The following is a 50,651-nucleotide window of genomic DNA, read 5'->3' on the forward strand; positions in this document are numbered from 1 at the left end:
CCATTATCATGCCATTGTGTCATTTTGGAGAGATCGTATTTTGATGCTTCATTTGTTCTGGGAGAGCATTATTTTGGTGAAATATTTTTTGGGATATATGATTTCCGCTCCTAAGGCACATTGATTTTTGAGGAGATATTAGGATTATAATTGGATCACTTTGAGTTAATCCTTATGGATATTTTAACATCGTTCATGTCAGCCTAGTGGTTTCTATTACTCGTATGGAGTTGGTTAATTGAAAGTGAAGGTTTTGCTCTGAATTGAGTTTGAGGTGGAGAATTCCAAGTGCAAAAGAGGAGGTTTATTTGACTAGATACTACAATGTTCTGTATTGCGGGAGTAGTACGTTTATTGCTGTCTTTGATCGTCCAGAGGGGTCTAGTAGAAAGTTACTGCATAGATACTACAATGTTTTGTACTGGATTTCAGTACGCTTGTTGTTCAAGGCGGAGACGTCCACTCATGGCTTCACTATTGCAGGGGTATATTGTAGAGGTTTATACTCCGTTAATTGCGCATTTATACCTACATCTCAACCGTGTTTGAATGGAGCAGTTATTGACCATGCCATGGAATTTAGTTTCTTCTTCAATTGGCAGTTTATTGTGCGTGATGACACACGTGCAAGTTGCTCTCGCAAGAGTGTTGTTTTGCCGAGTTTGGTGTTCCCGATTAAGCATATATTATTCCATGAGATAAGTTCTTCACCGGATATTTATTCAATACCACAACTAATATTGCGACTTTATGTCGTTTGAGGATTGAGCGTTATTGCCATTTGCTTTTGAGGTCGGTTGCATACACTTAGACTTTTGCTGGGATTATGAATTAGTTGAAAACCTGGATTGCGTGTCTGCTTTGTTGATAGCTGTGTGTTTGGAACTATTGGTTATCTGCTCAATTTTGCTTCGTATGAAATGTTGACAGAATACTCAAGTGATCTTACTCACTGGTTAGTATGATGAACATCCGTTTCCTTTCCGCATGGTGTGGTGGCATCCAGCTAGTGCTGACCAATTTTCGCTGCATCTACATCTACTAGCACTCATTTTGGGGCCAATCAATTTGTGTCACAATTCACGCTAAGGCTCTCAATTGTCTTTCCTAAACTATGGAGAGGCTTCAACAAGGTTAGAGGCTGGGGTCATGTTAAAACTTATAAGTACAGTAGAGCGTTAGATGGTGATGGAATGCCCAGGTGCAAGCTGAAATTGCGTCATTGCCAGATCTGAAATTAGCATCTCAGATCATTGCCCTCTAGTGCTTGCATTGCATGTGAACCTTTGAGGCAGCAATGCACCATGTTCAGATTTGAGGCAGTCTGACTGAAATTGCAGAGATGCAAGGTTCAGATGTGAGGTAGATTGGCCTAAATCGAAGAAATGCACCAGGTTCTGATTTGAGGCAGACTGACTGAAATTGCATTGTGCAAAAGGTTCAGATTAGAGGCAGATTGTCTATTACTTCTTCCGTCCCAAATTACTATTCATTTTGGCTTTTCTAGATATATAACTTTTGCTGTGCACCCAAATTAATATTATCATATCTAGGTGCACAGCAAACGTTATATATCTAGAAAAGCCAAAATGAATAGTAATTTGGGACGGAGGGAGTATATTGCAGAAATCCACAGGTTCAGATGATAGTTTGTTTCGGTTTCTTTGTTTTGCTCTTTGGATCAGCAGTTGAACCGAACCAAAATTGTATGTTTTTCTTCCTCCTCCTTAAATAAAAAGGAACAGTACCTGCCATTTCGCACTCAAAGAGTAAATTGCCTGACGTCTGACGAAACCAGTAGACCAACACCAGCTTATATTATCTTATTATCAGAACAGCAAGAAGAACTTTGGGCAAACACACAGTAAATTCCTTGGGGAAAGCTAAAGTTATATACAAGCCAGACACACCTTTGGAGTATATACAGCTAATGACTGATGATTGATGAACTGATACGCGTACGCCCAATCGCGGTCAGAGCCCCGGCTTGTACTCCACCCCAGTACTCGGCAGCCAATCGTTGCCGTTGATGAGCTTCTCCACGGTGAAGGACCTTGCCGTTGACGCGTCAAGGTTGGCGTGGACGCCGCGCCAGTTCACCCGGCCACTCACCGCGGCACCGGGTCCCCCGTTCTTGTACTCGGCGTAGTAGAGGGTGTCAGGGGGGACCTGGGGCGCTCCCACGGCAGCCAGCCCTTGGGGTCCAGCACGTCGGAGATGGTGCTCTGCATGAAGACCACGCGCGAGAACGGCTTCCACGGGCGGCCGAGGTACGTCTGCACGGTACCCTTGGCGGCGTGAGCGGCGAGATCCTCGTCGGCCGCCACGGTGCAGAACTGGAAGCAGAAGCCGCCGGCGTCGTCGGCGCTAGCTGCCACGCCCCTGCGCCGTGATGGTGTTCTCCTGCCCCAGGATCGGCAGGCGCGCGAGGAGGGTGCAGCCCTGGAAGACGGCTGCGGCCTCGCCGAAGATGAAGTCGACGGTGCCCGTGATCGTGCACTCGCGGGACAGCTGCTTCGAGGAACGTGCGCACCACAGCGTGTCCTGGTAGCCGCGCAGTGCGCAGCGGTACAGCACGGATTGATCCGACCGTGACAGGAGAGCCACCGCTTGCCCCTTCTCTTTCCTTGGGCCGGCTGTGTTCTCGATGCAGAGGTCGCGGGCGATGAATCCCTTGCCTTGAACGCCTGCGCGTGCAGGGGAAATTGGAAGGAATTCTGTTGGCTAGTTGCATATACTTGGCCGATCTTAGTTCAGAATTTCTGGTAGAAATACCAGCCCCTGGGCCAGGGCAGGTGGGTCGCCCTTCTAGAGCCCACGAAAAGGAGGGTCACGGCCCATGTAAACTTTTTTTAGGACAACGGCCCATGTAAACTTGAACATGCAGCAAAGAGCAAAGCAAAATGAAAAGGAATCTGGGCCGAACTGAAACTGCAGTAAACTAGAACATGCAGCATTTTCTCTGGTCTCCCCCACCCCTCTCTCTCTCAAAAAAAAAAAAAAAAACAGAGAGAGAGAACATGCAGCAAGGTTGAAAAGATGGCCGAGTGCGGATTATTCACAGTAAGATTAATAATTTATCTAATTCAATTGAAATTTAGCTAAACTTCCATCATTTGAGTTCTACGGTTAATCTTTCGTTGATAATTTTCTTTCCAGATTTCTAGAATCTAGCTAGTTGATGTTAACTCAACTTCTTTCTATTATCAAAATCAAGGTGCTTCAATCCTTTTTTTTTTGCCTAAAATAACAGGGGATTTGCGTGCGTCTGCTACGAAGACTACATCCGGAAATGGACAGGGAAAAAAAAGAGGAAAACCAGAAAAGATTAGACGAATTCCATGACTTATCATGCAAATTTGTCATTAACATTTTAGTGTTTGGTTAGGGATGATAACCTTTTCTTGCACAGAACAAAGATGCATGGATAATGAACTCGGAAGGCACTATACTCACTCAGAACCGTAGTGTCTGGTGTGCTGAAGCCACCCTGCGCAGCACCGGCTGCCCGAGATCACCGTGGCGTCCATGCCGTCGCCGACGAGGACGACGTTGCGCTTCTCCTGCCCCAAGACGACGAACTCCTTGTACACACCCCGCTTGATGTGGATCACGTGCCTCTTTGTCGCTGTTGGCCGGTGCGGCGGCGGTCACGGTGGTGTAGTTGCCGCTGCCATCCGCGGCCACCACCACGTCGTCGTGCTGGTTCGCCATCGCAGCTTCTGAAGCGGAGGACTTGTGGATTTGAGACGCTACAGGGTGCAGAGCTATAGTGATTGCTTCAGGTTTCTCTGAAGTGGATTTGCTTCGGTCGGGTCACGTATATATAGGCGCTCACGGTCACGGCAACGCATAGAACTGGCCGGAGCATGTGCATATGCAGCTAGCGTTAACTTCTCCAGTCTACCGCAACTACTAGCAAAATCTTTCCTTCAGTATCAGCCGACCATAACTGTTAGCAAAATCTTTCCCCACACGCAGATAATTTCAAGTTACGGAATCTCTAAATCTTGATTGCCTACCCGACTCAACCGACCAAAGCTATATTTGTCGAGTTACAACGTTTTTCGTAAACGCGGCAAGAGCGTAGGATAATTCACACTGCATTTTAGGACAGCATGTATATAGTTCCATCGACCACCACTCTTCAAGACATAAAATTGAACTAGAGTTCTTTCTTCCTTGTAGCCCCTAGTTTTTGCACACCCTTTGTAGGTGCTGCTTGCATCAATTTCTTTCTTCTCATATGAAAAGGGCACAACTCCTTGCTTATAGTTCAAATAAAATAACTATTCGAACATGTATCATGAACTGTCTGGTCCAAAATAGTTTGCCGTTTTGAAGTTGACCACAAAGAACTTGGTAGGTAGGGGGAAATGACCATTTTACCCTCATCAAATCGTTTCTGAAGTTTGCATATTGATTGATACTACATGTGAAAGTAGTAAGTTAGTTAACGACGAAATTAAGGAGGGGTAAGATTAGAGGGGAAAAATATTAAAGGTAGCTAGAAAGTCGTCTGAGAACATGTGTATTTTAAAGATAGTAGAAGAGGCTAAAGCAGGTCCGTTTTGAACAGAAGGGAGTGGTCTAAAACTATAGATAAAAGGAAGCTAAACCTCCTGCATGATTGACATAACGAACAGCATAATCCAAGGTTAACCCAAAAATAAAGTGGACAAGAACAATATCATATCTTTAATATACAAATCTTGGCCAGGTCCTGGATTGTTCTCAAGTTCTTATTGCGCCACGTCGCCCATCTTTTTTTTAGCCGTCAGATCTTAGGGTGCATTTGGTAGGATCTAGATTCTCATAGAAATATTTCAGATCTAGATTCTCTCAGAAAATGTTTCTTGTGTAAATTAGAATTCCTTTTGTAGAACCCTTTGGCTAAGTGTCTTGAAAGGTTGTTAAAAACATTGTATTTACATTTAAAAAAATGTGTTTCCAAAAAAATATTGATTTTTTTATTGAAGAACGTTTAACATGCGACCCAGTTTAACTTGTTGCGCTTGAAACATTTCTATTGGTCCTTTTCAATAGAAAAAAATTATATACTACTTCCAATCAAGAATACTTGACGTTCAAACAAACAACGGTAATACTCCATCTGTCCTAAATTAATATTCGTTTTAGCTTTTCTAGATACATAGCTTTTGCTATGCATATAAATATACGGTATATCTAGATATGTTACAAATGCTATACACCTATAAAACCAAAACGAATAGTAATTTGGGATGGAGGGAGTACAAAATAAACTCATTTTGCTAGTAATGGCCAATGGGAAGGGTCAGCGTAGTCTGGTTAACAGGTTGGTTCCGTTCCCGTTGGCCGTTCAACTCACCATGACGAGGCAAAGACCACATGCGTGGAGGGGGCGACAGCGGAGTAGCGCACCCTCGGCGGGTGGACTTGGGACTTGTCTCTGCCTCCTGCCGCAAGGCGGCGGCGGCAGCAGCTAGCCGTGGCCCGTGAGGCCTTCCGTGGCCACAAGCCCAGCGGACCGAGCCCCGCGCGCGTTTCCACTACCACCACCAACCAGGGTGCCGGGAGCCGGCAGCGTACCGCCCGTGCGGCGCGGAGTCGGGCCACGTCCCCCCGCCGCGCCGGTCAGACAGGGTGGCTGCAGGCTGCTGGCCGCGGCAACTTATATAAACAGCAGGCGCGCGCACGGTGACTCCCCACTTCGTGTCAGCGCCGCCGCTCAACGCATCACACCAGAGCTCAGACCGGCTCTCTCAAGGCAGACAGACTCACCGTTCTGCAGCCCGGTGCCATCCACCTTCCCCTCCTCACCTCCCCCTCGCGGCGGCGCCCTGCAAGCTAACGCCACCGGCCATGGCTGCGCGGTCTGGCACGATGCGCGCCGTGCAGTACGACAGATACGGCGGCGGAGCACAGGGCCTCAAGGTACGTGCTACTACCGCTTTCTGAACTCAACCTGACGTGGACGCATGGTTCAGCTGGTGTTCCGATAGCCCGATCCATTGATCGATGATGCACGTGTTCTGCTGAGTTTTCAGCACGCGGAGGTGCCGATCCCGTCGCCGAACAAGGGCGAGGTGCTCATCAGGATGGAGGCCACCAGCATCAACCCAGTCGACTGGAAGTTCCAGAAGGGCGTCGCCCGGCCCGTCATGCCCAGGAAGTTCCCCTTCATCTCAGGTAATTAACACGATGCGTAATCAGCAGATGGCCGTTTCGCCGGTAGTTTGACGGGGCGTGTTCGAGTACACGGGAGGGTTGCAGAGTTGCTGTAAACCTGATCGCTGACGCGTGCTGGAACGGAACAGGTTTCGATCTAGCCGGAGAAGTCGTGGAGGTGGGCGCTGGGGTCAGCGACTTCAAACCGGGGGACAAGGTCATAGCCATCAACTTCCCGGTAGGACTGCGAGATCCTTGCAGCAATTTGCTTACAAGACTAGATCATTTTTGTATTCCGATTGATTGAGCTGCTGGTTAAGTTGTAATTACTAATGCACGATCAACGGCAATGTCAGAACGGCGGCGGGCTCGCCGAGTACGCCGTGGCGTCAGCCTCCCTGACGGTGCCAAGACCGCCGAAGGTATCCGCGGCCCAAGGCGCCTGCCTCCCGATCGCCGCGGTCACCGCGCTCCGCTCCCTGCAGACAGCCGGGGTCAGCCTGGACCCTGACGGCACCGCGGCCGGCCGCAAGAACGTGCTGGTCACCGCGGCGTCCGGCGGCGTCGGCCACTTCGCCGTGCAGCTGGCCAGGCTGGGCGGGCACCGCGTCACGGCCACGTGCGGCGCGCGCAACCTCGGCCTCGTCGTGGACCAGCTGGGCGCCGACGAGGCGCTGGACTACGGGACCCCCGAGGGCGCCGGGCTGCGGAGCCCCTCCGGGAGGAAGTACGACGCGGTGGTGCACTGCGCGGCGGCGGCGGGGGTGCCGTGGTCCGCGTTCCGGCGGGTGCTCGCCGACGCGGGCACGGTCGTGGACATCACGCCCGGGTTCGCGGCCGGCGCCACCGCGATCCTCCAGATGGTGACCTTCTCGAAGAAGAGGCTGGTGCCGCTGTTGGTGACGCCCAGAAAGGATGAGATGGAGCTGCTGGTGGGCATGGTGAAGGAGGGGAGGCTCACGGCGGTGATCGACTCCAGGTATCCGTTGAGCAGGGCGCAGGAGGGCTGGGCCAGGAGCATGAGCGGGCACGCCACCGGCAAGGTCGTCGTGGAAATGGGAGGTGAGGAGTGAGAACGGTGCAGTATGTAACAAATAGTAGAGCTTGTGTGGTTCAGAAATGGCCTAGAGGCACCAAATAAATTATCAGTTATCACAGCCTTACACTACTTAAACAGCTCAGCATGGGTAAAGGGTCTGATTAGCATTCAGCCATTCATAAAAATCAGGCAAAGTAAATTTCACAAGCGTTAATTCCAAACATAAGAGAATTTTGTTTGCACAGTCACACGTTCAAAGTAAATTCACAGAACCAGGCAGAGACCTCAGACTTTGCTTTGGACAAATAATACATGAGCAGCCCAGTCATAAAAATTCTACTAGAAAGAGAGTTATAGCTCAATTGACTAAATTGTGTAACAATTCGCACAATTTAGAAGCAGAAGCATGATACGCTTAGACAGTTTAATTTGTTAAGCATCGCGGAAGCTTTTTAAAAGTGCTATTTTACGGACATAATTCAAACATTTTGCTTGAATCGACAAATATTCTCAGTGGATGACTTCAGCTTCTAACGCACTAGCATAAACAGCAATGTCAATCATGCTTATACTCTCTATAATTTTCCAATCCTATCCTCAAAATTCTTAAGCTGAAACTAAATTGAAATATAAAAGTGGATATGGCACTTGTTGGCCAATCAAAATCTCAATTGTTGAAAGCGGCTTCCCGAAGTTCTCTTGTCAGAGCTTGACGTACGTGAATGTCTGTTCATTGGTTTGAATAAATGATCAACATGCCAACATATTACTGTGGCTGATCGTTACTTTCTTATGGTTCATAATAATAGACACATTAATTTGCCACAATATAAGTGTGTAGCACAATTAGAGGTTCTAAAATGAGCTGATGCAACCAAACAAGATAACAGCTGGGTCGGTTGCTTACATGGTTAAAGCAGCAACCACCGGCAAAGGAAAAGCCAAATGACAGGATGGATCACGTAGTTTGCAAATCTGCCTCTGCTCCTTCACTACAACAACCGAATTGGTAGAAGCATCATCCCCCTCTACCAGAGTGTAGCTGCGGTGAACAATGCGTGCTTTGTCCAGCTTGGCCTCCGGACCGGGATCAACGGACCGAATGTCGAAAGAAGAGAACCTACCCACCCCCATGGCGCGCAAGAGCTGCCCCGGAACAATGCCCTCCGACTTCACCGGCAAGTCGATGATGGACAGCTCCGTCCTCCCCGTCGACTTGGTTCCTGGCGGGAAAACCTCTATGTGGTATACTGCAGCAGCGCCGTCCCTTGCTTTGGAGCAGCCAAGTAGCCAACGAAGCGGTGGCCGCCGAGGGGCACGGCCTGGCCGATGAACGGCAGGTTCTTGTCGCCCACCATCTCCCACTTCTTGGAGTCCACATCGAAAGCACAGGTACCCTTGTCTTGCTGCACGGAGAGCAGGATGTGGGAGCCGACCACGGCGTAGGACGCGACGCGGATCTCCGGTGGGTCGCGGTACTCTAGCGGATTGAGGCGGCACGGGAAGACGGGCGGCGGCGGCAGGGCCCGCCACCTGGGCCCACCAGGGTAGTATCGGTGATCCAGATCAAAGACGAAGAACCATGGCATGAAGTCCACCCCGGGCAAAGACGGAGGGGCTACGGGAGAGCGCGTACAGCTTGCTGCCGTGCGGGATCAGGATGGGGCGCACCATGGAGTCGACGAGGCGGGGCCCTGCGAGCTCCGTCGAGGTTTTGGGGTCGCAGATGGGGGTCCTATCCAGGGCGAGGCCCACGATCCGGGGCCCGCGCCGCGTCCCCACCGCGGCGAAGGACATGCCGCGCCTGGCGTAGAGCAGGGGGCGGGGGACGGCGCCGGCGGCGACCTCGAGGATGGAGTGGGTGGGCTCCTCGACTCCATGCTCCACCACCAGGCTGCCTCGCTAGGTGGCCCGGCGAACGCGAGTAAGCCGAGCTCGAGCTCCCGCCGCCGCCGCGCCGTCCTTGCCTTTCCTTCCCCTCTTGCTGCCTGTCGTCGGCGTCGGCATCTCGGTGGAAATCGGACGTCCGATTCGCTCCTCGACGACTACTAACTAGTCCTTGTTGGCGCCGGCTTAGTGCTTTCCACAAGATAACAGCCCAGGAATAACATGGGCCTAACCACTACACTGGACTAGGCCCATATAGTGAAATGGGCCGAAAAGGGCAGAACTAAGGCTAAAGCGGAATTTTTTTATTTTTTTTTATTTTTTTCGATTTTGCAGAAATATATTGTCGAATCAAAAAATTGCAGAAATGAGCTTACCGCCAGTTGAAACGGCGGTAAGGGCCTGGCACCTCAACGGTCACCCAGCGGATAAGCTTCGCGCGCCACCCGAGGAAGCTCCGCCGTTTGAACTGGCGATAAGGTCCTTACCGCCAGTTCAAACGGCGGTTAGGCCTACCGCCGGTTCAAACGGCGGGGCTCGCCCACCATATAAGGCGCGCCCGCGCCCCTCCCCTCCCCCGCACCAGGGAGAGCGCCAGCGTCAGAGAAAGAGAGGGAGCGCCAGAGAAAGAGAGGAAAGGAAAGAAGGGAAGAAAAAAAAAGAAGGAGAGGAGAGGAGGAGGAGGAGGAGGAGGAGGAGGAGGGGGGGGGGGGGGGGAGAAAGGAGAAGAGGAGGGAAGAAGAGGGGAAGGAAATTCTTCTGTCGTTCCCGGGTAAATTTTATTAATCTCGTAGTTTAGATAGTGTAGTGTAGTGTAGTGACTAGATCTAGATTTAGAAAATATTAGTGGATCTGAGATTTAGAAATAGCTAGTGAATCTGAGACTTAGAAACATTTAGCTAAATTTAGATGTAGCAAAATGTAGCTTAGTTAGCACAATAGATTTAGCTTAGACAGTAAAATAGATTCAGCTTCGGTGGTATAGTAGAATTAGCTTAGGTGGTATAGTAGATTTACCTTAGGTAGTATAATAGCTTTGTTTTAGATCACAGTAAATTTAAGAAATCTTAGTGAATCTGAGATTTAGAAATATGTAGTGGATCTGAGATTTATTTGTCGTCTATACTAGTTCTGGTACAAGCCTATGATAAATGTAGTTAGTAAGTTTGGTTTAGTGTTACATAGTTATTTGTTTATTGAATTGAAGTCGTTATGTAGTTAACTGATATATATATATATATATATATATATATATATATATATATATATATATATAGGATTATACTATACAATACCCTGGGTACGGAATAATCTATTCCGTACCCGAGCCTATCGGTTCGCTCACGCGCGGCCGGTTCAGACGAACTGGTGTTTTCCGATTTTTATACCAGCTCATCCGAACGTGGGTCATTATTAGCAGGAACCGCTCTCCATCCCCCGCCGCGCGCCGTCCCTCTCCATCCCCCGCCGCCGCCGCTCGCCACCCCTCCCCGCCGCCGCCCGCCATCCCCCGCCGCCGCCGCTCGCCACCCCTCCCTGCCGCCGCCGCTCGCTACCCTTCCCGCCGCCGCTCGCCATCCCCCGCCGCCGCCGCTCGCCACCCCTCCCCGCCGCCGCCGCTCGCTATCCCCCGCCGCCGCCGCTCGCCACCCCTCCCCGCCGCCGCTCGCCACCCCTTCCCGCCGCCGCTCGCCATCCCTCCCCTCCGCCGCTCTCCATCCCTCCCCGCCTCCGCTTGCCATCCCCCGCCTCCCTGCCGCCGCTCGCCTTCCTCCGCCGCCGCCGCTCCCAGACCCTAAGCTCGCCGCCCTCCGCCGTCGTCGCGCCCTCTGATCTTCGCGTCACCGCCAGTCGCCATCCCTCGCCGCCGCCGCCGCTCGGCATCCCCCGCATCCGCCGCTCCCCAACTGCTGGCGGGTAGGGCCTCCACCGCATTCATGGAGTCTTCAGGTATCTGCTAAATCTTTAGAAATCTGGACTCAAATGTTGCAGCTTCTATGGACACAGCAATTCATGAGGTATCTCAATTAGCTTCTGTATACATTCTGTCTTGCAATATTTCTTGACTTGTTTTTCTGAATTTCCCAGACTGCTCCTTTATTGTTAGAAGACCCTGCAAACCATGTGATTATCTAGGTTTCGGTGAAACATGAAAATTATCTAGGTTTAACTTTGTAAGATGTATTGTTGTGAACCCACAAATTATAACTAGATGACACTGGATGCCTAGATATTCAGCTTTTATCATGTTCTTGGTTTCGGATGCTAAGGAGAACACAAATTACTTTTGGAGTATTGTTATTCATTAATGTTTGTCACCTATATTAAAATAGGGATTAATGTTTACTTTTCTGTTTTGAATGCTGTGTACAGCAATACTTCTTTGTGATTTCGGGGAGTATTTCATGTTTGCTGAATGTGATTTTTATGTTTTCTTCTAAATACTACAAACTCAATTCATCCTTGATTCGACCATTGTGGATAAGAATTTAATGCTTTGAGGGATGATGTTAATTTTTTCCTCCTATTTCTGTCTTAATTCAAAAAACATTTACCTGTGTATCGATCCATGCAGCTATTTTGAAATATTTCGGGGCATACTTCATGAAGGAGAAATAGACAAGAGAGTACAATATTGATTGAAGACTATTTTGCAATTAGAAAGTTTCAGGTGAAATTATACTTGCTGTAACCTGGTGTTTTTTTCATTGCATGATCATTCAATGTTCTGATAAATAATTTTTTCCTTATAGGGATTCCTTGCCATCCGACACCATAGCTCCGTGGCCGAGGCAGTCAGGTGACTGCGCTGACCACCAACATTTCTTGCATGTTGCGTGTATCTATTTTTGACTGAGGAACTACTAACAATGTTGATGCACACTTCGTATTCGAGTTAATGCCCCTGCTGGTTGGATTAAAAACCTATGAGTGCGGTTCAATGGAGAATTTGTTTGGTGATACAAGTGATACAACCTATATGTGCACTTATGTTTTGAAATGTGTTGAAATGCCTTTTGATCAAACCTTCTTTGACATTTTCTTTCATTTTTTTGCTTGAATCTCCTTTATGTGGCAGAATAGCCCATTGTCAGCGGTTTTTGTTATACTTTGTCTGAATGGTAACTTCAAGGCGGTCATATGGCCAGTTGAGCTGCTGTCAATGAAACATTGAAACTTGACCTGCACATGTCTATTTTCCTGTACAAATATAATATCTTTTGTTGATACGGGGTTCTGTCATAGGTCTATTTATTCTTGTCTGACGATAGAGTATGAGCCTATAGAGATTTGTTCAGATTTGTTTCACTCATCTTTGTTCAGATTTGTTTGCATAATTGTTATAATTTTATGATCTATATTGGCCAAAAGAAGCTATTGATCATAATTGTTCAGATTCCCATTGTAAATATGCAATATAGATCAACTGGGAAATCAAGCTGAATTTTAGGGTCTCTCATCTATGAATGTTATGAACATCAAAGCACACATCTGTATTCCGAAGCAAGCTGAATTTGCTTTGCTTTTTGGCTAGTAACAGTTCTATAATGAACATTCCTGTTTTGTCTCTTAGGGTGTCCTGGCGTTTTCAGCCTGAAAGAGAGCCAAATGGGATCCTTGGAAGGCTGTTGAAGGTTTGTTCATACCTGTTGCGCAATCTCTCACTGCCAAACTCCCAACTGACCATTGTGCATCCTTGCAATTGTTGTCTGAACAGGAAAATCCAAGGATGAAGCAATGACCGACTACATCACCAAAGTGAAACAGCTGCTGGAGGAGGCCGCAGCATCCACTTCCTAGACTACGAAAACATCATAATCCGTAGTTGCGTATATAGTCATGCTATATGTCGTCAATAAATCTTGTCACTGCATGCTAGCGGAGGCCTGCAATTCCGAAGTGACAACTGATGTATTCTGTTACAATCTGCAAATTGTTGTTTGTATATTCTGTTACGATCGGCTAGTTGAAACAAACAAGTTCCATACTGCAATAATGCCTGTCAATACTGCAATAATATATTCTGTACCTGGGTACCGATTACTCGAAGTGCTGATGTACAAAAAATTAATCTAATACTCATACAGACCCAATTAATCTAATCCCATGCGTATCAACCAATGTGCCAAAATTTTGTCAAGACCGAATCTACCAAGCCACTCCAAAACCTGTGCCACAAGCCTCGGGGGAAAAAATACGCATCTTCATGACTAACATGCACGCGACGGAAGAAAAATGTGGACCGTGAGGTAGCGCGTGGGAAAAAATCGGACGTGGGAAAAAAAAACGGACTCGTGCGGGAACGGCCAGCGCGTGGAGGAAAAAACAGACGCGCTAGGGGAGGGTCGGTCGAGCGCGCGGGGGCTGGTGCGCGGAGGCGGTGCTCGGGTACAGAATAAGTTATTCTGTACCCTGGGTACCGAATAGCGGAGGCCTATATATATATATATATATATATATATATTGCTGAGATTAATTTGGACTGCCCGTTTCATATATGTTGGCAAGCATGTCGGATAGTTTATATTTTCAAGTGTTCTATGGGCGGGGGAGGTTAGATATGGTCCAGAAAGGGTAGATTTGAGTGGATTTTTCTGTTTCACCAAGTGTGTTCCAAGAGCAAGAGAGAGAACTTGGGGGGAGGGCATTTGCAGGTAGCTTTGTAGGGACCTTGGTGTTGATAGAGATCAAGTGGATGTGTCTGTGAGGGTTGTAGTCAAAAGATGGCCCGACATAAATTTTTGGGAGTTGCTTACAATTGAAGGAACTTCGAGTTACCGGACTTACATAAATGGTTGCACGAGAAAAGGTTTACCGATCATATGGTATGTTCAACTGTTCATGAAGGGTGGATCTAGCAGTCATATTGAAGAAGAAGTAGGAGGTGATGAAGTTGAAGCGGAAGAAGATGTGCAGAGTACTGAGGGTGGCACGAAGAACTTAAGGGCGATGAAGAAGAAGGGGGAGATGCAGAGAATGATGTTGCATCCCACGCACCAAATGGGGAGGCTGATGAGGGGGGAAGAATTTCCTGAGTTAGTAGAGCAGTTGGAGATGGAAGATGAGGAGGCCAATGGTGCCGTGGATGGTGACTCCTCTGATGAGGAAGATGGTTATCCTGTACCGCGAAATTGGTCAAATTATGACCATTCCACCCTACAGGTAAATACTGGGGAAAATGTTTCTTGGGAGTACGGGGAGAATGAGGTATGCGTGGGGACTTTGTACCAAAGTGGGGATGAAGTGAAGGTGGCTATTAAGAGATGGTCCACTTTGTCTTTGCAGCGTCAGTTCAGGGTGGAAAAGAGTAGCCCGAAGGTGTATGATATCCGCTGTGTGCGTAATGATTGCCCATTCAGGGTGCATGCATACAAGGGGAAATTGAAGGATTACTGGGAGGTGACTAGAGTGGTTGAGCACCAATACTTGTTGGCTGAATTGGAAGGAACACACCGCAACCTCGCTGCTGATTTTGTTGCTCAATACATGTATCCTCAGATAGTGCAGAATCCTAACTTCAAGCCCAAGTCCATTGTTTGTGCCATAGAGGAGAAGTTCAAGTACAAGATCAGCTACTGCAAAGCTTACTGGGTGAAGTAGAAGGCGCTGGAGATAAAGTGGGGTACGTTCGAATCATCCTATGACAACCTCCCTGCCCTGTTGCACACCATTTGCCAGAGAAATCCTGGAAGCTTCTACGACTTGAAAACCTATCCATGTGTTTAGTTTTCAGGGAAACAGGTCCTGCAGCGGTCATTCCTCGCGTTGGGTCCTTGCATTTAGGCTTTCCGGCTATGTCGACCAGTCATTTGCATTGATGGCACATTTCTGATTGGAAGATACAAGGGAAGAATATTGACAGCTGTTGGGTCCGATGGCAACAATCAGGTGTTGCCGCTTGCGATCGCATTTGTGGAGAAGGAGTCTGGAGATAGTTGTTATTGGTTCCTTGAGAGGGTGAACAACATGATTGTGATGGACGTCGAGGGGATTTATCTCATTCATGATCGGCACAAAGGCATTATGCAAGCAATCAAAGACCTACAGAATAGAAGTCAGAAGCGTTTCAGGGCGCCGATATGGCCGGACTTGAAGAGTAGGTGGTGCATGAGGCATATGGGTGCAAACTTTCATAGCCAATTCAAGAACAAGACCCTTATGAAATTGTTCAAGCGCCTGTGCAGCCAGAATCAGGAGAAGAAGTTCTACCTGCTGTGGAAGAAACTTGGGGACCTCATAAAGAAGCAGTGCGAGGAACTAGCGAAGAGGTCGGTCAATAGTGAGGCCGACCACCCTGTGTCTCTAGAGGACGTCGGGCTCGACGGTCCAAATGTCAAGCGCAGACGGGGAAGATTTATCAAGGGCTTCTCACAGTGGATTGAGAAGGAACCGAAAGAAAAGTGCTCATTACTCTTTGATGAAGGAGGTGCACAGTGGGGGTATAATGACGACAAACCTAGCTGAGGTTTACAACTCGGTCCTGCGCGGTGTTCGGGGCCTGCTCCTTGTTGGTATTGTGGAATTTTACCTATACCTCACCATGAAGTATTTCAAGGAAAGGTACGAGTTGGCTGATAACTCAATGTGCAACAACTACAGGATCTATGGGTACAAGATGACAGAGTACATGGAGAGTGGGATTAAGAAAGCTCATTTGCATCGTGCGAAAGAAGTGGGAGCCGTGGAATGCCGGTTCGAAGTTGTTTGTAGGGACAAAGTTCGAATGGGCGGGAGGGGCGAGAGACACACACATGAGTGCATCATCATCAATGAAGGTTGTGTTTGCTCTTGCCACAAGCCAAGGTTGCTTCACAGGCCTTGCACCCATATCATTGTTGCATGCATTAAGGCGGGGGGGGGGGGCTTCAACCGCGTCATTTAGTGCCACAATATTTCCTAAAAGAAACCATATGACAAACTTGGAGGAACGAGATTTATGGATATCGTTTACTAGGAGACTTTGTCAACAATCCTGGGAATGGCGCCCGCTACATTCCTGACCCTGATCCAGAAATGTTCCAAGGGGTCGGGAGAAGGGGGAACAGACATATCCGTAACGACATGGATCAATCTGAAGCAGGTCCTGATGTCCGACTCTACTCGAAGTGCCACGAAGCCGGTCACATCTACAAGAACTGCCCAACAACGACGTATGGAAGTGCGAGCACCCAAGCTGCATCTAATAATTTGTAATGCAATGTAATGTTTATCTTTAGTTGTCTTATTGTAACTTAAGTTGTGGCCTTAATGTAATGTAATGTACTGTTTATTTGTTGTTGTGGTCAAAATGTCCTGTAATGTATTATTTATCATGGACGCTTTTATTTGTAATAACTCATATGCTGTGTATTTCATTTCTATTACATCTTCAAGTCTTTATTTTTTCAGTACTTGTGTTACAGGTATGGCGCACCCAGTTCCACAGGGGTACCAGACCCCTGAGTTGCTTGACCCTACCTTGGACGGCCAGCACAAGTTGTACATGTCAGCGGTACGCGGTTCGACTCTCGGCACGTTTCGAGCACGTAACCCGCTCTCGACCATGCCGATCGACGCATGTTGGATCCCCAGGTATAGTTGATTATACAAGAGCACAAGCTACAACCATATATAGACCTGGGGGACCAGGTGCAGGGGCAGCTAGGGTTCGTAACCCTAGCCGCCACCCTTGACTCGCCAAGGCCGGCGGCGCCCACAGGCGGGCTGCCTGCTTGCTCATACACGTAACAGGGCCCGTAGGCCCACTAGTGTACATACAGATAAATACAATCTAACACCCCCCGGCAGTCAGAACGTCAGCACAGCGAACGTTTAGATTGGATCTAAACTCAATGAATACTGAAGACGACAGTCCTTTGGTGAAGATGTTGATGAACTGTGAGGATGTCGGTACATGAAGGACGCGGATGTCACCAAGAGACACGCGCTCCCGAACGAAGTGCAGGTTAATCTCCACATGCTTGGTGCGCTGGTGATGGACCAGATTGGATGCCATGTACACTGAGCTGATGTTGTCGCAGTAGACCAATGTCGCTCTGGTCGGTGGGGCGCCCAACTTGAGCAAGAGTTGACGGAGCCAGGTAGCGTTAGCAACGAAGTTGGTGACAACACGATACTCGACCTCAGCACTGGAGCGAGAAACAGTGTGCTGGCGTTTGGAGGGCCAAGAGATCAGATTGTTGCCGAAAAAGACCGCGTAGCCGAAGGTGGATTGAGGAGTGTCTGGACAACCTGCCCAATCAACGTCGGAGTAGACCACATGCTCGGAGGAGGAGGAGGAGGACGGCCGAATATGGAGACCCAGAGTAGCAGTGCCACGAAGATAGCGCAGGATGCACTTGAGAGCAACCAGGTGACGCTCCCGAGGATCGTGCATATGCAAACTGATCTGCTGAACAGCATAAGTGATATCCGGTCGGGTGAAAGTCAGGTACTGCAGTGGACCAGCGAGACTGCGATAGGCAGTAGTGTCCTGGATAGGAGGTCCGGCATTAGCTGATAGCTTGGTGCAGGTGTCAACGGGGGTGGCACAAGTCTTACAATCAGACATATTGGCACGCTTCAGAATGTCCAGGGTGTACAGATGTTGAGACAAAAACATACTGCTGGCGGTGCGCTGAACATGAATACCGAGAAAGTGATGAAGATTACCCAGATCTGACATAGAAAACTCCCGCTGCAAAGCTGCAATAGTGCGCTGAAGAAGATCGGGAGTAGAGGTAGTGAGGACAATATCATCAACATATAAAAGCAAATAAACAATGTTTGTGCCCTAGCGATAGATGAATAGCGAAGTATCTGACTTGGCCTCATGGAACCCAAGTGACAGCAAATAAGAAGTGAACTGACTATTCCAAGGACGCGGAGCCTGTTTCAGGCCATAGAAGGACTTGTTGAGCTTGCAAACAAAACCTGGATGAGCTGGATCCTCAAAACCAGAGGGCTAAGTGCAATACACAATTTCAGACAAAGTCCCATGCAGCAAAGCATTCTTGACATCCAACTGATGAATTGGCCACTGTCGGGAGAGAGCTAGAGATAGGACCGTGCGAACTGTGGCTCGCTTAACAACCGGGCTGAAAGTTTCGTCGTAGTCGATGCCACGACGCTGTGTGAAACCCCGAAGTACCCAACGTGCCTTGTACCTTTCCAGTGAACCATCGGCATGGAATTTGTGTTTGAACAACCATTTACCTATGACAACGTTAGCTCTGGGAGGATGAGGCACCAAGTTCTAGGTGTGATTCCGAAGCAAAGCATCGTGCTCCTCCTGCATAGCCGACCACCAATGAGGATCAGCAAGAGCACTCCGAAAGGAGGTGGGCACCGGTGACAACGCGATGGTGTGAAGTAGAGTCGAGAAGCGATAACTGAGCTTGGACCGAGTCTACATAGGGTGCTGATTTACCACTGGAGGGCACGGGACAGCACCCTTGGGCAGAGGGTTGGGTAGGTCGACGGGAGTAGGCGCTGGAGCACTCGACGGCCCACGGACGCTAGGGGCGGTTGGGGTCGGGGCGTTAGGCGCTGTCGGGGTCGGGGCAGTCGGGGCGGCGTCCAGCTCCCCCCAACGCGTCGATGGTCCACGGGGCGCCAGGAGTGGTCGGGACGGCATCCAGCATCCCCCAACACGTCGACGGTCCACAGACGCCAAGTGCAGTCGGGGTCAGGGCAGTCGGGACGACGTCCAGCGTCCCCCAACACGTCGATGGTACACAGGCGCCAGGCGCGGTCGGGATCGGGGCGGTCGGGGTGGTGTCCAGCGTCCCCCAACGTGTTGACGGTCCACGAGCACCAGGCGGGTCAGACTGGCGCATGGGCCTGCGCAAGAGGCACCCAGGGAGCGGCAGGGGCCGGCACGGCGGCACCAGGGGCCGGCGATACGCCTAACGAGGAGGAACCTGCGCATGAAGAAAACGGTGATAGACTAGCAGAAGTCAGCACCGGGTCAGTAGAATCATCTAGGTAGTCGAACGCCGCAGGTGAAAGTGTAGAGGTCGCGAAAGCGAACGAAAATACGAACTCGTCGAAGACGACATGCCGAGACTTATGAGTCAAGCGCAACACTATAATAAGAAGATGATTTTATTGATAAGCATAAAGTCAGACAAGGAAATAAAGATACACGTGCCATACCTTCAGCTCCAAGAGGACCTGTAACCTAAGTAGGGCTACTCTAGCCTAACTCCACTAGCTTAGAGACTAAATGATGGAGAGAGTGATTCTTCTTGGTGTGCATTAGAATGGAGGGGGTGCTACTCTATTTATAGGAGCTTGGAGGTGGTTCTGCTAGGGAATCTTTGGGGAATATCCCATAACCGACGTAGGGGTTCCGTCATCCGTCGCCACGTGTCAGCTGGGGATGAGAGGAGCTAGGGGCGGTTCGGCTGAACCCCTGGTTCGGCCGAACCCCTTGTGGGCCCGCCTCGCAACCGTCTTTCTCCGGGTGACTGCCTGATGGGTCCCAGTGGTGGTTGTGTGCGTTATCCATTGGATTGAGGCGGTTGTGGTAGTTTGTGAGCTCTTCAATCCATGGGTTGCACACGTGGCAACCTCCCATTGGTTGGAGTTGTGTTTCTTGCTCCTTAGAGTGTGCTTTCTCCTCACTTTTGTGCTTTTTCACTTGCAACCAAATATTCTCTAAGGACAAATGGAACTACATTATTTTTAACGAAGTACGTGTGGAAGAAATGCTAATCCTCCTTTATTCTTAAGCATATTGACGGCCATATTTGGTACTTAACGACCGTCAACGTATCCGATGTTGAACAAAACTTCTGAACTCAGCCGACATTGTCTCTGGACAAGGTAAATGCCCTTAGTCCGATGGTCACTTGATCATAGGCTTTGGATCATCTGGCAGCACAGGGTTCACTTGTTCACCAAGTCCAAAGCTCCAATGCTCACAAAAATCACCCTGTTAGATCATCTGATGCTTCTTGCAATTCAAGGAGATTTCTTATGTTGTGCCAATTGCTCTGATGGTTGCTCCGACGTTTGTTCTGATGCACCGTCGGATCGTTCGGGGTTGTGTATGTTTTTTTTAAGTTGAATACTACAATTTGAATACCGGCACTTGGACGCTCTAAAATTCTTTACTATCGTTTGGATCCCGTCACTTGAATACCATGACTTAAATGTCATGATTTTGTTACCATAGGATAATCATAAATACCGTGGTTTGGACACTAAATCGAATACCGTGACTTACATCTTGCCTAATTTGGTTTGTATTCTTAGGACCTATAAAACTTACAATGTACATGCTCGTATAAATATTAATCCTAATAACTATGTTGTTACTCAATTATTAAAATCAGGAATTGTGGACTAATGGATCATGTTTTCCTTTCAGTTTAAAAGAAACAAAGCTCCACAGCCGACTCGGTTCTCTCGGTCAGACCTGACTGGGACGGGACGTGATCGGGTTGGCGACCCGCAGTCGTGCACAGAGCAAGGTGCACGTGGACTGGGCGGTCTATCTTGATTCTTGAGCAAGGACCGGATCGGCGCAGCAGATTGTTTCCAGAGCCGGATCATCAGGGAAAGGGAAAGCTCCACCCTCACTTTGATCATTGGGCGTTCAATTGGGAAAACGTGGGAACTTAAAATAAGTGTCCAAATACGGCGTGAAATAGTATATTTGGGCACATGATGCTCATGCAAGGTCTATATGCTCAATTTTTTCTGTCACGACAAGAGTTCAGGCAAGTGAAAGTGTGAAACTATGGGGACTTTTTTTTTCACTATTTGCTTTAAGTTGAAAAAATGATCCATTGTGCCGAAAACGTGATGTTAGCCGTGTCACCTTTACAGCGACTTTCTTGTCTGGAGCTAACAACCTTGCAAGAGCTGATATAGTGATATTTCAAGTACAAGTACAAACAACCGGCTCATTTCTGTCCACAACACGAGAGGCCTGACCAACCATACCAGTATCAGTGTGTCAGACACCTCTCTCTCTCAGCTCAGAGAGCACCAGAGCCATGGCTGCTCCGAAGAAGACGATGAAAGCCTTTCAGTACGACAAGTATGGCGGAGGGGCAGAAGGCCTCAAGGTACGCTAAGCACTAACCACACTTCTGCTCTCAAGCATGTCCAAGAACCTGCATCCTCGCGCAGGATTGAAATTTCTGTGTACTCTTCAGATGAGCTTCCATTGATGTTCTGATTCTGATGAGCTTCCGATTTAAGCATGTGGAGGTGCCTGTCCCGTCGCCGAAGAAGGGGGAGGTGCTGCTCAAGCTGGAGGCGGCCAGCATCAACCCCATCGACTGGAAAATTCAGAAGGGCATGGTCCGGCCCTTCCTTCCCAGGAAATTCCCCTTCATACCAGGTAACGTTGCATGTCTGAACAGAACATATAGATATATAACCTCAGACTGCATCAGTACCCACCGCATGTTCAGTGCTGATTACACGAACAATTGCGCAAGGAAATCGCCTTTTTTTTGTTTCAGCACATTTACTATTTTGATCCTGCTATGATGAAACTCTGAGCATTCTTCCTGCTGAAATTGTTACTATCATCTGTAGATAAAGATGAAAACAAACTAGTACTTGTTAAGAAGTTGGTACAATCTTAAGAGAAACGCTTCCATTCTTTGTGAAAGAAAACTGGAGAGATCATGAAGCCAAATTGTTGTAGATGCTGATATCCTAAAGCATTTGGTACAGTCTAGATCAATTTAGTGCTCTGTTGTAACAGCACTACTATCGCTCAAGATTCATAAAACATGCAATCTGGTTCAGCAATACTAGTTGGTGACGGTGCCAATTTCGAAAAGAAAACGTGATATTATTTGGAGTGGTGAAGGTTGGGCATGAGCATAAATCATGAGAGGGCAGTTTGTTAAATCAGATGGGCCTTGCCCTCCTTTCCAACTAGTAACCCACTTCTCATCCCGTAGTGGTATGCTTTCCTTTTCCTTTTCATCCCACTTCTCGCATGCATCAGGTGACCACTGGTTGAGGATATGAACAGGGAATCGAATAAGCATGTGGCTGGGAGTGGTTTAAAAGTTTGCATGGTGTTCCTCAAGCACAAATAGCAATAATGGAGGTCATGCCCTCAATGCTACTAAAGGACAATTTAGCCACCCAGATGATCTCACTGTTGTTGTTTTTTCTTGGCAGTCACTTTATTTTGCTATTCTATTCGTGGTTATCTCGGAATTTGCCTACATTTCTCACTGTCATACGGCTTTAAACCCACAGGAGTTGACAAATCTAGAATTCCCACTCGAGCGAACGTAAACCTTAAAAGCAATCTTTGCATAAAACAAAGAAAGGAAAAGGCATGAAGAACAAAGTAACATCAATACTGATTTAATTCAACTTTTCCTTATGATATATAAAAGAGAGAATCAAATAAACTAATCTTTGGCACACTTGGGGAAACAAAAGTCTTTATATTGGTATCTAGAAATAGCACTAGAACATGTTGAGTACAGCAGCTTCAGGACTTCAAATATTTTGTACATACGAATTGACGACCCATATTGACCTCCAAGAATTTGGTCTTGTTGCCATGACAAAACAGTTGGAGACATTTCCGGTGAAGTCGTCGAGCTGGGCACCGGTGTGACCAACTTCAAAACAGGCGACAAGGTCATCTCCATCAGCTTCCCGGTAACATTTCTATTCCAATCGAGCGGTGACAAACTCTGTCGCCTCTCCTCTTAATAAAAAAACGTGCTCAGTCACGTTTGGAAAAAAAAAAAGAACTTGTCATCTCTGGGCTCTGGCAGTAAGAAGCAGTGAATTTGTTCTGCCAATTCTGTCTAGCTAGTAAATGCATTGCCTGACTAACACGTTCATGGATCATTCACCACCGTGGAAGACTGGCGGCGGGCTTGCGGAGTACGCGGTGGCGCCGGCGTCGCTTACGGTGGCACGGCCGCCTGAGGTGTCCGCGGCCGAAGGCGCCTCTCTGCCGACGGCCGCGTCGACCGCGCTCCAGCAGCTGAAGGCCTTGCGGGTCACCAGCTTCGACGGCTCCGGCGGCGGCAACAACAACGCCCCCAAGAACGTCCTGGTCACCGCGGCCTCCGGCGGCGTCGGCCACTACGCCGTGCAGCTGGCCAAACTGGCGGGGCTCCACGTCACGGCCACCTGCGGCGCGCGCAACCTGGGCTTCGTCAGGGGCCTTGGCGCCGACGAGGTGCTGGACTACAAGACCCCCGAGGGCGCCAGGCTGCAGAGCCCCTCCGGCGTGAAGTACGACGCGGTGGCGCACTGCGCGACGGGCACCCCGTGGTCGGCGTTCGCGCCGGTGCTGGCCGACAGTGCCACGGTCGCCGACGTGACGCCGGGGATCGCCGCCACCGCCAGGTCGTTCCTGCAGAAGGTGACGCTCGCCAAGCAGAGGCTGGTGCCGATGATCCTGATACCCAAGAAGGAGGAGATGGAGTGGCTGGCGGACATGACGAGGCAGGGGAAGCTCAAGACGGTGATCGACTCCAGGTACCCGCTGAGCAGGGCGCGGGAGGCGTGGGCGAAGAGCATCGAAGGGCACGCCACCGGCAAGATCGTCGTGGAGATGGGAGACGAAGAGTGATGAGCCGGCCGGCGCGCGTGCACGATGACATGGTTGAGAACATTCAGCATTGTGTCGTGCAGTGTATGTAAAGCTATGGGTCCTATTGGATTTCTTGTGTGGCAGTAAGAAAGAATAAGTTGCGTTGTGCAGTCTGAAATCAGATTCAGGATTAACCATGTTTCTATGCTGCTTGCATCCCTCCATAGCTTCTGCTGCTGACAAAGAACTTCCGATGATTCATGCAGGCAGCCTGCTGCCTGCTAACGCCGTCTTCTTCCCCATTCAGAACATGCTCGCTGCAGCAGCAACCGCAGCTCGGGGTGGAATAGCTCGGCGACATGCCCCGGCGTCCGGTCGCCTTCGAGCAAATGGATTCCTTCTCCACGCCTGTCGTCCGCCCCCGACGGCGGCGGCGGCAGACGCCGTGCGAAATCAGGGGGAGGACGGTGAATGAAGTACCGTCCAGGGAGGACGGTGAATGAAATACCGTCCGGCCTGGGTCTTCCGTGACCGTTCATTGGCACGTGGGCGGCCCGGATTAACGATAGGGAAGAGTACGGGGAGGGAATATTTCGGAAACGAACAATCCATACGGCGCTCGAGCGTTTTGACGCATCTCAGCGCTTGATTTTTTTGCCCGTTCGATCTGCCATCTGCGGCTGTCTGCGCTCTGCGCTCTACCCTGTCTGCCGGTGTTGATTTGTTTGTTTATTTTGTAGATGACAGGTGGACCCGTTGTGTCATAGACCGTGTTTTGATTTTTGGGAGTCGCGCGCGTTTATAGCGGCCTAATTTTCAAATTTTGCAATTAATAAAATTTGCTAGAATTTAATTGCATGTGTCTAAAAGGATTATAAGGTTGTATTTAAATTTTCTTGGGCATTTAAACCTTTTTTAAATAAATTAATGAATTATAGGAGTTCATCGTTGCATTCGTGCTGGTGCATTGTTTTTGGTTGTTTGAATTCAAATTTGTGTTTGAATTCATTTGATTGAATCTTTTCAAACAATAGGAAAGCTCTTTCTTTTTCCCTCCTTTTCTTTTCTTCCTTTCGGCCTGCTTCTTCTTTCGACCAAGTCGCCAGCAGCAGCAGCCCAGCAGGTCAGCCCATCCCCATGCCTTCTCCGCGGCCCACCGCTCCGCGCCAGCCTGCCCCGCGCCACTTCTCCACTTCTTCCGCTAACACTCGGGCCTGCTCATCATCCCCTTCCTCTCACCGTCTCCGCGCCGCGCTCGAGTCGGACTCGAGTCCGAGCTCGTGACCCCCCCACCCCCCGCGCGCGCACCCGCCTCGGCCTTCGGCCCGCACGCTAAGGCTAGCCCCTAGGCTATAAAAGGCCACCGACACCCCCCCAGCCTTACCAAACCCTAGCCGCCGCCTTGAGCTCTAGCATTGCCGACGCCCGAGCCCGAGCACCGCGCACGCCCGCCGCCGTCGACCCCCTCTGCCGTCGCCTCCCCATCATCGACAACACCGCCCGGAGCACCGCGAGGAGGTGAGGAGGCCGTCCGTGGAGTTCCCATGCTCTCCTGTGTCTTCCTTCGCGCGAACAAGCTGGTCGAAGTCACGCGTCGCAACTCGCACACGAACGCTCGATTTCGAGTGAGTTCCGGCGAGTCCGCCGACGTCGCCACCGCACGCCGCCAGTTTTTTGTTCCAGATGACCGCAACGCTCGATCTCGATCCGATGGTCCGGATCAGATCTGACCCAGGTCAATACTAGAGAGCCCCTGAGTTTTGCTAAAGAGCCCCTAAGTTTTATAGTTTTTTCACCTAGGTCCACGCAGTTCAAAAGTAATTGCATCTAGGTCCTTTTTCTTCTGTTTTAGCCCCTGTGCTTTTACAAAATAGTGCCCACCGTCCCAGACCTGCTCTTTTATGCATTAAACCTTCGGTTTATATGCGTATTTATGTTTTAGCCCTCGGTTTCTCGCAGCTTAGCCCCTGGAAGTTTAGTTTTCGCTCAGATAGGCCTCTACATCTCGTTTAGTTCATATCTTTCACGTTTTAGATCCGATTTAAGCGATTCTTGCATCTATGAGTTCGTGTTGATGCATATATTAGTTTTATGATCTTCTTTTGGTCTGTTGCTACTGTTTGGAGTACTATTTTATTATTTTATTCCTTTGTTTGCTTGTATGTGCTCGTGTGATGCGTATAGAAGAACCGCAGTTTAAGGAATTCGAAGGTCAAGGATTTGAAGACTTCGAGCAGCTGGAGCAAGTCCAGGAAGGCAAGTCGTGCCCTTGATCACAATTTGATTCTATGCAACCTTTACTTTCATGTTCAATACACATATGCTATGCACGTTAAATTCATAAACATGACGAGTCCTATTTAAGGTGTGCCTAGTTTTATCCCTATACCTTGATCAACCTGGGTTATTTTAATGTTGGGTAGTTCTTGCTTAGTTGCTCAACTTGGTTATGGTGGTATTAATGAACCAATGATTAACTTATTTTATTTATGCTATACTTTTTGTTAATACAAGATCACCATGCTTAATTGGAACATGGAGCGACCACCCAGGAAAATAGTACAACCATAAGAATTATATGGCTCTGGTCTTGGCTAATTAATTAGAGACTCTAGTTTGAAGTGGTCTTACCGAAGGGCAAGAGAGGTGGCGGCAGATGCGGTATAACTCGGCCCTCAGACTGATCTGCTCTATGGTAGCTTCGCAGTCTTGAGATAGGTTTATACTTTGAAACTGATCCAGAAACTTTAGCGGGCTACTTCTTATTAGGGAATCTTTGTAAAGGCCTCGTAGCGTCTCTATGCAATCACACCTAGGAAGTGTGGTATTGTGCCTGGCGCGCACAATATGGTTAGGTCTAAAGTTCTTTTGAACTATTATGCAACTTGTGGGTAAAGATGTGCAACCTCTGCAGAGTGTAAAACTGATCGATCAATCGTGCTCACGGTCAAGAGCGGTCTGGACCCTCACATGATTAATTTATCGGAAGTCAAATTAAATTGTTGTTATTTATTGCCGTTACCTTTATTTATGATCATGCTTAATGTGGGTGGTATAAACTTATACTTAGTAATTGCTAATAAAATCCAACCAATTAAAATGTTAAATTGCTATTAAACCATAGTCTATCCTTAAATGGCCTTACACTACACATTCCTCACGCTTGCGAAGTACCAACCATAAGTGTACTCACCCTTGCAAAAATCGCTACTTAGAACAAGTCAACTTTGAGGAGGTTCTTCAAGACTTCGAGGAGTTCTAGGTGTACATGTTCCCCCAGTCAACTGCCTGTGGAGTCATCATCTTCGTTGGAGTTTCACTGCTATAAAGATTCTTTTTGTTTTTCGTATTAAAGACTATCGGTCATGTAATAAATATAATATTCTCTTTACGTTATTGCACTATCTATGGTATTTACTGAAGTCGTTGCATGTGTGTAACTTGATCCTGGCGCACATGTAAGTCATGCATCTGGTTTTGCCTTTAAAACCGGGTGTGACAGCTACCGCTTTGGCTTTCTGCTGTGCCCATTTCTCTTTGAGCGGCGGGTGCTCTGTTCTCTTCGGCTTCTCCTAGGTGCGCTTGCGTTCTAGGGTTTGACGATTCGTCTGGATTTATTGATTTATTCATTGTTTTTGCGATTCGACTCTAGTAGACGACCCCCCGTATGATGCTTGTTCCCTAGTTGATTTTAATCAGTTTTTCTAGCACGATTAGATCCCCAGTGATGAGATTTCCCCCATGTTGTAACTGTGCAGTTCATCTTCTAGTTTCCTCTGATTCGTTATGCTCGATTGACTTGTTATTTTTTGATCCCGCGCTTAGTATTCGATCCCCCGCATGTTGTTTGTTTGGCTAGTTGATTTGAATCATGTTTTCGAGCACGATTAGAACCCCATCGAGGATTCCCCCATGTTCTTCCTGTTCACTTCATGGTCTAGCTTGTGATTCGTATGCTCGATTCATGCCATGACATTTGTTTTTTTCTATCCCGCCCAAGTATTTGAATCATGTATGCTGTCTGTGTGGTTAATCGAATTGATCTATCCTTTTCCACGGCTGATTTGAACCCTCATTGATGGAATTTCTTCCTTTGTTCATGATGTTCAATTCATCATCTAGGTTCTTATTTGATAAGGCAGCTCGTATCTTATGATTCCTGCTTATGCCCTTGTTTAGTTGGGTATTTGATTGAAATTATTGTTTAAGTGGGTTGGATATGATAATATTTTTAGATGATTAGAATCCAAGCCTATGAATTGACTGGAACTATATAGCATAGTATTTTTCATATTTTGAACTTTATCAGTGATAGAATTTAGTAGTTTAAATAGGTGGATGCTTCTGTCATAACTTCCATTAAGTTGCATTATACATTTTACCTTGTTTAGTATGTGGTTTTTTATAGTTAGTAACAGTATTGTTGTGTTCGATATATTTGCTGTGGCATGGAATTCTTCAATTCATTAAGTTGGTATTGTTTTGCTTGTTCTATTAATGCAACCATATCTATATTATATATGATGTGCTTAATAGTAATTTTTCATTTAATGAATTTTACTTTATTTATTTTCAGATGATTTAATTAATTTATATATGATCCCCGTATTATTCTTGTTGCCTAGTTGATTTGAATCAGGTTTTCGCACACGATTAGATCCCCAACGATGAGTTTCTCCCCATGTTCTAAATTTTCTGTTCATCTTCTAGCTTCCGATTTTTTATGCTCGATTCACCTGTTGTTTTTGCGATACCGCACCTAGTAGATGATCCCCCGTTTGCTGATTGTTTGGCTAGTTGATTATAATCATCATTTTGTGCACAATTAGAACCCCATCGAGGATTCCCCCTCCCCTCCCCAAATGTTCTTACTGGTCACTTCATCTTCTAGCTTCTAATTTGTATGCTCGATTCATCCATTTTTTTGCGATTCCACCCTAGCACATGAATTCTATTTTCTGGTTGTGCGCCTAATCGAATTGATCTATCCTTTTCGCGGCCGATTTGAACCCCAATTGAGGGAATTTTCGTCCCTTGTTCTTAATGTTCAATTTCATCCTCTAGTTTCTGATTCGACAGGCGGCTCCTATCTTTTTGATTCCTGCTTCTACCCTTGTTTAGTTGCGTATTTGGTTGAAATTATTGTTTAAGTGGGTTGGGTATGATAATTTGTTTGGATGATTAGAATCCATGCCTATGAATTGACTGGAACTATATAGCATAGTATTTTTCATATTTTGAACATTATTAGGATAGAATTTTGTAGTTCAAACAAGTGGATGCTTCTGTCAAAAGTTTCATTAACTTGTAGTATACATTTTACCTTGTTTAGTATGTGGTCTTTATACTTAGAGCTATGGCATGGAATTCTTGAATTGATTAGAGCAATCTGTAGATCTGTATTCCCTAGAAAAAATTCTAAATTATCTGATTGATCTATTTATATTTGGGGGTTCCCACTCACCCCCAAGTTAATTTGTAGATTTGCATTGTATAGGAAAAGAAATCTATATCATCTAATTGATATGTTGATTTAGTCAGTTGTTTGTTCTGCTTTAGTTTGCTGTTTGGGCGATCTGGCCGGTTGAGTACTTGAGACTCACTTGCAAGATACACAGTGGTATACGGTGTTATCTTGGTAGTTTTCTGAATCCTGAACTCCAGAGTTGTTGGGTTAATCAGCTTGGTAGAGTGATCTCTGTATTTTTCTCAAGTGAGGTGCGTGGATGCTATGATGTACTATTGCTTTTGTAGTAGTAATAATTTTTGTGAGGTGACTGGATGTTAGAAATTATCTGTATATATCTAGATGAAACAGTATATTTGTTCAATTATGCCTATGCATAGCCTACATGGTCACATCACTTTAATTTACATTAGCCACTGAAATGTAAATCACGCTAGCCTGACATGTAATTTTAGGTGTTTGATATATTACCCTCCATTCTTTTTTACAAAATCAACTTTTATCTTTAGCATAGCGGTAAATGTGATGGAAAGACATGCTGGTGGTAGTCTCTGCATCAAGCTCTCTGATGATATATTGCTTTGCTTGTTTGTTGATGGAACCATATGTATAGTTTAATTAATTCATATATATGATGTGCTTAACAGTAAAATTTTTTATTTAATAAAAATTGACTTCATTTATTTTCAGATGGGTTGGAAACGCTCTTCTGACCAAGTCGACATATCTATTGGTGAATCTGAAGACCCTAATTTTGATATTGATTCTGGCATTCGCTTCCCAGCTTCTGATGATGACATTCAGTCTAATGTATGTCTCAATTCTCATTTTCATCACAAACTTGATCTATTTAGGACTTTCTAAATATTTTTTTTAATTTTCTTGATTTCTAATGTGTTATTCTCCTTTTCTTTTGCTTGCATGCTATATATCCCTTGTTGAAAACAAAGTCCTCATCTAGATCTGATAGCGCAGAAGGAATTAACCAAGCACTCTTTGACCTCATGATGAAAGACGTATGGTTTTACACTTCCTTCATTTTCATGATCACTGAATTTATTCTTCCCTTTAATTTAGTTTAACTGAATTCAATCTTCCCAATCAGTTCAAGCTTATAAAGAAGCTAAAACGTGCACCCTCATTGACTGAAAATCACAAGGTTAGTGATGTTTCCTGCTTTTAGCTTTGTAAATTCTCACTTTTTGCTTGTGTCTGTTTTAACTCAAGCTTATAACGTTTTCTTTTAAATATTTCAGCTTATATTAGCTTATTTTTATTTTGGTTCTATTAATACGTGGATTATTAAACTCAGTTTTGAATTGTTCTATTTTAACAATTTCTTCTAACCTCTTGTAGTTCCATGTTTCTGAATAAATCAAACCTCCAGTTACAATCATCCTCTCTAGAATCAATCCTTATTACCATTGCATTATCTAGTTTCTGAAAGTTCATATAAGATAAGTAAAATTTACATTTCATATTTGTTCTCAAGTATAGCTTCATGTTTAGTGTAATGTTATTTTTACCTCAACATCATCTTCTACAGCTTCATTTCTCATGATCATGTCATCTACGTTTTCAGGTGTTGTTTCACTAATCTAGAGATATCGATGATAATATAGTAAGTATAAACTCATCTTTTCTTTAAAAATCATTTTTGAATTAGCAGCACTTGAGTTTCACTTACATTTGGTATAATGTCATTCATTTGTTCTCCAGTAGCATATCCAGTTTCAAGTGCCCAGTCAAAACTTGAGTTTGTTATATCTAGGTCCATATTCTGAAATGATAACAAGAATCTATTAATATTACCACAATTAGGACATATGATACCTTACATTTTTCCCTTACCTTTGTTCTAAAATCTCCTAGAACTAATGATGTGCATGGTCCTGGTGCACTCTGCAAAATTAAGATCAGAATGTTGATTGGTTTAGTACACATAGCAATAGTACTATAAATACATCACATTTGCTAGTGTATTTTTCATACAAAATTGATGTAAATTTTAACTAATTCAAATGTATTTTGCCAATTTTTACCTGGTAACAAATATTTTGTTGTTCTTCTTGTGAATTCCATACCTGTTCCACTAGCAAACATGTATATCCTCCTATCAAAAACATGTCTTGACTGTTTATCATGTTAAATTCTCCCCGACTGACTTATGGTTGCTTCATCATTGAAACATCAACCCTGCTACTCTGGTTACAATTATCCTGAAAAAAAACATCTTATCAAATTTTGTTAGCAAACTGTTTAACTATCCAAAGATCCGATGCTCTGTTAAGCTTTGTGTGTGCTGCTTCTATTTTGTTTTTCTTTTTGAATGATTCAGCGTCATGTGCAATGCAATTGAGATGTCATTATGTATGCTTTCAAGCTTTTTGCAAGATATGCAGTAGCAGTGTTATTATCAGTGTTGTTTTTCAGAATGCTAATCTGCAAAGAATCTGGTTTTAATTAGCATCTTTGTTAATTTAAGTGAGGCACATGCCTGTTGTGTTGCCAAATTAATTAGTCAATCAATTTAAAATTGATCTAGTATTCTGACCTCATTTAATCCAAAATAGTTATTTTGCTGAGCAGGCTTTGATCAGCTATTCCAGATATTTTAGCTTGTTCTAATAAGTTCTTGTTTTACAGAAAATAATATTTATGCACACAGCAGATCAGTGGGTTGATTCCAAATTTGTTATCTTTCAAGATCTATGGTGTTTTGATGGAACAAAAGCAATGGGAATAAAAGGTGGGGTACTCTTACCTGAGATGGTGTTATTTGCCTTAGGTCTTTGTCGACAGAGACATTTTCCCCCATCTGCCCCTGTATCTCCTTGGATCTTCATCGTGGTATTCTTCTTTTTTGGATCTTTTCTGGAGCAGGAGTCGTGCTCCCTCAGAGCTCCCATTCTTTTTTATCTACGTCTTTATGCTGGATCAGCTCAAGACTTGTTCAAGAAGAAGGTCTTTCTTTCCCTATCATTTGTTAGACTTTGCAATCTGGGCCTTTTTTAGTTAGTTAATGGGCTTCTTATGTTTTAATTTCATGGGCCCAATCAGCTATTATTTTCGTCAATCCAACTACTACTCATCTGTTGACTTTTTCTTAAGCTTTGTTGGGAGTTTTCCCTTTTAGCCTATTTCCTTACAAACTGCAGGTTTTATTCCCTCTCTGTTATATGCAACACATCTAATGTGGCATTTGAACAATTGCATGGCCCCTCGATTTGCGCACACTTCCATCTAATTACTGCAACCACTCTCCACCTTCCACTTTCGTGCAACGCACTACTCTTAATGTCTATTTATTCCCACCCTCCTCACTGCTCACATCTACCCAGTTCATTCTGCTCTCACGAAGAAACCAAGTTTCCGCTTTGTCCTCTTCTGTTTCTTTCTTTTCCCTGATGTTCTCCTCTCTGCTTTGTTCTCTTTTGTTTCTTTCTTTTTCCTGATCGATCTCCTCTAAGTAACCAAGTTTCTTTTTGTGCATCAAGGACTCAAGTTGCTTTTCTCATAGCAGAAGCCTTGTGATTCTGGTTTCTAGTTTATTTCTATCTGTTATATTTCTTTCACTTCCTAGTTCTTTTCTGTAGTTTTTTTTACTTTTCTTTTGAAAAGTCATTCAGTAAAATAGTGTTTCTTTAATCTATTCGCATGTCAACTAATATATATTCCTTTTTCTTAACTTGCTTTTCAATTCTTTATGCCAGTTTATATTAAGGAATCCTTTCAGGACCTTTTCCTCCCTTTCTGAAATTATGTTCTACAATTCCAACTTTTCTTCTTTTGTTCTACATATATTCTGGACATGTTCTTTTTCTATATTTTTAGTTCCAAAGTATAACAACTGTGTGTTTTATTTATTACTGGATTAAACTAAGAGTATATTGTATTATCATTTCGTTGGCTTTCCATATCATATGACTAATGTATTATAAATTTGTTGATTTTAATATTACAGTGTAATCACATTTTTATTATATTGATTTGTTGAATGTAAAGTAAATGATTTATTGATTAAAATACCTTTAACCTGGTATTTGTTACAGTTTGTTTAATTTTTTATATTATTTGTTTATCTGGGGGTTTTCACTCATGCCCAAACTTAATCGTAAATCTGGGAACCATAGAAAATTATCTGAATCATCTGGTTAATTTGTTATATTATATATTCATATAAGAACTTTAGTAAAACATCTGAGTAAATCTGGAATCTATTTTTTGTTTAATATATGGATCATTTGTTTCATTTTTTTGGTATCTGGGGGTTTCCACTGACCATGAAAATTTATCCGTTTATCTGAGAACTATAGTAAAATATCTGCGTAAAACTGGAATCTATTTTTCTTATTTACAGCATCATTTGTTTCTCTTTTTTGTTATCTGGGGGTTTCTACTGACCACCAAAATTAATCTGTTTATCTGAGAACTATAGTACAATATATGAGTATAATATGGATTCTATTATGTTTAATATCTGGATCATTTTTCTCTATCTTTTTGTTATCTGGGGGTTTCCACTAGCCACCAAAATCAATATGTTTATCTGAGAACTATAGTAAAATATCTAAATAATTTGTTTCATATGTTTCTATCTGTCCATGTGGAATTTGTATTTAACTACCATAAATTCATCTGTGCATATGGTCACTTTTGTAAAGTATCTAACTACTTCGTTCAATGTATAGTTTACCTTCTTAGAAGTATATGAATCTTTCTTGTTTCATTCTAATACCACTAGGTGTTATTATGTTATGTTCTTATAATTTATTTTATTTTCATTCTTAGAGCCGTAAACTTGGTGAAAAATCTTTTGTTAAAGGCAATGTTCTCATTAGTCGTGACAATTGTACCTATCTTGGTATCGAAGAAAGTAATTAGGATTTTAGGATGAGAACAACAATCGATTCATGACTACTGTCCGTTCTTTGGAGAAGATGGTTGGATCGCCTTATGTTCCATTGTTTGGAATTGATGTTGACCTTGCGCGCAACTATGGATTTATCTTGTGCCTTGACTCTAAGACTGCTCAATATCTGCGTGCTCATTATGTCATTGTTGGTCAGGAGAAGATCTTCTTCGATGTTGTCAACGGTGTGAGGAAGATATTTTTCTATGATGATGTTAATCAGCATCCAAGGGTTTTGAGGTGGATTTGAGGTACCATCCCTTTTTTACTGTGTTGATGCTAACTTAATTATCTGTGTGTTCTAGAGGTATATGAAAGACTATTAACCTAAGAATTAGTATTATTGGTTCTATTTTGCTTGAATTCTGCTATGTAAGAGCATTTTTGTCTACCTTGCCTTGCTTTCTGATCTGTAGGATCAGTTTGTTTCGTTTTGCTTGGCTTATGATCTGTAGAACTGATGTTGTTACAGTTTTAGACTCTTCGTGCTTGTTACAGTTCTAAACTTTTCATGTTTTGTTAAAAATTATTTTAGTATTGATGCTTGTTAGAAATTATGCTAGTATTGTTTTGATAGTCAATCTGCAAGATTTTGTGCATATAAAATCATATGTAGATTATAGTAGCTTTTCATTAAAGGCAATGGATCCAAATCAAAGGATCCGAAAAATAGAGTATCCCTTTTTTTATGATACATGATGATTGCAGTCTAATTACATCTAATACTGAAATGTAATTTCAATGAGTCTTTCATGCATTTTCCCTTTTTGTTTTTTTCCAAACTCTGTTTGTGCCCTCAAAAATTTAACAACAAACAACTAACAGTTGCTAGTATCTGGATGGATCTGTTTGGTTCCATTTTGCTTGCCTTCTTATCTCAAAGAACAGTTTGGTTCTATTTTGGCTGGATTATGATATGTAGGATCAGTTTGTTCCATTTTGTTTATCTTTTGATCCGTAGTAATGATGGTAATTTGCTAGTTCAAGACTCTTATTATTTCTGTTAGAAATATGCAGATTTTAATTATAGCCAATGAATTTAAATCAAAGGATCCAAAAATGAAGTGTTGGGTAAAAAAAACACTCGACTGCCCAGACAAAAAAAACGGGTCCTTCCAAAACACTCGAGTATGGGAAAAAAAACCCTCGTGGATTTTATTTTGTGTCGCAAAAAACACCCTCACGGACCGCGCGACGGCGGCGGCGGTGAATCGCCGGTGAACCGCGTCGCGCCTCCGGGAAGCACGGGACAAGACTCTCGGCCACCCACCTGCTCCGCAGTCGGCCGTCGGTATGGTCTCGCTCGGCAGTCCGCAGTCACCACCGCTACAGTCCCGGACGGGATGACGGTGATGGCGAGCCGCGCGCGCGCGCCGGAGGCCGTCGCTCGGCGCCTCAGCGGCCTGGCCGCAGTTCGCATGCCAGCTCGGCTCAGAAGCACGCCTCCGCATCAGTTTTCAGTTCGCGCTTGGCAAAACGAAGGGACGCAGGTGTCTGAGGAGAAAACAGAGAGGAGCCGGCCATGGTCATGGACTCATGGATACAATGCCTCTGTTCCATGACTAGCAGACAGGTTCAGATACCAACTGGAAATTGTTCTTTAACCATTGGCCTCTGTAACAAAAGGACGAGGATGTACGGAAGCATCACCATCAACAAACATATTGGGAATATTTTTCTTAACTAAATTTCAAAAACCACCGTATTCTTGTTCTAATTGTCACAAACCCACTTCTTTTTGCCCATTTCACATAGTTACCAATAGTTCGGGCTCCATAGTCCATTCTCACAAAACTATCTCTTTTTTCTCCAACGGTTTCTTATCACTTATGCCCACATGTTAACAGAGGGACCAAAGGTTCTTCTTGGTCCCTCCATCACTGGCACGTGGATCCTGGTGGTTCATAAAAATTGCTTGGAGACAAAATTTGGTAAAACCAAGGTACAAGCTATTTATAGATCTAGAAAAGAGCAGAAGATTGCGGGTTTTATGACAATTACGACAAGAACGTGGTAGATTTGTGGAATTTACCTTGTATTTTAACCGGAAATCTCAAATCATTCATAATTTTGACTTGGTCGATCATCATGCCTTTGATCGTATCAGTTTCTTTTTATTAAAAAAAAAGGGAATTCCCTTCTATGAAACCATGGAAAGGGAGAGTTTGACCTATTTGCCTGGTGACGCAAAACTTGAGTCACAAGGGATAATCGGCGCAAAACCAAATGAGGGTCAATAGAAAAGGAAAAGGATATCAGGTCAGGTGTTTGGACAATGTCCAGAAAGTAAGCACCAAATCCTTCCAACCACTGCCATGCCATTATAAATCTAAGCATTGACATTCAAGCCATGGTCCAAATGGTGGGTCTCCTTAGTTTGACAATTTTTGCAGATAAAAAACCAGTTACACATGCAATTCAATTCTGCCTATGCAAGGAGGCGGCCTGCAATATGTGGATTGGGGACAAATTAACAACGCTACGGATAAGCAAGTGCGTGGAGTTGTACCCTCATGTTATCGCTGACACTTACGCGGAAGGCACTTAATTTGCCAACAGACTTGGTTAGTGGGTCTGGCAGTCAGCAACCTTCTCGCTTTGTAATCCAAACTGAAGTCCTGCTGCTGGATGTGTAGACACGCCGGCTTCCCCGAGACCCCCACGACGCCGGGCCGAGTAACGCGTAATGGAGGCGAGCCAGAATGATAGGAACAGGCATGTTTACAGTGACCAATGCCTATGTAGTTGGATCAGTATACACTACTAGGCATTATGCAGCATTGAGAGGGCTAAACTCGCTTTTGGGCAAGTGGTGAAGCACTTGCAGTTGCAGACCGTGTCAAGGTTAAGTCAAAGTTTCTGGTCTAATGCCATTCCAAGGCAAAGTCAGACTGTCAGAGGTTGCTGGGGACCAAACTTCTCTCTAGCACTAATACTATACCTGCAGCACTTGCTTCAAGGCATTATACGACATCTCAAGTAAATATGCTTTCCTAACCATATGATTAAACTAGTAGTTGTGAAATGTCAGAGCTTAACTGTCTTTAGCAACCCCAACTAATGTAGTGACCTGAACCTGAAGTATGCAGCAAGAAAGGGAGCCAGGATCTTGACCCATGTACGTTGCACAACGCAGCACACCATTTCCAAGACCCCAAGCCTCAGATCCGAAGTTCCTTTCTGCCCATGAAAAGATTTTGTTATGCTGAACAAGATCTTCAGGCTGCCGTGCAGGCAGACCTCGGTCATCACCACACGGCATTTCAAGTACGCGGCTTCTCTAGTTCCTAAGGCATATCTGTTGGTTTCTGCATAATTTATCAGATTCTCTCTGGTCCTACTAGCCCCCGTTCGATTCAATGTGTTGTTTGGGGCTCCAGAGTGGGCCCTGGCATCAGATTGCAAGAACCATCTAGATGCCGACAACGAATTTATTTTTCGATGGTATAAATTGGTCCATTTTTGTTTTGTTAGATGATGTGCACAGAAAATGCCCCCGTTTTTCTCTCCAAAAGAAAAAATGTGCACTGAAAATGCTAGTCAGAATTGATCGCCCAATTTAGCGAACAAACACCAGTCTTGGATGACGTTATAGCTGAGTTGCAGCTCAATCAGGATTCAGGATTCATGGAGACGCATATCGACAAGGCCAGATTTTTGCCTGCAGTAGAAGCAATTTTCGCAGGGTACATATACGAAGGTGATGTGTTTGTTTCTCCTTTGGGAACTTGTAGCACAAGGGTAAATACAATACCGATTTGCTGGAATCTGATGGCCTATGCAAGGAAGAGCAGAAATGCAGCGGTCTGAAGGCGGGCGTGGACAAGAACCGACCTGGATGCATGATGATGGATGGACCAGAACGGGTGCCAGGATGGACAGACAGATACGTTGCCTTCTGGGGAATAAATTGGGCTTAGAAGGGATCCAAGGTTCCGCTTCTCATCACTTCACTATCTCTTTTGCAGAACGCCACTGCAGAAATGCACAATTGCATACTTTTGCAGTGTCCCCATCAACCCTCCACCATCATGCATGATTTCCATTTCCACTCACCATCAGGGAAAAACAGGGAAGAAAATGATTGGCATTTCAGTGTTTCAGCAACTCTGATGCAAGATATAAAGAGAAACTGAATCTTGTGCTCTGCAGATCTTAAGTATGGTAACATGCAACGCTGCGACAGTAGCCTCTCGTGGCATCGTGCCGACATTCCATTGGCGCTTAAAATACTAGCATCGCAACTGGCAGACACTTCGACCTCGCCGCTGAAATAAGTGTCCAAACGCAAAACCTCGCAACAGTGGGGATGGGTGGCCCTGGCCTGAGCCTGAATTGGCAGCAGCCAGAAGGCTCTCCCCCTTCTGAAACGGCCGGCACAGCAGCTTGTACCAATGGGCTCTCGCCGCCCATTAAAGATGCTAAAAGGAGCAGCGGATTGGACCATGCTCTGAACCCTACACCAACCAGCTTCATTACTTCACCCAGACCCAGCGCAAGTGCTCCACGAAGCACAACCACAAGAACACACGGCACGCTGCACACAAGTAGCAAAGGTCCCCTGTTGGAGAACCAGACCGAAATGTAGCGGCAGGGCCCGAATGTGTGCAAGTTTGTTTGGATATTGGCTTTGGATGGGAAGGATTCGGAACCCAGAAATGCAGCGTACAAAGTAGAGCTGAAAGTGTCGAGGCTGTGTGGTGTGGTTTTTGCCTTTGGCTTTCGGATCACGGGATGATGAGCGAGAACAAAACAAGTGATATTGTGCAAGAGAACAAGTTGATTGATAGGGAGCCAGTGACTTCATCTTTCATCTGTCCTGGCTCCTCTGTTTGATTTTATCATCATCTATACCCCCTCCCAATCTTCTATCTACGAATATGCATGCAACAGTTGTTTGCATCATTATTCCTACTAATCTCTATCAGCATAAGGAGGATTAGAAGAAGAAGAGCAAGTAGCAAGGGCTTCAACAATACATGGTTACAGACAAAAAGCCTCCAAGAACTAGCTAGAGAATACACACTTGGTGACTTGGTGTTGTTGTGGTGGTGCTCTGTCTCTGTGTGCTGTGCTTGATTGAATGATCGATCACGACGCCGCCGACATGGCCGCCGCGGCCTTCTTCTTCTTGGCGGGCTTGTCGGCGGCGCTGCGTGCGCCCTTGGCGATCTTGATGTCGAGCTTGTAGTACTGCACGAACCAGTCGACGAAGTGCCGGAGGCCGGCCTCGAGGGAGGTGGTGGGGCGGTAGCCGAAGTCGTGGGCGGCGTGGCTGACGTTGGCGTGGGTGAAGGGCACGTCGCCGTTGCTGGGCATGGTGACGATGCGCTTGTTGGCCTTCTTACCCAGGAGCTTCTCGAGGATGGCGACCATCCGGGTGACGGGCACGGGGGAGGTGTTGCCGAGATTGTAGACGCGGAGCGGCGCGGGCCCGCTCTTCTTGCCGGACTTGGAGCCGGTGCTCTTGCCGGCGGTGTCGAGAGCGCCGAGGCAGCCCTTGACGACGTCGTCGATGTAGGTGAAGTCGCGGCGCGCGTCGGAGCCATCGGCGGCGCGGAAGAGCGTGATGGGCTCGCCGGCGACGATGCTGCGGGCGAAGAAGAAGTAGGCCATGTCGGGGCGGCCCCACGGCCCGTAGACGGTGAAGAAGCGGAGGCCGGTGATGGAGAGGCCGTAGATGTGGTTGTAGGTGTGCGCGATGGCCTCGCCGGCCTTCTTGGTGGCCGCGTACAGCGACGCCGGGCGGTCGGTGCGGTGGTCCTCGGAGAAGGGCGCGTCGGTGTTGAGCCCGTACACCGACGACGAGGAGGCCCAGACGATCGCCGGCTGCGGGTCGGCGTGCTTGGCCGCCACCTCGAAGACGCTGACGAGCCCGGCCACGTTGGACGCCACGTACGTCTGCGGCGCCTCCATGGCGTAACGCACGCCGGCCTGCGCCGCCAGGTGCAGCACGTGCGTGAACGCCGCCACGTCGAAGAGCTTCTCCAGCAGCAGGCCGTCGTTGATGTCAGCGTCGACCACCGCGACGCCCCGGCTAGCCAGGAGCGCCTGCCGGGCGCGCTTCAGCGACGGGTCGTAGTAAGAGTTGAAGTTGTCGAGGCCGACGACGCCGTCGCCGCGGGCCTTGAGCGCGAGCGAGCAGTGCGTGCCCACGAACCCGGCGGCGCCGGTGACCAGCACGGAGATCCCGCCGTCGCGGCTCGGCCTGGCGCTCTGCCGCATCTCCTTCTCCCACGCGGCGCCCCCGTACGACGCCGACGTCGAAGAGGACGACATGAGGAGGCTGCGGTGCGAGGCAGAGTGGGCGCCACCTGGGCCGCCGCCGCCGGCGGAGAGGTGGAAGGAGCGGAAGAGGAGGGACGGGTAGTGCAGCGTGAAGAGGAAGACGAGCGCGAGCGTGGCGAGCACGGTGGCGCGGAAGAGCAGGTGCGAGGACGCCGACACGATCTTGGCGCTGGTGGCCCGCCGAAGCATCAGCGCGCCGCCGCTCGCGTAGCGCTCCAGCTTCATCCCCTTGGCCGCCGCGTCCACCGCGGTGATCCCCGACGACGGCATTGCGTCTGTCCTCTGCTCCTCCTCCTCTTCGCGTCCGGGGTCCCCGAGGGAGTGAGCTCGACGGGTAGCTAGACAGACACGGATGGACGGACAGCTAGGCTCGGAGCAAGCGGGCTAGCTGAGGAGGGAGTGAGAGCAAAGCGGGGGATATAAAAAGGGGGGAGTGAAATGGGGAGAAGGGGGGAGGTGGGGCCCCACGCGGCGGGTGGTTTTTGGTTTCGGTTGGGCGCCACTCGGGGTGACCCCGAGTCGGGTCTGGCTCGATTGGGTGGGTGCGGTTTTGGATTTGGGATCCTCACCTCCCTGCCTAATCTGCTGCGATCTGGTAAACGAGGAGGGAGCTGAACTGAAAAGCGCTAGTGTTTTTGGTAGGATCGCATCCGGCTATTCGAGCATGGGTAGCTTACCCTCCAGTCTCCGGCTCCTGGAGCTCGGCCATGGCGGTTCTCACTTGGCAGGCCAGGCCGCACTGTGGCAGTGAAATGCGTGCGCGGACCTGCTGAGTCAATGGCAATGGCTTGGCCAATGAATTCGGGGACTTCGGGTGTGTTTGGATGGAGGGATAAGTGGGATGGGATAGGATCATCCTATTTTTTAAGGATGAGATGATCCTACTCGGTATTTGGTTGGAGGGATGGGGCGTTCCAGTTTCGTTGTTTGGTTGGAAGGATGAGGACAGATGAAATAAACGGTGTTTCTATTCCGTTAGTCGCGGGACCCACTGTCAGCCTTAGAGCCTCATCCCCTTCCTCGTCCCGCTGTGGCCCGCGCGCCCCGGGCTGACCTCGGCCATGGCCGCTGCTAGCCCCTCCCTTGGTGTGCACGCCACCCTAGTGCTCTGCGCAGCCGGTGAGCGCCCGAGCCCTTACGCCTTGCTGCGCCGCCTACGCCGCGCCTGTCCTTGCCCAGCATCGCCTGCGTCGCGCTCGCCCCCGCTTGCCTGTGCTTCGCGCCACCGCGCCATGCTCCTGCCGCCGTCGCCGCATCCCTTGCGTCGCCAGGCTTCGCCCTGCCCGTCTCTCCTCCCTGCGCCGTCGGGCTCTACCGCTCCCGCCACCCCGACGTGCGCTCGCGCCTCCCTATGCCGCCAGGCTCCACCCTCCCCACCGCCCTGACGTGCGCTCGCGCCTGAAGCGCTCGCATCACGGCGTTTGCGCCGTCGAATTGGGACATGTCGGTTTGGCCATTTTCTAGGGACGGATCCATCCTATTTTTTCGAGGAATATTCTATTTTGATGTCGTCCTCATCCTACCGTCTCTCCAACCAAACACATACAAAACTGGGACCGTCCCATCTCATCCCTCCATCCAAACACACTAATAAGGCGCCAGCGCCCAGTGCTACACTGTGCGAAATGTTTGTGAAATTAGTGCCTGCGAACTGCCATTGACTGGTGCAGTGTCAACCACGTTGCCCCACAGACAGTGTGTTGGACAGCGAGTAGGAAGTACAAAGACCAACAATGTATGGACTCGTTTGGGGGACAGAAAATTCGCAGAAACAGCTTAGTTCATTGGCACGTGCCATTTGTACCCGGGAGACTTGTTGTATAGCTCCAACTGAGCCGAATCGGGTGCATCCCAAAACTGTAGAACAGAATTAACGAGTGGCGCTGTAATAATGTTCAACGGGCATTCGCGTCAATGTCACCTGATCGATGGTAGAAGTATGCTTAACCCCGCGCTCTCAACGCCATCTTGTCCCGGCGCTCTTGATCTAGAATAGAAGTGATCAAGACGCGCGTGCATGGATGGAAGATCGTTGTCATGAAGCACGTGACGTGCTCCCGGTCGCCGGCACGCTATATGGGCACACGCATGGAGGCGCATTGATGCGTAGCTTGTTTCCCCCGCGCCGCGCTCGCAACATCTGCTTCCATTTTTTTTTTCTTTGTACCGCCGGGGAATCGCAACGGTCCGGCTGAAAACGGAGACACAAAATGGTGATGTCATCACAGCTGAAAGAAGGTCGGATGGATTTCCTCTCTCGCCGGCCTGCACTCATCACGTGTCCGACCCGGGATCTCTTTTTGAGTGAAACCGGGGAAGCCGTGGTCGACGATCTCCGTGAAAAGAGATGGGCACCGGGGCGCTGTGGGATTCGTCGGCACTGGCGCAGCAAACGGCTAGGCGGCCGGCTCGGTGCCTTTGCTTCCTTGGTCCCGCGCGCGGCCCGTGTCGTCAGACCGTGGACGTGCGGCCTGGTGGCACGTTTGCGGGGGCGGCCGGGCCGGACGGGACGGAGCCGGCGCTTGTGCTTCGGTTGGTTCTCCCCGTTTGACTGACCGCCGTGTACGTACAGCGTGCTCTGCTCCCCGACGGTAGCGGCGGCGGTGGCGTTGTACGGCCACCATGGACATGTACGGCATTGTTTTCTTTGTTGCAAAAGAGGTATACGGCGGCTTGTACATGTTACGTTAGTTCGAGAGAAAGAAACACGTGCACGTACACTGCTCCTGCTGCAGTACAGAAGCCGAGTACCGCCGGCCGGCGGGCAGAGCCCAGAGGGCTGTAATTGTGCAGCACGCACGACTTATCCGGGCCCTGGCCTGCACTGCAGGCCAGAAGCAGCAGTCAACCCAATCCCCGGATCACCCAATAACTCTACCGCGGGCCCTGGGCGGGCGAGCCTGCCCCCGTGCCCTCGTCGCCGGGCGGCCGGCGTAGACGTGATTGCACCGCGCGAAACCGCACGGCGCCACCACGTGAGGCGCTCGCAACTTGTCTTAGCTAGCTAGCATGGGCATGGCCGCATGGCGCGAGCGGTTCGCTGCCCGCATCATCACGCAGAGCACACGCACGGGCACGGCATAACTCATCGCCGACGGTGCCACTGCGTTGCATTGCAGGTTGCAACATGGAAGAAGGAGAGCTCACGTGAACGAAGACCGATCGATATATCGATCAGAAGCTCCAAGGAGGAAATGTAAAAGGATGATGCAAAAGAAGAGCGTGCGTAGTCCCAATCCCAACACATGGGTCGATCATCAGCAATTCAAGTCCAGCATGGACTACTCCGAAGGACCGCTGATGATGGGCCCTACCTGCCGGCGACAAGCGGGCCTCTGGTCGACTGGCCCCGCGGTGCTTACAGCGAGACTGAGACGGACTGTACGGTCGGCGTCTCATTTTCCGCATAGGAACAAGCCGGCCGGGCTGCACTGCATCCCGATCGCCGCATGGCTGGGTGTGTGTGCGCGGCCCGCGGGGGTGTCGGTGGCCGAGAGCGACGCCCAGCCAAGCCGACGCGGAACATGCATGCAGGGCGCCGCGCGCTTGCCAATGCCATTGGCCAGCGGGCAGCTCCAGGAACATGACAGCGTGGCGCACAGGTCGCCCTGAGCCCCTGACAGCAACGCCGCCCTTCTCAGTCGCCTGGCGTTGGGCGGGAGGAGCAGCGCTTCGATTCCGCGGCTGCTGGCCCCCTGCGCTCGGTCGGTTGGGATCGACGACGCTGCACTCACCGGTACAAACCTTCACTCCAGCGTTTCTAGTCATTTTTGGACTTGGACTAAAGGGATCGTTTTTATATTAGCCACCGGGATTAAAGAGCTCCCTTAAATACCGGTTGTAATGTTTAGTGGAACGAGGAAATTTGGTGAGACGTTTAGGCTAGTCCCAGTGCAAGGTTTCATTGCACTGTTTTCAAGGATGCCACATCATCCTATGAGGTGTATTATCATGAATGAAACAGGGAGTCCCAGTGCACAGTTTCATTTCACGATTTCATAGGATGCCCATGACATTTAATTGTGAGGCATGTGATTGGATATGGTTAGATGAAATGAAACTCTATAGCCCCTAATGCAAGTTTCAATAGATTTCATAGTCTTGGAAACAGTGTATACACAGTTTCATCCTGATGAAACTCCTTCCCTCTCTCACTTCATAACTACCATGCCATGTCATCACATATGCTGATGTGTCACCGTATTTAATGTGCATGAAACCTCTATGAAACTCCCACTGGGATTAGCCTTAGTTCTGGTTGGAATTATCAACCGGGACTAAATCTCCCGTCCTGATTGGTGACACTTTAGTCCTGGTTGGTGTTAATACCCAGAACTAAACACCTCGCCTATAAAAGTCAATTTTTAGCTTCCCGAGCCCGAGCCACTCAGATCGAGAGCTTTGGACTTCTTTTCCATGGCGAGCAAGCAAGCTTAGGGTTCGTGGGGATTTCACTCATCCGAAGTGTTGTAAATGTTAGCTACTTCATCCTCCTTTCATTTATTATATTATACTTTGTTTTATGCTTTAGAGATGGAGAAAAATGAGCTTTTTAGAATGAGATAGAATGGAAAGGATTTTTTTTATTTATACATGTTTTTGAGCTAGAATTTGATGGATATAGCTTGCTTGTTATATATGATTTGTATTAGATAAATATCTTAATCAATATTAGGTATGGGAAAAATAGAGTAAATGTGTTTTTAATATTCAATCATTGCAATAAAATTAAGGTAAATAAATTGTAGTTTGCATGTTAAATTAGAGTGACATGAAAGTTACACCGGTCAACTTAATGCTACAATTGTGGAATAAGACAACAAAGATACACTAAAGACTACAGATGCTCCATAGTGGACTTCACGGAGTCAAGAATCCAAAAATAATGGTAGAACAAAAGAACTTCGAGTCCAAAAACTTGGGCTAAATATCATAAAAGAATCTTGAAATAGTTTTCCAAACGCTTTTTGGAGCTACATTTTCATAATAGAAGTATGATAGCCCGATAGCCTGTTCAGACAGAGATCTGTTCATTGACCTTGACCCACTGGCTTTTGGTTGGTTTTGACTTGCCAAAATGGGCCATGCTTAGTGAACAAATCTTTTACCTCGACAGTTTATTGTGTGCCACCATACTTCTATTATGAAAATGTGGCACATGATCCAAAAGATGTTTTGACAATTATTTTAACATTCTTTTATGATATTCAGCCCGAGTATGTGGACTTGAAGATCTTCTGTTGTACCATTATTTTCAGGTACTGGAGGAGCGGAGGTGACTCTCCATAGACTTCGTAGAAGATTGAGTCATGTGCAGAGATGGCTTGGAGGTGAACATTCTGCTATGTTGTTCCATTATTTTAAGATTATTGACTACGTGAAGTCCACTATGGAGCGTCTATAATCTTTATTGTCTTGTTCTAGAATTCGCATTTTTCTTTCTATCGACCTAGTGAATGATATAAATGTTGATTGGTATAATTTTTATGTGAATTATTTTTATTTTTATGAAGGTTGATTGGTGTAAATTATCAATATCGATCAAGTTCTTTATCTAATACGAAGATCTATATCCATTTGTCATGTAATATGGTGCAGATGGACCGGCAATGGATGTATAACGCAAATAGATGGACCAAGGAGTTTGTTGATAGCTTGCATTATTTTCTCGAAGTGGCCAAAACCAACAAGCCAGCGAAGAGATTCATATGTTGTCCATGCTTCCAAATGCAGTAACAAGAAGGACTACCCTTCTTGGGGGCTCTTCACAGCCACTTGGATAGATACGGTTTCATGCCTATCTATTTGGTTTGGACCAAACACAGCGAAAGATGGGTTATAATGGAAGACAGTGAAGAAGAGGATGATGATAACAACATTCCAGACTGGGCTCCAGGCCAAACTTTTGCAGACACTACAATGGGTGAGACTGATGAAGAAGAGTTTGCAGAAGCCGACCTCATTGATGATCTTGGTCAGGTGCTACGCGATGCATAGAAAGACTGTGAAACTGAGAAGGAATCAGAAAAGTTGCAGTGCATGATAGATGATCACAAAAAATTGTTGTACCCAGATTGCAAGTAGGGGCATAAAAAACTGGGTACCACATTGGAAATGTTGCAATGTAAGGAAAAAATGGTGTGCCCGATAAGGTATTTCAGGGGATATTGAAAATTGTAAAGACCATGGTTCCCGAGAATAATGAATTATTGTCCACAACATATGAAGCTAAACAGATTGTTTGCCTTCTGGGATTAGAGGTTCAGAAGATACACGCATACCCCTAATGACTGTATCCTCTATTGTGGTGAAGAATACGAGAATTGGATGCTTGCCCTGTGTGCGGAGCGCTACAGTATAAGATCAGGCGAGATGATCCCGATGATGTTGAGGGGCAACCTCCCAAGAAGAGACTTCCCGCGAAGGTGATGTGGTATTTCCCTATAATATCACGTTTGAAACGTTTGTTCAGGAACAAGGTGAATGCTAAGTTGATGCGAAGGCACAAAGAAGAACGTAAGCAAGATCAGATGCTAAGACATCCCGCAGATGGGGCCCAATGGAGATCAATTGGTAGAGCATTACTGGACTTTGAAAGTGATGCAAGGAACATAAGCTTTGGTTTAAGTACTGATGGATTCAATTCATTCGGTGAGTTGAGTAGTGGTCATAGTACTTGGTCTGTGACCCTATGTATGTTCAACCTTCCTCCTTGGTTGTGCATGAAGCGAAAGTTCATTATGATGTCGGTGCTTATCCAAGGCCCAAAACAACCCGGCAACGACATTGATGTGTACCTAAGACCGTTGGTTGATGAAATTTTACTGCTCTGGAAGGAAGAAGGTGTACGTGTGTGGGATGGGGATAAACGAGAGAGTTTTGACCTACGAGCATTGTTATTCATAACCATCAATGATTGGCCTTCACTGAGTAACCTTTCAGGACAGACAAACAAGGGATATCGGATCTGCACCCACCGTTTAGACGATACACACAATATATATTTGAAACACTGTAGGAAGGTCATGTATATGTGCCAATGTCGATTTCTTCCTGCTAACCACCCATTAATAAAGAAAGGGATGCATTTCAAAGGGGTGCTAGACCATCATAAAAAACCTGCATACCGTAATGGAAAGTGTGTATTTGAGATGATAAAGGATGCAAGGATAGTCTTTGGAAAGGGTCTTGATAGCGAACCTGTTCTGAACGACGATAACCGACGTGCACCCATGTGGAAAATCCTAGAGGTCCGCAATGCAATAGACGTGATACACCTGACGAAGAATCTTTGCGTGAATGTGCTAGGCTTCATTGGTTGTTATGGGAAGTCAAAAGATACATTGGAAGCATGATAGGATCTAAAATGTATGAAGCAACACGATGACCTACATCCAGAAAAGAGAGATAAAGGACAACACTACTTACGTCCTGCCAGTTACACTTTCAGCAAGGAAGAAAAGGACAACATGTTTGATTGCATGAATAGTATCAAGGTTTCGTCTGGGTGCTCCTCGAATATAAAGGGAATAATAAATATGAAAGAAAAAAGTTCACAAATCTAAAGGTCCATGACTGCCACATGTTCATCATCCAGTTGCTTTCGGATGCACTGAGGGGTATTCTACCAGAGAATGTATGATTGGCGCTCGTAAAGCTATGCGCATTTTCCCAATGCGATTTCGCAGAAGGCAATCGATCCAACCAAGCTACTAAAGCTACAGAATGATATGGTACAATGCCTTGTCAGGTTTGAGTTGGTATTTCCACCATCTTTCTTCAATATTATGACGCACCTCCTGGTTCACTTAGTCAAAGAGATTACTATTCTTGGTCTAGTATTCCTGCGAATATGCGGCTTTTTGAGAGGTTCATGTTAGTCAAAAAAATGATGTTCTTAATCGTGCTCGTCCAGAAAGAAACATTGCCAAGGGATGTGGAACAGAGGAGGTCATTGAGTTTTGTGTTGATTTTATTGACTCAATTAATCCGATTGGGGTTCCAATATCACGGCACGAGGGGAGGCTACGGGGAATGGGCACCCTTGGAAGGAAATCAAATTTGAACAATGATAGTGATTTTGTTCCATAAAGCACACTTCACGGTTCTCCAATAATCATCCTTTGTGGCTCCGTATATCGAGGAACATAAGCAGATTCTATTTTTCCAAGACCCGACGAGATTCGATACTTGGATTATATGTCATCACATGGATACTTTTCTCTCTTGGTTGCATCAACACCTTATGGGTAACTCCACAATTCACGAACAACTCGCTTGGTTAGCCAGGGGAACTTCTACCACAATCGTGAAATTCCAAGGTTACGAGATAAATGACTATACATTTTACACGAGAGCCCAAGATCAAAAAAGCACCAACCAAATTAGTGGTGTCCAATAGATGCCATAGACATCAATAGGAGCAAGAACTCTTATTATGGTTTCATAGAGGAGACCTAGGAACTCGAATACAGACCACTAAATATCCCCCTGTTTTGTTGCCAATGGGTGAAGCTAATTGGAGGTGGCGTAACGAAAGATCAGTATGGAATGACAATAGTGGACCTGACCAAGACTGGATATAATAATGAACCATTCGTCCTTGCCAATGATGTGCATCACGTTTTCTATGTGAAGGACATGTCTAGCAAACCCAATAAAAATTCAGAAGTTAAAGAAAAACCATGGGAGCCAAAGCGCCACATAGTTCTTATAGGTAAAAGAAAAATCGTGGGAGTTGAGGATAAAATAGACCAGTCAGATGATTATGATAAGTTTGATGGTATGACTCCATTCACTGTCAAAGTTGACCCAAACATCATGCTAGCCAAAGAAGAGGTTCCATACTTACGCCGCGATCAACAACAAGGAATTTTCGTTAAGAAGAAGTTTTTTAACGTTACATTGTAATGCACTAAATATGGTGCACCTTTATATAATGCTCTATGGCCATGAGAACCTTTTAATGATATTGTATTGCTCTACGGTGAATCTTTTCTCAATCAATATAAACAATATTAACTTAACCACATACATCAATTGTATTTTTGCGCGTTGAAATTATTTAATTGAAGAGTTTGCTGATCAATTGATGCATTTAAATAATTATTTTAGAAACTTGACTGATTCAAACTTATTTTAAATATACTTGCTGATTTAATATATTTTTGCATATTCAAAATATGTAATTTTTTTATTTTTACTTAACAACACCAGCACGAAAACAACTCAAAACATATTAAAACTACAAGACTAGTGGGAAATGAAAAGTAGGAGCCTTTAGTCCCGGTTGATAATACCAACCAGGACTAAAGGGTGCTTTTTCATCTCCCGCGCTTAAAGCACCCTTTAGTCCCGGTTGTTATTACCAACCGAGACTGTCCCCTAATCCCTGGTGGTAATACCACCTGGGACTAACCTTTAGTCCCAGTTGCAAAGTTCACCCGGGACTAGGGGGTATAACTACCTCTTCTCCGCCCCCTTCTTTCTCCTCACTTCACTCCCCTGATCGGCCGCCTCTCGTGCTCTGCCTCGGTAGCCGCATCCGCCACTCTCCCCGTCGTTGTGCCTTCCCATCGACGTTCAGCACCGGCATTCCCCGCGCCGCACGTTCTCCTTCCCGGCCGCATCGCGGCCCCCACTCGCCTGGCTAGCCCCGCCGCCGCCTCACCGGGCGTCGTCGACATCCCCCCGGCCGTCACGCCGCCGGCCAGCAGCTCCTTCGTGGCACCCCTATCGACGCCTCAACGACCCGTTCTCCTCCTCCACCGGCCGCCCCTTCGCCTCCACACCCGACTCCACGGTGCGGCATCCTCCTGGCCTGGCACCCTCCTCCTCCCCCGGCTCGCTGGCTTCTCCGCCGCCGCACGACGCTGCGCGGCAAACACCCAGATGCCAGTGCCACTACAGCAGCGCCGCGGCCCCTACCGGCTGCCACCGTCCACCATCGTCGCCTAGCCCCCTCCTCGACGTCGGGTCCCTTGCGCCGCCGTCCATCGACGCCTGACCACCTCCCTGACTTCGGGTCTCCTGCGCCGCCGTCCACCGAAACTCGGCTCCCCGCCCCACTGTCTGCCTCGTTCCTGGCCCACTGCGCCGCCGTCTGGTATGTACGGCGCGGCGCAGAGGGCGATGACGCAAGCGCCCGTCTTGTTGACGCAAGCCTGATTTTTTTATTACAAAATTAGCAGAAATTAGTATAAATGCTTAGGAAGTTAGTAGATTAAATTAGGAAATTAGTAGAAATGCTTAGGAAATTAGTAGATTAAATTAGGGAATTAGTATAAATGCTTAGGAAATTATTAGATTAAATTATTTCCTCAGTAGAAATTAGTATAAATTCTTAGGAAATTATTAGAAAGTAGTATAAATTAGTATAATTTAGTAG

General features: G+C 46.7%; 3 protein-coding genes and 2 pseudogenes across 4 annotated transcripts; 2 read left to right on the forward strand and 3 right to left on the reverse strand.

The window, feature by feature from the left end:
- Positions 1–1,798: 1,798 nt before the first annotated feature.
- Positions 1,799–3,714, reverse strand: LOC117844325 (probable pectinesterase/pectinesterase inhibitor 32; annotated as a pseudogene).
- Positions 3,715–5,705: 1,991 nt separating this feature from the next.
- On the forward strand, positions 5,706–7,318 carry LOC117842718 (chloroplast envelope quinone oxidoreductase homolog). The gene is made up of 4 exons (XM_034723218.2): positions 5,706–5,916; positions 6,030–6,171; positions 6,300–6,388; positions 6,507–7,318. The coding sequence occupies exons 1-4, from the start codon at positions 5,845–5,847 to the stop codon at positions 7,221–7,223; spliced, it is 1,020 nt and encodes a 339-aa protein (XP_034579109.1). The 5' UTR covers positions 5,706–5,844; the 3' UTR covers positions 7,224–7,318.
- A 586-nt stretch (positions 7,319–7,904) lies between these two features.
- Positions 7,905–9,426, reverse strand: LOC117842717 (uncharacterized; annotated as a pseudogene).
- Positions 9,427–20,956: 11,530 nt separating this feature from the next.
- LOC117846471 (chloroplast envelope quinone oxidoreductase homolog) lies at positions 20,957–23,813 on the forward strand. 2 transcript variants are annotated; one of them, XM_034727656.2, is made up of 4 exons: positions 20,957–21,135; positions 21,272–21,413; positions 22,620–22,708; positions 22,920–23,813. In XM_034727656.2, the coding sequence occupies exons 1-4, from the start codon at positions 21,064–21,066 to the stop codon at positions 23,634–23,636; spliced, it is 1,020 nt and encodes a 339-aa protein (XP_034583547.1). In that variant the 5' UTR covers positions 20,957–21,063; the 3' UTR covers positions 23,637–23,813. The 2 variants fall into 2 exon arrangements, with proteins under 2 accessions (XP_034583547.1, XP_034583548.1); XM_034727657.2 differs by having other exon boundaries at positions 20,978–21,135; positions 21,226–21,413.
- A 15,044-nt stretch (positions 23,814–38,857) lies between these two features.
- LOC117842050 (UDP-glucuronate 4-epimerase 6) lies at positions 38,858–40,672 on the reverse strand. The gene has a single exon (XM_034722386.2). It carries the CDS (start codon positions 40,532–40,534, stop codon positions 39,068–39,070), a length of 1,467 nt encoding a protein of 488 aa, XP_034578277.1. The 5' UTR covers positions 40,535–40,672; the 3' UTR covers positions 38,858–39,067.
- Between the last annotated feature and the right edge of the window lie 9,979 nt (positions 40,673–50,651).

Source organism: Setaria viridis, chromosome 2 (assembly GCF_005286985.2).
Source record: "Setaria viridis chromosome 2, Setaria_viridis_v4.0, whole genome shotgun sequence".
Lineage (NCBI taxonomy): Eukaryota > Viridiplantae > Streptophyta > Magnoliopsida > Poales > Poaceae > Setaria > Setaria viridis.

Bases quoted from the DNA above. Each gene is read 5' to 3' on its own strand.
- LOC117842050 (XM_034722386.2), bottom strand. From the start codon at position 40,534: ATGCCGTCGTCGGGGATCACCGCGGTGGACGCGGCGGCCAAGGGGATG.
- LOC117846471 (XM_034727656.2), top strand. From the start codon at position 21,064: ATGGCTGCTCCGAAGAAGACGATGAAAGCCTTTCAGTACGACAAGTAT. The intron at 21,136-21,271 runs GTACGCTAAGCA...TTCCGATTTAAG, and splicing joins GAGGGGCAGAAGGCCTCAAG to CATGTGGAGGTGCCTGTCCC. The intron at 21,414-22,619 runs GTAACGTTGCAT...ATGACAAAACAG, and splicing joins GAAATTCCCCTTCATACCAG to TTGGAGACATTTCCGGTGAA.
- LOC117842718 (XM_034723218.2), top strand. From the start codon at position 5,845: ATGGCTGCGCGGTCTGGCACGATGCGCGCCGTGCAGTACGACAGATAC. The intron at 6,172-6,299 runs GTAATTAACACG...GGAACGGAACAG, and splicing joins GAAGTTCCCCTTCATCTCAG to GTTTCGATCTAGCCGGAGAA. The intron at 6,389-6,506 runs GTAGGACTGCGA...CGGCAATGTCAG, and splicing joins TCATAGCCATCAACTTCCCG to AACGGCGGCGGGCTCGCCGA.